Source organism: Xyrauchen texanus, chromosome 31, assembly GCF_025860055.1.
Source record: "Xyrauchen texanus isolate HMW12.3.18 chromosome 31, RBS_HiC_50CHRs, whole genome shotgun sequence".
NCBI classification, from domain to species: Eukaryota; Metazoa; Chordata; class Actinopteri; order Cypriniformes; family Catostomidae; genus Xyrauchen; species Xyrauchen texanus.
This window is the reverse complement of record NC_068306.1, coordinates 8,968,591-9,040,679: the sequence shown is the minus strand read 5'-3', so window position 1 is coordinate 9,040,679 and position 72,089 is coordinate 8,968,591. Positions and strand designations below refer to the sequence as shown.

The following is a 72,089-nucleotide window of genomic DNA, read 5'->3' as shown; positions in this document are numbered from 1 at the left end:
AGTAGCACTGAAATATGTCACTTGTGACCCGCTTCACCCCCTAGAATCTCAGGCAGCTGCAACTCTGATGCATCTTTGTTTGCATGTAAATGAAATGCTGCATCAAAGTCACTGTAAACCTTGCCGATGACATGACACCAACTGCATGCTTTGTTTTCTGTCTGCTCTGCAGTTGAATTAACAAAGGTGGCAGTGTTGCATCAAAAATGTTACATATGTAAGGAATAATTGACGACGGGCCATTGAATTATTAGAAAAATAATGCACACCCGGGGTGGTAATGCGGTCACGACGCGAAGCGGAGTGGCTGTTACACCTTGGGTGTGCATTATTTTTCTAATAATTCAACGGCCCGGAGTCAATTATTCCGCTTATACTACAGTTACCACACCTCGAAACATTGTTCAGATGATGTGATTCTAGACGTTTGTCAAGTTTTTGTCATTAAATGCTCTTGTATGTAGGACTAATTTCTTACGCATCTAATCCCATGCCTCCATTGCTAATTCCAAAACGTCATTTTAGAGTTAGTAACGGAGGTTTGAGCCACTGACAGCAGACTAATGCAGTTATTAGTGTAGTTATTAGAGAGACAGAGGTTGCAATAATGAGACAGAAAATCATGTGCGTCATATTATTTAATTTATTTATTAATTCATACGTTATAATTCATTCGTTAATTCGAATGAATTTATTTATTAAAATTAAACTGCACGTTTCCATTGATGGTGAAGTCAGACATCGAAAATGGCAGATCAAGCGCATTGGGCTGACAGAATTCAAATCATCCAACGACGTATTGGGCTGCTGTGTCTGGTGACAAATCCTCTTGAAGTTGAAGTGGATTTGTCGCTGTCACTTCTTGTTATGAATTGTATCCTATTTTCCGTTATTACAGTTGACTACGCGAAGTGATATGGAACTGTAATGCGGTCGAGACCTGCCTGGAACTACTTTAGCCGTGCGTTTCCCTGAAAATAATTGCACACCTTAGAACGTTCTCAACCAATCAGAATCAAGCATTCAACAGCCCTGTAGTATAAGAGTGTGTGATGCATTGTTTCCTGTAATTGTGCTTCCTTTGTTTATCAGATATGTTTGTTGCAAGTGGATGCTATTAGTGTGTTATTTGTTTTTCCAATAAAACATGAAGGTATTTAAGTTAGTTTCTAAGGTATAGCCACAAGACGTAAACAATATGCATGTTAACATGATTTTGTTGTGATAATATCGCTTACCTTTTCTGTATATTTTTATCTTAATACAATCTAATCCTGAAAAACAAACTTTGAAACAACTTTACAGCTAAAAAAATATAATTTTTAACAGGAAAAATAATGCAAGTGCTTTTATGAAATTGTAAGCTTCAATTGTATGCCTTTAAACCCTCAAAACATTTATAAATTCTGTAAATAATGGCCACATTCCCCTGCCTAGCTGTAACATGGATTTGGCAACAATTTAGAATAAGGTTCCATTCATTAATGCATAAACAATGTTTCATACAGCATTTATTAATCTTTGTTAATGTTAGTTAATAAAAATACTATTGTTAGTTTGTTAGTTAATTTCAGTTCACAGTGTATTGACTAATGTTAACAAATACAGCTTTTGATTTAAAAATGTATTAGTATACTGTATGTTGAAATGAATATGAACTTAGATTAACAAATGCTTAATAATTATTGTTCATAGTTAGTTCATGTTAACTAATGTTAACAAATAGAAACTTATTGTAAATTGTTCCCAGACATTTTTTTGTTTTGTTTAGTTTTTTAAAGATAAAAAGTGAAATGTATTTTTGTGGTCATGAACATTGTGTCGCAAATGCTGTTGATTGAGCTTTACTTGTATTAAACTCTGAATATTCCTTTAAATGAACCTTTTCATTGATTTCATTGTAAACATTTTAGATTAAAACTTTCCACATACAGCTAAACTACTTTCTATTCAAATTTACTCAAAGCTATCTGTCTTTTTGAAAATGTTTATGTATTGCTTTTAAATATTTAAATGTTTTGGGTTTTATATGACGTGTAGCATATGAAGCCATGCATACACAGTATTCCTGTGGCAGCTTTGAAGTCAGTCTACAAAACACAACACAGAATTTACAGTATATTCATCCACTGAGACTGGGCATCCACCCATCAGGTGACAAAATCCTCTTTTTATTAATTTATTAGATTTTTCTGCCTAAACTATGCTACAGTGTAATTAGTACATAAGGGTTATGGGCATGTTAGATGGATAAGCTGTTAAACAAAAGTGGGATGAGCTCTATATGTTTCATATTGCACATTACAGTATGTGACAGGTATTTAAGGATATATGATCGAAAATTATTAGATTTTCCATAAACAGGATATGAAAATAGAACACAACTTATGAACAAATAGAATCATTTCATGTAGTTAAAGTGATTTGAAAAGCAATTATCTTTGTTAACGTTGTTTTGTATTCAAAATACCTGTATTTATATGAGCCAATTGAACGTTACATGTAGTCACTTAAAGGATTATTCCTGGTTCAATACAAGTGAATGGGGCCAATCCGTAAACATTTAAATGGTTACTGTTTCAAAGTATAGCCACAAGACGTAAACGATATGCGTTAGTGTGATAAAGTCACTTATTAACCTTTTCTGTGTAAATTTATATCCAATTTTACAATTATGATGCCATGACGACGTAACAGTGTAAAGCCTAAAACATTAAGTAATTATGATTTAAACAACATTACAGCTCAAATAATACACAAGTTTTAACAGATGAATTAATGTAATTGCTTTTGAAATAACAAGTTCTCATTTCTGCCTTTAAACGCTCCATAAATGGGCCCCATACACTTCCCTTTAATGTGCCTCACTGAAACCTTGATTTTTTTTCAATTTTTAAAGAAAAGGAGGGATGAGCTGATTTTTTATTATTTTAATTTATTTTATTTTTTGTGGTAATCAACATTACACCACATATGCTGTCAATTTAGCTTAACTTGTATGGAACCTGAATACTCCTTTAACATTGTGTTCTGGATATTTACTTGAAATGATTCACTGAATTACTGTTTGAATAGTCTGAATGACTTCCCGGGAATCACAGATAAAATGTTATTTGCATATTTCTGAGTAGATAAGCAAGGAGGAAATGAATACCACTACACTGAACTTCACTACACCTCAAGTATCGACAAACTCCACACCGGATTTCACAGTGCTAACCTATCTGGGAATAGGTTTTTATTGCATCCATTTCCTGTTTGGTCTTCCTACACATTCCTATATTTTTTGGCTCATTGTCACAGGAAGAGGAAGTGGAGTTGCATCGGAGTTCTTCATCCTCAATCTCTCTGTTTGTGAATTTGTTGACTGCCTGAATAGTTTGTTCTTAGTACTGTCAGTTTGGTTTTCAAGTCTCATGTCAGCAGCAGCATTTTTTGAAGGCTTTTCCCTCACTGGTCGTCCTCTGTTTCAGTGTCTGATGTGTGTTGAGCGCTACCTAGCTGTGGTTTATCCTGTAACCTTTCTTAAATACAAACCTCTCAGATATAGAGTGATCTGTTCCACAGCAGCCTGGACAATTTGTCTTTGCTCTTGTTTGGTCTGTGGATTTACTATGGTCTTCAGTAGCATTGTACATATGTGGTTCATATTGATTCAGTTCTTACTGGTCCCCTCCCTTCAGTTGTTTTGCCTTTCAGCCGTTCTCAGAGCTCTGAAACAGTCAGGACCAGGAGAGAGAGGGAGAGAGAAAACAAAGGACAGTCATGTGAAGAGAAGAGCATTTCATCTCATTCTTATAACTACTGTGAGCATGATTATTATGTATATTCCATATACTATCTCAGGATTCTTGACCATTGTGACCCAACAGTACATCAATGCATTTTGGTTAATTGGTTTGATTTGTTATGTGCTGGCTGGTTTTGTTCAGCCTGTTCTGTACCTGCATAGCACTGGAAGACTCTCCTTCATCTGTTCACCATAAAACCTGCAGTTGTGACCTTTTATTAAATTTTATTGACAAGCAGGGGTTTCCTCCCTATTTCACGGTAGCTGGTGTGCAAAAGTCTTTCACTATAGAAACCGCAATCTCCTCTGGCATTTTGAACAGTACCTACTCTCCAATGTGGGAACTCCAGTAAGAGGAAAGCACCACGAGTTTACGTAATTATTCAGTCTGTTGTGTCTCTCAGTTGTGATGAGTTTTAATGCTATAGTTGTCATAGTTTAAAGCCGTTTAGAAATATTTCCTTGCTTTAGTAGTGTAAATTTAATCAGAACGATCACAAATTTCACGTCACCAAACTGGCTCATATTACACACAAAAATTGTATTTTGCCACCACTTGCAGACTAAAATTCGTAATGTCAAAAAATAAATGTAAAGAGACACATATACAGTAGCTCTTAACACATATTCAATGCTCTTACACTTTAGTTTAGAACGGCATGAACAGAAGCGGCGTGACACACGCAGTGAAGTCCAAGTGCTGTTGTACTGAGACATCAGTAATCATGGAACATCTCTCATCCAATCAGATTCGAGGACCAGAACTAACTGTTGTCTGTCTGTCTGTCTATCTATCTGTCTGTCTACCTACCTACCTACACACTGATCAGCCACAACATTAAAACCACCTGCCTAATATTGTGTAGGTCCCCCCTGTGTCGCAAAAACAGCGCCAGTTCTGGCCATTCCAGTCTGGCCATTCTCTGTTCAACAAGGCATTTCTGTCCACAGAACTGACGCTCACTGGATGTTTTTTTGTTTTTGATGCCATTCTGAGTAAATTCTAGAGACTTTTGTGCATGAAAATCCCAGAAATACTCAAACCAGCCCATCTGGCACCAACCATCCTGCCACGGTCCAAATCACTGAGATCAAATAATTTCCCATTCTGCTGGTTAATGTGAACATTAACTGACGCACCTGACCCATATCGGTGTGATTTTATGAACTACACTGCTGTCACACAATTTGCTGATTAGATAATCGCATGGATGTTTGTTGGTGCCAGACGGGCTGGTTTGAGTATTTCTGTAACTGCGGATCTCCTGGATTTTCACACGTAACAGCCTCGAGAATTTATTCCAAATGGTGCCAAAAACCCAAGACATCCAGTGAGCGGCAGTTCTGCATATGGAAATGCCCTGTTGATGAGAGCAGTCAACAGAGAATGGCCAGGCTGGTTCGAACTGATAAAGTCTGCGATAACTCAGATAACCGCTCTGTACAATTGTGGTGAGAAGAATATAATCTCAGAATGCTGTTCTGAGATGCGTGTTGGCGCTGTTTTAAAGGCAGGAGGGGGACCTACACAATATTAGGCAGGTGGTTATGCTGTAGCTGACTGTTGTGTGTGAAAGTCCCAGGAGATCAGCAGTTACAGAAATACTCAAACCAGCCCGTCTGGCACCAACAATCATGCCATGGTCTAAGTCACTGAAATCATATTTTTTCCCCATTCTGATGGTTGATGTGAACATTAAACTGAAGCTGATATCGGCATGATTTTATACATTACACTGCTGCTACATGATTGGCTGATTTGATAATCGCAAGAATAAGTAGATGTACAGGTATATATACTGTATATATATATATATATATAGTGTCTTTTTCATTGGGTGATACCAGTTGTGTTTATAACAGAAGCAACATTGTATCTTTACCCTGGCAAGTTCAAGCAGCTCTGTGTGCCACCTCCGAATTGTGTGTGAACATACTTTATGATAATGCATAAAAGTAGCACTGAAATATGTCACTTGTGACCCGCTTCACCCCCTAGAATCTCAGGCGGCTGCAACTCTGATGCATCTTTGTTTGCATGTAAATGAAATGCTGCATCAAAGACACTGTAAACCTTGCCGATGACATGACACCAACTGCATGCTTTGTTTTCTGTCTGCTCTGCAGTTGAATTAACAAAGGTGGCAGTGTTGCATCAAAAATGTTACATATGAGTGTGTGATGCATTGTTTCCTGTAATTGTGCTTCCTTTGTTTATCAGATATGTTTGTTGCAAGTGGATGCTATTAGTGTGTTATTTGTTTTTCCAATAAAACATGAAGTTTATTTAAGTTAGTTTCTAAGGTATAGCCACAAGACGTAAACAATATGCATGTTAACATGATTTTGTTGTGATAATATCGCTTACCTTTTCTGTATATTTTTATCTTAATACAATCTAATCCTGAAAAACAAACTTTGAAACAACTTTACAGCTAAAAAAATATGATTTTTAACAGGAAAAATAATGCAAGTGCTTTTATGAAATTGTAAGCTTCAATTGTATGCCTTTAAACCCTCAAAACATTTATAAATTCTGTAAATAATGGCCACATTCCCCTGCCTAGCTGTAACATGGATTTGGCAACAATTTAGAATAAGGTTCCATTCATTAATGCATAAACAATGTTTCATACAGCATTTATTAATCTTTGTTAATGTTAGTTAATAAAAATACTATTGTTAGTTTGTTAGTTAATTTCAGTTCACAGTGTATTGACTAATGTTAACAAATACAGCTTTTGATTTAAAAATGTATTAGTATATGTTGAAATGAATATGAACTTAGATTAACAAATGCTTAATAATTATTGTTCATAGTTAGTTCATGTTAACTAATGTTAACAAATAGAAACTTATTGTAAATTGTTCCCAGACATTTTTTTGTTTTGTTTAGTTTTTTAAAGATAAAAAGTGAAATGTATTTTTGTGGTCATGAACATTGTGTCGCAAATGCTGTTGATTGAGCTTTACTTGTATTAAACTCTGAATATTCCTTTAAATGAACCTTTTCATTGATTTCATTGTAAACATTTTAGATTAAAACTTTCCACATACAGCTAAACTACTTTCTATTCAAATTTACTCAAAGCTATCTGTCTTTTTGAAAATGTTTATGTATTGCTTTTAAATATTTAAATGTTTTGGGTTTTATATGACGTGTAGCATATGAAGCCATGCATACACAGTATTCCTGTGGCAGCTTTGAAGTCAGTCTACAAAACACAACACAGAATTTACAGTATATTCATCCACTGAGACTGGGCATCCACCCATCAGGTGACAAAATCCTCTTTTTTATTAATTTATTAGATTTTTCTGCCTAAACTATGCTACAGTGTAATTAGTACATAAGGGTTATGGGCATGTTAGATGGATAAGCTGTTAAACAAAAGTGGGATGAGCTCTATATGTTTCATATTGCACATTACAGTATGTGACAGGTATTTAAGGATATATGATCGAAAATTATTAGACTTTCCATAAACAGGATATGAAAATAGAACACAACTTATGAACAAATAGAATCATTTCATGTAGTTAAAGTGATTTGAAAAGCAATTATCTTCTCTTTGATGCACACACGTTGTTCCCTTTACAAAAAGCTTCACTATGATTCTGCGCTGCTAAGCGCTATGGGGAACAATCCTAGTTGTGACCGAGCTGTGAATAATGTGTGTAACACGTCAATGAACATTGATCGGAATTTATAGCCTCGGCTGATGTAATCATTAGATGCACCTGATGCCAGGCTATAAATGGATGCATCACCAGGTGTCGTCAGAAACACTTTTTTCAGAGCGATTCTGTGTCTTTGTGTTTTACAAACCATGTCAAAACTTTCTTTCCTCTGTTAGGAGTTAGAATTTGTTAGGCAGTGTGCAGTGAACCTTTTTCTCTTTTCTCTTCTGTTTAGAAAATATTATATATATAACATTCAAGCAAATGATGCATATTCCCCTGTTCTCGCTCTATAGCTGAAGAGGACACGCATCAGTTTTTGCTCTGTTTGTTTGGGGGAAGAGCACGCTGCTCTCGCGTTGCAGCAGGGCGGGAGTGAGCACTGCGATTTGCTCTCAGGCAAAGTGCTTCGCGCTTGCCTCGCTTGCTTCCGAGAGTCAGCACACCCCAAAATAAAAATAGATTGATCCCTTTCTCTCGCTCTCTCCCCAAACCCAGCTGGTCCTTCACATGATCTCGAAGCGCGTTCCGACGCTCCTTCGGATCATGAGGAGGATCGCGATCCCAGATTGGACTGGCCACGCGAAAAGAGACCCCCAAACCCTCCAAATTAGGGGATAGATTTTATCTTCCAGTCTAAGAAAGGGTAACGCCTCATGAGTCCCTTCCCTTCTTTGATAACCTCCATGAAAAAAATAAAAATATAAATTAATAAAAATTATTTTTTTTCCCATGTTCACATACCTTCGACGTCATTATATTCGACTATCGTGGGTGCTGAGGCACGGGGGTATTCAGTGTTGCCGCTGGTCGGAGAGATGCTTGCGGGCTCGGCATCGTCACTTAAGAAGCCCTCTCTCCCCTCAAAGCCTTGTAGGACAACCTCCACTTTAGTGGGAAGGGCTTATCAAGCAGCAGGTCAGGCTGGTGCTGCTCTGCACACTATGCTGTTTTACAGGCGTACCAGGCTGACCTCCTGGACGACCTGAGTGTGGGTTCTGCGCTTGACGAGCAAGCCTCAGACCCGCCTCGGTCCTGTCTGAAGGAAGGCTCAAAAGCAAAGCGTGGCGAGTCCTGCTCCTCCTCCCAGGGATCGGGGACAGTCTCGCCGCCCTCGCCAGCCCCCGAAGCAAGACCTCAGGACTATAATTTCTAGTAAGAGAAAACCCTGATGGTCTTGCGCCTAGATTAGGGGGTAGCTCCCCTCGGGACAGGGCGCGTGCTTCATTTCACCCCTCCATTCCCGCCACCTCTTGGTGTTTCGGGTTGCAGAGGCTTCCGTCAAAATTGGGTGTTTTCGCTGTTCCTGCATTTTATTCAGGAAGCAAAACACTCGACAACCCCTCAACAGGAAGTGTTAAAATCTAATACCCATCTCAGAGATCCTGGCAGCGTGGAAACTTCTGCCAGATATATTCTTTTCCGTTGGTCTTATAAGGGCATCAGGATTTAATTCACTCGCCACTTTTCCGTGTTTCAAACGGCGTGTTCTCACTACCGTAAACCGGATTTTTTTGTAAAAAAAAAAAAAAAAACGAAAATCTCCTGGTTAAAGGGGCCATGGTATGTGTTCCCCTTCCAGAGAGAGAGTTAGGTTATTACACTAAATACTTCCCGTTTCCCATGGAGGGTGAGGGGTGGCGTCTGGCTTAGATCTTAAAGCTTGAACTGCCCGTGGGTGTTCAAGTCCAAGATGATGCCTATCAAGACGGTCGTGTCTCAAGACCTACAACTCATTTGGCTGGTCACCATCGATCTTATGACGCACTTCTATACTTCATTTAGAAGTATGGGGCAGTGGTGGCTCAGTGGTTGAGGCTCAGGGTTACTGACCAGAAGGTTGGGGGTTCAATCACCAGCACCACCAAGATGCCACTGTTGGGCCCTTGAGCAAGGCCCTTAACTCCAGGTTGATCCAGTGGGATTGTCCCTGTAATAAGTGCACTGTAATTCGCTTTGGATAAAAGCGTCTGCCAAATGCATAAATGTAAATGTAAGTTCTGCCACAACATGGAAAGTTCCTGAGGTCTGGTTCTGGGGGCGAAGTCTTCCAGTGTCAGGTTCTTTCACTCGGCCTAGCCCTTTTTACCCGCACATTCACAATGTATGATGTAGCGCTGGCTCCTTGCGACTCCGGGGCATCTGCATTCTGAATTATGTAGACGACTGGCTGATCCTAGTGCAGTTCCAGGAATTGAAATTCAGCACAGGGACATCGTCTTAGCTCATCTGTTTCTCTGGGGTTGAGGCTCAACGCCAAGAAAAGCGTCCTCTCTCCCACTCAGAACACTGTATATCGGGGCATCGTATGGAGTTCAATCACAATACGGGCACAACTGTCTCCCGCTAGGATTGAGTCCATTCAGATCACCCTGAGCAAAGTCAGGCTAGGTCAAGGTTGCACTGTTATCAGTATCAACGATTTCCAGGTCTCAGGGCGACCGCGTCCTCGGTGATCCCTCTGGACCTTCTGCTCAAGAGACCGTTTTTGTTGTGGCCCAAAGCCAGGGGATTTCTTCCAAGGGCCAAAACCCCGAGGCTAATAAGGGTTACGCGCCTCAGGCTTCGTTCCCTTTCTATGTGGTTCAGACCCACTCTAGGTGCGTCTTGTTGTCGCAGGCTGCTAACGACAGACGCCTCCCTGACGGGCGGGGTAGCGGCCTTAAGTGGTCGTCCAGCTAAAGGGGTTAGGAGGGTCGTCAGCTCGGTTGTCACAGTCACTGTCTCGGGTTGATGGCTGTATTTCTGGCCCTGAAATACCTCCTGCTGAGGCTGCCATGTCTTGGTGCGGGTAGACAATACAGCGGTAGCCTCTTAAATAAATCATCAAGGAGACCCACGTTCTTGTCAGCTGTATTTATGACGCATTGGATTCTCCTTAGGGCCCAGGGCAAGCTCCTGTCACTCAGGTCAGTTATATCCCTGGATGCCCGTATGTGGGAGCAGATTTACTGTCCAGACAGAAAATACCAATGGGGGAGTTAAGAACTCCACCCATTAGGTAGTAGTTGCCCAGAGTTCGCCAGCAAGGGTTTTTGCCTCTTACTGATAGCATCGCGCTGGCCGAACAGGGCTTGGTTCTTGGAGCTAATCTCTTCCCTCGACGGCTCGCCTTGGGCGATTCTGAACAGGAAGGATCATCTATCTCAGGCACAGGGCAATATTTCATCCCTGCACCGAATTGTGGAATCTTTCATGTTTGGCCCCTAAGGGTACCAACTGAGGGACACAGGGCTTTCTCCTGAGGTTATCGTGACCTTTTTAAATGCCGGGCTTTTTAAACTTGGAACAAGTTTGGGTGAGATCTTAGGGCAGAAGAGGACCTCTTCGCCTATAGTCGACATCTCAAGCTCATGTCTGGACAAGTTTGTGATGCGTTAGGCTGGTCCTCTCCGCTCACATTCTTCAGTTTTTATGACAAGTTTGTGTTGCGATAGGGTTCTATTCGCACAAATTCATAGAATTTTATTGGTTAGATGCTTTGTTACTCCGTACTCTTATGTCCTTGAGTCGACATCTCAGCCCATGTCTAAACAAGTTTGTGATGCGGCAGGTTGTCCTCTCCGCACACATTCATTGGACTTTTATAGTTTGGATGTTCTGCACTCTGGGCTCTTATGCCATTGAGTCGACATCTCAGCTCATGCCTGAACAAGTTTGTGATGCGGCGGCAGTCTGGTCCTCTCCGCTCACATTCATCAGTTTTTATGACAAGTTTGTGTTGCGATAGGGTTCTCTTCGCACACATTCATCAAACTTAATGGGTTAGATGCTTTGCTACTCCGGACTCTTATGTCCTTGAGTCGACATCTCAGCCCATGCCTAAACAAGTTTGTGATGCGGCAGGTTGTCCTCTCTGCACACATTCATTGGACTTTTATAGTTTGGATGTTCTGCACTCCGGGCTCTTATGCCCTTGAGTCGACATCTCCGCTCATGCCAGAACAAGTTTATGATGCGGCAGGCTGGTCCTCTCCGCTCACATTCATCAGTTTTTATGAGAAGTTTGTGTTGCGATAGGGTTCTCTTCACACACATTCATCGAACTTTATGGGTTAGATGCTTTGCTACTCCGGGCTCTTATGCCCTTGAGTCGACATCTCCGCTCATGCCTGAAAAAGTTTGTGATGCGGCAGGCTGGTCCTCTCTGCACACATTCATCAAATTTAATGGTTTAGATGTTTATGCTACTCCGGGCTCTTATGCCCTTGAGTCGACATCTCAAGCTCATGTCTGAGACCTCTCGTGTTTTTGTGAGTACACTGCACAACCGTAGGGGTCCGGACAGCCCCAGTGCAGCGGCGTGGGTATTGCGTTCCCCATAGCGCTTAGCAGCGCAGCATCATAGTGAAGCTTTTTGTAAAGGGAACGTCTCGGGTTACATGTGTAAACCTTGTTCCCTGAAAAAAGCGGAACGAGATGCTGCGCTTCTTTGCCGAACTGGGACGTCCCAGGACTGCTCTTCAAAAAGAAGTATCTGACGACACCTTGTGACGCATCCATTTATAGCATGGCATCAGGTGCATCTAATGATTACATCAGCCGAGGCTATAAATTCCGGTCAATGTTCAGCATCTCGTTCCGCTTTTTTCAGGGAACAAGGGTTACACATTTTAGTTTTGTATTCAAAATACCTGTATTTATATGAGCCACTTGTACTTTACATGTAGTCACTTAAAGGATTATTCCTGGTTCAATACAAGTTAAGCTCAATCAACCGCATTTGTGGCATAATGTCGATTACCACAAAAATGTACTTGGACTTGTCCCTCGTTTTCTTTAAAAAAGCAAAAATCTAAGGCACTTACAATGGAAGTGAATGGGGACAATCCGTTAACATTTAAATGGTTACTGTTTCAAAGTATAGCCACAGGACGTAAACGATATGCGTTAGTGTGATAAAGTCACTTATTAACCTTTTTTGTGTAAATTTATATACAATTTTGCAATTTTGTTGCCATGACGACGTAACAGTGTAAACCCTAAAACATTAAGTAATTATGATTTAAACAACATTACAGCTCAAATAATACACAAGTTTTAACAGATGAATTAATAGAATTGCTTTTGAAATAACAAGTTCTCATTTTTGCCTTTAAACGCTCCATAAATGGGCCCCATTCAATTCCCTTTAAAGTGCCTCACTGAAACCTTGATTTTTTTTTTCAATTAAAAAAAAATGGATGAGCTGATTTTCAATTATTTTTGTATTTTTGTGGTAATCAACATTACACCACATATGCTGTCGATTTAGCTTAACTTGTATGGAACCAGAATACTCCTTTAACATTGTGTTCTGGATATTTACTTGAAATGATTCACTGAATTACTGTTTGAATAGTCTGAATGACTTCCCGGGAATCACAGATAAAATGTTATTTGGATATTTCTGAGCAGATAAGCAAGGAGGAAATGAATACCACTACACTGAACTTCACTACACCTCAAGTATCGACAAACTCCACACCGGATTTCACAGTGCTCACCAATCTGGAAATAGGTTTTTATTGCATCAATTTCCTGTTTGGTCTTCCTACACATTCCTATATTTTTTGGCTCATTGTCACAGGAAGAGGAAGTGGAGTTGCATCAGAGTTCTTCATCCTCAATCTCTCTGTTTGCGAATTTGTTGACTGCCTGAATAGTTGTTCTTAGTACTGTCAGTTTGGTTTTCAAGTCTCATGTCAGCAGCAGCATTTTCTGAAGGCTTTTCCCTCACTGGTCGTCCTCTGTTTCAGTGTCTGATGTGTGTTGAGCGCTACCTAGCTGTGGTTTATCCTGTAACCTTTCTTAAATACAAACCTCTCAGATATAGAGTGATCTGTTCCACAGCAGCCTGGACAATTTGTCTTTGCTCTTGTTTGGTCTGTGGATTTACTATGGTCTTCAGTAGCATTGTACATATGTGGTTCTTATCGATTCAGTTCTTACTGGTCCCCTCCCTTCAGTTGTTTTGCCTTTCAGCCGTTCTCAGAGCTCTGAAACAGTCAGGACCAGGAGAGAGAGGGAGAGAGAAAACAAAGGACAGTCATGTGAAGAGAAGAGCATTTAATCTCATTCTTATAACTACTGTGAGCATGATTATTATGTATATTCCATATACTATCTCAGGATTCTTGACCATTGTGACCCAACAGTACATCTATACATTTTGGTTAATTGGTTTGATTTGTTATGTGCTGGCTGGTTTTGTTCAGCCTGTTCTGTACCTGCATAGCACTGGAAGACTCTCCTTCATCTGTTCACCATAAAACCTGCAGTTGTGACCTTTTATTAAATTACAACCCGTTCTCACTTCCAAAGAGTCAAATACTGCCACTTGTGAAAGAGCCCAGCACGTCAACAGGTTTACGCCAAAAGCACCCTTTGGCGTCGGTTTCCAACACATCCGGCTAAATGCTAAATACTAAATACACCAGCAGTCAGACAGCGCTCACTCTTTCAGTCATAGCGCTCGTTCAAAGGGAACAGTGTTTTCCTGAGGTAATGACAGAAAAACAGCATCTGGAGTTCTTCACACTAAGTAATGACAAACCTAGACATGATATGTATTATAATGGGCTTTTTTGACAATTTTACAGGTTTATTTAAATTCAGAGTTGTTAAAACACTGATAATGATCTTTAATCCTCGTTAATAAATTATACCCTTATGAAAAATACCCATGAATTTACTGTAGTAAAATTGTATGTAACCTAGTATCCATGTTTTTTTTTCTTTCTTTTTGGCAGTAACCAAGGTTTTAATACAATTAACCATAGTTTTACTACAGCTATGCCCAGCTAGTATCCATATGGTAACTTGGTTTTAGTAATAGTAACCATATAATTATATCTATGGTTAATTTTGAGGTTTTACAGTATATGTGGTTTTTACTTATAAATTTTCAAGCAGCCTAATCATTTTCTGTTTAGGCCCATAAATATATATATAAAAATTAAGTAATATTAAAGTTACTCATTTTATCCAAACAATTCTATTTAATGGGGTATCGGTTTTGGTATCGATATCGGCGAGATTGACCTAAAAGTACTTAGTATCGGATCGAAAAGAAAATAAGTGGTATCACCCATCCCTGTGCCTTAAACATTCAGCTCTCGACTCGTTAGAAACAAATAAAAAAATCGCCACCACCACCATTGGCCCTCACGTGTCTTGTGACGGATTACGATGAGCTCAGGTTCGGATGTATCTTTTGAATGAGATATGCGACCGGTCTTGGAATCACGGAGGGGGACGATTTTCAGCAATTAAACTCTTCGGTTTCACTCTGTTCCACGCACAATGCTAACGTATGTTTTGGAATTATTATAGTGCTTTTGTAGCATTTTTATTTAAAATGAATGATTGTGATAGTACTTTTATCTGCTTATGTCTTTAATATTGTTGACAATTGGTTAGGTTTAGGCGTAATGGTGGGATCAGGTGCTTAAATATATATATATAAAAAAATGGTGTAATGTAAATAAAAATTATTGTAGCTAAATTTACCCAACCCCATACCTAAACACAACCAATTATCAATTATGTTAAACACAAAACCTAATTCATGATTTATATAGTTGATAATTGGTTAGGTTCAGGAAAGAGGTTGAGTTAGGGGATCTAAAATAAGCAGCATGTTCATGTAATATGACCACACTAATATATTTATAAGTACAATAAAACATATTGCGGTTAAACACACGTAATATCTGAATATTGGCAGTGACGCCTCCTTTTTAGACTGCATTCACACCAGAAGGTGCTTTTGGCGTCTGTAGATTGACGCACTGGACTCTTGCACAAGCGGCAGTATTTCATGCCTCGGGAGTGAGAGCGGGTTGTAAATGAAGTTGTGAACCTTCTTTTACTTATTTATAACTTTTTTATTTGATTGTATTGGAAAATATCAACTGTTTTCTGTCTCTTTCCTCTAAATTATTGTTAGGATCCTGTGTAAATATCAGCCTGATCTCATGAAAATGATGTAATGGTGGTGACAGCATTGCAAAATGATATTACACGGTTGATTACATGCATCACGGCAGTTTTGAGGTAAAATGCCCACTGTTTTCACTTAAAGCAAAGGAAATCTCCCCCCAAACTGAGGTTTTTAAGGTTAATGCTCCACATGAGTTTTAAATCAACAAATGCTACCTCCCTACCCTTAAACCTTAAACCTAACCATTAGTGTCACAAAAAGCAATTGTGATGTGAAAATTGCAATTGTTAAAGAAACCATGTCATTTTGAGGTGTGTTTGTGGACTGATAATCTGTTGTTTTACTTGTGATTTGCATGAAAGTGAATTAAAGTCATTGTTGTTTTAACACCTGTAGCTTTTATTTCACCAGGAAACACCTGCAATATGTTCAACAAGCCACATAAATATCTTATACAAAAATGTCGGTATAGAAACGTGAATTTATGAGACCAGGTTGGTAAAATATTAATGGCACCTGTTTGCTCCATTCTAATGTCTGTGCAAACATACACGGCACGCTTCAGTCGCAGCATTAATTGTGATTTCTGTGCTGCATTTGCAGTGTGAAGAGGATTCAGAACATGTTAGTGGACACCTTTGTGAACTGTTTATTTATAGAGGTCCACCAACACATACTGACTTTTATTTGTGATTGTCTTGTTACAAACAAGTTTATTCTAAATGCGTTTATCAGATGTGGTTATTATACAGGTGCATCTAAAAACAATTTGAATATCGTGGAAAAGTTTCATTACACATAAAGTGAAATAATTAGAGCCTATTTTTTGTTGTTGTTGTAATCTTGATGATTACGGCTTACAGCTCATGGAAATTAATCATCCAGTATCTCAAAATATTAGAATAAAGTATTTATAATACAGAAATGTCGACCTTCTGAAAAGTATGTTCATTTATGAACTCAATACTTGGTCGGGGCTCCTTTTGCATAATTACTGCAAAAAATGATTGCTCCAATGTGAAGTTTTCACCATCAGTGATGATTTGAGGTGCCTTGTCATCTGCTGGTGTTGGTCCACTGTGTTTTCTCAAGTCGAGAGTCAATGCAGCTGTCTACGTGGAGATTTTAGAGCACTTCATTCTTCCATCTGCTGACAAGCTTTATGGAGATGCTGATTTCCTTTTCCAGGTTTGCTGAACATGGGCGGCTGTGGCTCAGTTAGTAGAGCGGGTCGGCTACTAATCGCAGGATTGGTGGTTTGAATACTGGCCCACACAACTCCACATGCCGAAGTGTCCTTGGGCAAGACACTGAACCCCAAGTTGCTCCCAATGGAATGCTAGCGCCTTACATAGCAGCTCTGCCGCCATTGGTGTATGTATGAGTGTATGAGTGTATGTGTATGTGAATGTGTCACAGTGTAAGGTCCTTTAAATACTGTTAAGGTTAAAAAGGTGCTATAAAAGTGCAGACCATTTACCATGGCACTGATTGGCTTGATTGACCAACCAACTTGCCTGAACAGAAACCCATAGAGAATATATGGGGTATTGTCAAGAGGAAAATGAGAGACACTGGACCAAACAATACTGGTGAGCTGAAGCTGCTATCAAAGCAACCTGGGCTTCCATAACACCTCAGCAGTGCCACAGGCTGATTGCCTCTATGCCATGCCACATTGATGCAGTAATTTGTGCAAAAGGAGCCTTAACCATGTATTTAGTGCATAAATTAACATACTTTTCAGAAGGTCGAGATTTCTGTATTATAAATTCTTTATCTATCTATTCTATTCAATCTATTTCCATGATATTAAAATTTTTGGTGATGCAACTGTAAGTGGTTGCTGTTGGTTTGTGATTTATTTTTCAAATCAAATACTTCACCCATCAATAACCCAGAATCCCCTTTTTGCATATCGAGGGTTGCTGCGAGAGATTATTGCATTAAACTTGACATCATATCGTAACACAATATATTTCTCTATCATAATTTAAAATGCTCGATTGACAAATTTGCTAATCAGATGTTCAATGTGTGGCACCTTTACTGACAATTGTGGTGAAGTAAATATAGCATAAAATATGAAGTACTTTCTACACCAGGGGTGTCAAACATATGGGCCACCAAGGATTCATCTCCAGCCCGCGGAAAAAAGTAATGTTTGAAAACATCCACGTTGATTTAGCGTGTAACTTGTGTAAGATGTATTCATACTATTATTTTATTAGCAACAGCAGAACAGATAAACATTTACATTTGTGGTGTTGCATGTAGCTATGTTATAGCTTGCATGATCCGTGGAATTTCTTTTAATTACGTGGGACATTCAGCACTTGCAGAGACACACGTATCAGCAAAAGGAACCATGTCTGAGGGTGACACAAGTTCCATGGCCACAGTGAAGTTTCCAACCTGATCTCATGAGAAGTCGTACATCATTTACAAGTTGGCTATTCCGTATGGTCTGCGCACAATGTTGTTTGCATAAACTCATAAGACTTCATCACATGCAAATTCCTGGATGAGTAACCGCAAGTTCTGCGCACGAGGCGTAAGGACATACTTATTAATAATGTGCCGTTAGCCAAACTCCTCATATAAACTTAACAAATCAGTAGTGTGTAAACATGATAGGAAACTGTTGTGAGTGTATTTGTCGTGTATTAGATGGAAACGATATTCAACGACGTCATTGGTTGTAGTGAAAGTCGTGGAAATTCAGACGAGTGCAGTCACATGATATCATATGAATTAGCCAAATTTAGAAATGTTGTACGAATCCTGATGATTTCACCATGAGAGTGTGTAGATAATATCACTTGATTCACTTCAACTAATTGTGTGTATATTTGTGATGTAACCTCTGGTTAATGAAATTAGTAAATTCTGTGTTTTCCTTTTGTTCAGAGTTTAAAATTAGCAACCACCAAACCCGCCAAATGTGGATATATTATGCGCAGTTTTGGGTTATTTCTGTGGCGGGCAACTTATAAAAGGTCTTAGAGTTACATTGACAAAAATGTTTTCAGACACAAAGACGTTTGAAGAAACACAGTTGACTATATTTTGAAGAACAAACAAAATAAAAGCCTTTGATGTGTGTAACTGATTCGCCGTGTATTCAGAAGCGCTCTGTCACCCATAATATATATATATATATATATATATATATATATATATATATATATATATATATATATATACACAGTATATATCATTTATAAATATAAACTTCAGCCCCCAGGCAATGTCGCTTGGTCCAATCATGCCCACGACCCAAAATTAGTCTGACACCCCTGTTCTACACTTAATATGTTTAAAGGGATAGTTTAACCAAAAAGCTGAATTCTCTCATGATTTACTCAACCCAGATGTGAAGGACTTTTTGCTCTGCAGAACACAAATTATGATTTTTAAAAGAAGATTTCAACAATTTTGGAGCTTCACAAATTTAGCTTCCATTTACTTGCATTTTATGGAACTACAGAGCTGAAATATTCTTAAAAAATATGAATTTGTGTTCAGCAGATTAAACATCTGGGATGGCATGAGGGTGAGTGAATTATGAGAGAAAGAACATTTGTGGGTGAAGTATCCCTTTAAGTGTGAACTTGAAAATAAAGATTTTAAGTAAATATTATTTATTCGTTTGTTATCTTTACAATGCATCATCATATATCAATCCTAAAGTAGAAAACAGTGTCATGTTATTTCATGAATTTTAGGAAATTTCACTGGTAAATAAATTAAGTACATTTTATTTAACTTTTCTAAACTGGCGTTCCAAATGTGCAATGGGCTTGAATAATTAATGAGTTTGCATGTTTCACTGTTTGCAAGTTGAATTACATCGTTTTATTGTTGATGGGGTTATGTTTGGTATCTTCTTGTGTGAAGTCTGAAATTCATTTTTCTTCTCAAAATTACCCGTTCATGCTAAATAAATAAATAAAGAATTCTGTTGATTGTTACCATCACCAAAACACATATGCACACACACACACACACACACACACACACACACACACACACACACACACACACACGGCTATCGAAATACACAAGTCTTTTGCATTTATGTAAATTAAGTAAAGTGTCTATCATGGTTTTATGTGTTTTTGTTCATGTCTTTTATTTTGGTAAATTAGTTCCATGCCATGTTTCTTCCTGTTTCATTGTCATGTGATCTTGTCATGTGTTTCCCATGTTCTTGTGTCTTGTTCCCATTGGTTCATTGTTTCATTAGCTTGTTAGCAGTCTCGTTATCTTGATTAGAGTTGTGTGTGTTCATTGGCTATCTTTGTCAGGTGTTTTTCCAAGTCCAAGTATTTAACCCTCATGTTTGCCATTGACAAGTATCATGAATGTATCATTGCTGGTGTGCAGCATGTTGTGTTTATGTTTGTTCTCACATTTGGATTAATTTTTGGGAAATTCATCATGCAAATAAAATGTACTTGAGTTTTTCGCTCGTCGTCTACCTGTGCATCATACTGTGTCCTAGAGCTTTAAACAAATAATAATAAAAGAAACAATTCTTTATTAAGGGAAATGGCTTTTTTTCTGTTCAGTGGTTTACTCTGACTATTTGTCTTCCTGAACCTGATCTTTTAATCAAATATATGCATATCTGGTGTTTTTTATATAATGTAAAGCATATGAATGCACATATATTCTTGTGAATGCTTTGAAGTCTGTCTACAAAATGTGATACAGAAATGTATATATATATATCCAGAGAGACTGGGCATTTACTATTCAAGGTGACAAAGTCTTTTGTTTTTATTCACAGAGTTTTAACCTCAACAATATGCAAAACTATGTCACTATGTTTATTTGTATCGTCCAAGGGGTTTGGGGCAAGTCAAATGCATTGGATAGTGAGTCAAATAGGGCTAAGCTGCATTTACAGAACTATATTTTGAAGACATTATGTAATGGTGTGTTAATTGGATTTAAATTTGGTATGGTGTTACAGACAGGGTTATATACATACGGGATTACTAACTTAGTCTGAATTACATGGTTCTTTGACACCTCTCTCTTTTTATAAATCACAGTTGCAAAATTATTCATATTTTGTGAGATGCTGAGTTGAGAAGACAAACAAGGAGGAAATGAATAACTCTGAACTCCATCATACTTGAAGAATCAATGAACACTTTTTCCTTTGAGCTACTGGTCAGCCTGGAATTATGTGTGTACAGCATCAAAAGTTTTCTTCCTACTCACTCATGTGTTATATGATTATTGTCAAAGGAACAGGAAGTGGAGTCACATTAGAATTCTTCAACTTTTCGGTCTGTGAGATTGTTATCTCTCTGAGCAGTTTGTTCTTGGTACTGTCAACTTGGATTCCTAGTCTCAATGCTAGCACTGTTTTTATTAGGACTAGTAATCACCAGTCTGTTTCAGTGAGGTTCTGTTTTTGTTGAGCATTACCTGGCAGTGGTCTTTTTTTTTTAAACTTAGCAGGGCTTCAGCGCTTTACACTGTGTCTAATTCACACATTCACACCCCAGTGATGGCAGAGCTGCCATGCAAGGTGTTAGCCTGCCATTGGGAGCAACTTGGGGTTCGTGTCTTGCCGAAGGACACTTCGGCATGTGGAGTCATGTGGGCTGGAAATCGAACCGCCAACCCTTCGATTAGTGGCCGACCCGCTCTACCACCTGAGCCACAGCTGCCCCTTTATGTCCCTGATTTACTTCATAAATCTTGCATTTGACTCTAAAAAATACATATCAGGCTCTCAATGTGTGCCACCTGTCTGAGGAATCAAAGTTATCTTCAAAATATTTAAAACATAATGCTAACATTTAAGGGTCAGTTGATAATTGTTTTGTTCAAATGTGCCTTGATGAACATTCAAAAAATAGTATAGCACAGTTTTAAAAAGTACAGTAAAAAAAACGTCATGTTATAAACAAGACAAGACTTTGTCAAAGAACAGGCTCGGCTCCAGCTTTAAGATGAAAGGTAGGCCATAGGATCCTCCAGGTGGGCCGAACCAGCCTGATCTCACATGGTTCTACTTTATGCAGTTCTTGTCCATCCTCTTCGTGCAATTGTTTTGCCTTTTGGCTGTTCTTATTTATAATCTTATTTTATCGGTTTCCTTTTTTTTGTTCTTGCTGATTTTGTGCAGCCTGTTCCCTTTTTGTCGCTCTCTCCACGTTGTGTCAGAGAAGCGACACTAGGGGTCTCTCTTGAGCACCGAATATACCTCTGATCTATGAAAAAAGGCCAATGAGAAGTTGGCAGTCAGTATTTGCATACTCCACCCCGGACATACGGGTATAAAGGCGAGGCAAATACTAGAGTTCATTCAGAAATTTTCTTCGGAGCTGATGGTTGTTCGCATGAAAACACACCCATTCCTGTATTCCTCTGACGCTACGGCATGCTGTTGGATTGAGGGCGCATTACAGCGGCGATTTTCTTCTTGCACGGCAGTGCATATTGCCCCTGGGCGCTTCGACAGCGCAGTATAAAACTCAAACGAGTAATTAAAAGTGTGATTTCCTCTAAAAGAGTGATTTTCTCTAAAAGAGCAAAATACACAGCGGCGTTGAACGTCCTTTTCAGGACGCGTCTTTATAAACTACCCCTGTGTAGTTCCTGGATGCGGTATAGTGCTCTCCGCTTCAGACGGCCACAGGCGTTGTATCGTGTGTCTGGGCAGCGATCACACCGAGGCTGCGTTTGTGGATGGTTCATGTTCTCACTGCGAGAACATGACCATGACAACGTTGCGGTTGCGGCTCGCTTTCAACCGAAAGCAAGCCACTCCAGCCGCCCCCCTCATTGCTCCTTCTTCCCACGGGATTGAGGACGGTGCGAGTGGCACTGAAGTGATTTGGGGATGTCAGCGGGTGCGGCTCCGTCGGGTACCCCCCCTCGGACCACCCATCCCCCGGCATGCTCGTTGACTCCTGTCCGTGCTCGAGGCAACAGCGGCTCGCCTCACAGCCAGCTCACCTATCCTCTAGAGCTAGAAGTGGATGAGCTCGCCGCTGCATCGGAGAGCGCGGCGTCTAACGCGGATAACTCCCTTGGGCTGCTGCCTTCGGGCCAGCATGCCCAAGCTGAGGATGACGCTCAGATGTCTGACATGCTTTCAAGGGCCGCCGCCAGCGTGGGCTTGGACTGGAACCCCCTGTCCTCCCCACAGCCATCGCAGTTGGATGACTGGTTCCTGTGGTCCAGGTGCCATTCACAGCCGCACCAACCCACCCCCGGGCCCGTTTTTCCCAGAAGTGCACGATGAGCTGACATCGCTGTGGAGGGCACCATTCACCACACGACATCACAAAGCCACACGCTCATCCGCTCTCGCTACCCTCGACGGCGGAGCAGCCCACGGGTACACGGCGATCCCCCCAGTGGATAGGGCTGTTGCACTCCATCTATGTCCCGGAAACCCTACCACCTAGCGCGGTCACCCTGTACTCCCTTCCAAGGCCTGTAGGACAACATCCTCGCTGACAGCAAAGGCCTACAGCACTGCAGGAAATGCTACTTCTGCCCTGCACGCCATGGCCCTCCTACAAGTCCACCAGGCCAAGGCGCTTAAAGAATTGCACGTGGGTAGCCCTGATCCCAACGTGCTGTAGGAACTGCGCTCAGCAACCGACCTCGCCCTCAGAGCCACGAAGGTCGCGGCGCAGTCACTTGGGCAGGCGATTGCCACCCTCGTGGTCCAGGAACGACACCTATCACTGAACCTGGTCGAGATGTGTGAGACCGACAAGCTTTGCTTTCTCGACGCCCCAGTCTCCCAGTTCGGTCTCTTCGGCGACACCGTCGAGGACTTCACCCAGCAGTTCTCCGCTGTGAAGAAACAGACGGAGGCGATATCACATATTCTGCCCTGCCGCAGACTGAGGATGACCCCCGGGAGGTAACAACAAGCTGCTCCACCTCAACCTCGGCCCAGCTCTCAGCAAACACGTCGAGCGCTCCGCAGGAAGCAAGGCTCCCAGGTGCTCCGGAGACAGATGACCCAGAGCCCAAGACGTTAGCTCCGGAGATGGTAAGACCACTCCGTCCCCCGGTGGAGGGCCGGGAGGAGAATTTTTCTTTAAAAACTTTTCATTTGCCGCTCCCCTTAACCGGGGCAGCAGTACCCAAATTCTCAATAAAAGAGCTATTTCCTTTGTCTCTGGGTCATCTGGCCCGCAAATGCCATTCTCACGGCACTCTGCCCCCAGATCTCAACAGTCCCAGCATGCTGGACGCGGCCCCAGGTCCGCCTTCAGCCCCACGACTGTTCCCCGGCCAGCCGGTTCTGACGAGTCCAGAGGATGCCATTACAGGACCTCCTCCTCAGTCACTAACCTGCCCCCTGCTGGATGTGCGGAGCAAGGTAAGTGCTTCGAGTCTTTTCTCAGCACCTCAGGTCGCTGCGTGCCTCTCACATTCCCAGCAAGCTCAATGTGACAACGGACGCACTGTCACGACAAAGCTTACCCAGTGTAGAGTGGAGGCTCCACTGATTTGGGAACGGTTCGGCAGAGCCCAGGTAGACCTGCTTTCCTCCCGAGAGACCTCCCACTGCCTGCTCTGTTACAGCCGAACAGAGGCTCCCCTTGGGGCAGACGCGCTGGCACACAGCTGGCCTGCGGGGCTACGCAAGTATGCATTTCCCCCAGTGAGCCTTCTTGCACAGGTGCTGTGCAAGGTCAGGGAGGACAAGGAACAAGTCACACTAGTGGCTCCCTATTGGCCCAACCAGGCCTGGTTCTCGAACCTTGTGCTCCTCGCGACAGCCCCTCCCTGGCAAATTCCCCTGAGGAAGGACCTACTTTCTCAGGGGCAGGGAACGCTCTGGCATCCGCATCCAGACCTCTGGAAACTTCACGTCTGGTCCCTGGACGGGATGCGGACGATCTAGCTGGTCTACCACCTACCGTCGTAGACATGATCAACCAAGCCAGAGCCCCTTCTACCAGGCAGCTTTACGCCCAGAAGTGGCGCATGTTCGCAGATTGGTGTTCTTCCAGGGCTGAAGACCCACAGAGGTGCTCAGTTAGGTCAGTGTTCTTATTCCTGCAAGAGAGGCTGGAGGGGAGGCTGTCCCCTTCCACCCTAAAGGTGTATGTCGCTGCTATCGCGGCTCACCACAACGCAGTAGACGGCAAGTCCACTTGACAAAGGTGGTGTTGTTGGAGCTGTGTTTTTAGATTTAGCAAAGGCATTTGATACAGTGAATCATAACTATTTAATGTCAAAACTTCAGAATTTTAATTTATCAGATGCTGCCTTGATGTGGATGAAATCATACCTCAGTAATAGAAGTCAATGCACAAGAGTGTCTGATAAATGCTCTTCATTTGCTAGCTGTCCTACGGGGGTTCCTCAGGGGTCAATTTTAGGACCGATTTTATTTAGTACTTATATTAATGATCTGCCTCAAGTATGTCCAGGTATAGATGTTATAATGTATGCGGATGATACTGTGCTTTTTACTCATGCAAGAACTAAAGAACTAGTTGCAAACAAACTGTCATCTGCAATGTTGAAAGTGTCAAATTGGTTGAATGAGTCTTGTTTGTCTCTAAATGTAAGTAAAACTGTATGCACGTATTTTACTGCACGAAAACAAAACTCTGTGAATCCAGATATCATATTTAATGGTGAAGCAATCAAATTTGTGACGCATGTTAAATATTTAGGAATAATAATAGACCAACACCTGTCTTTTAAAAAGCAAGTGAAAAGGGTTATAAATAAGGTTAAATTCAATTTGAATAATTTTAAAAGCATCAGGCACCAGCTCTCTGAATCAGCTGCACTTCTTTTAGTACATACTCTGATTCTACCTCACTTGTCGTATTGCATAACAACTTGGTCGCAAGCAGATGCAACTACACTTAAGCCTGTGTACTCCCTTCATAAACAAATCATGAAAGTGTTAGATAAAAAACCAAGGGACTACCACCATTGTACTATTTTGAAAAGGTTAAATTTTTTAAATATGAATAATTTTGTATTTTATACTGATGTGTGCCTGATGTACAAAATTATTCATAATCTTGCTCCACCCCCTCTTCAGGGATGCGTGACCCATAATGGAAGTGCAGGTAGGACTAGAGCATCTGCCAGGGGAGATTTGGTAGCGCAGTATAGAAAAACAGCCTTTGGGCAAAAAGCTTTTTCAGTTAGAGTAGTGGGGTTGTGGAATTCCCTACCTACAAACATTCGAAGCCTCAATAGCTTCTTAATTTTTAAAAATAAGCTTAAGTACTGGCTACTATCACAACAGATCTGCAACCACTAATGACTGTGTTGTACATTATCTGCTTTATATTCTGGTTTTAAATTTTATATTCTGTACATGTATGTATTGTGATGTTTTATGTGGGGTATATGTAATGTATGTTATTTTGTTTGTTTACCTGCCCAGGGACAGCAGATGTAAACTAGCTATTAGCTAATTCTGGCGCAATTACTTTTAATTGTGCATTGTCCCTGTAAAATTAAACAATAAAATGAAATGAAATGAAATGGTAAGCACGACTTAATCATCAGGTTCCTAAGAGGCGCCCAGAGGCTAAAGCCAAGCCTGCATATACGTCCTTTCCCTCGCTTGAGGTAAAAACTGTGCGTCTTTTTTCCCCGGAGATTTCACTCAACTCGAATCCCTGGTCAATTCCTCCCTAGCCCTCATGGGTCCGCAGTTCGGCGGAGGAACTTGCCGACCCAATCCACTGCGGGTACTCAGATCTACCCTGTACTGGAATAGGTGCTCCACAGAGTGAGGACTCCTACGCGGACTTCCCCTGTGTGTATTTTCCGTGATACGGTCCCCTTACGAGCAGACCCGTGTTTTCCTTGGGTAAGTTTCGGCTGCCCCCCGGTCGCCGTGTGTAGCAACTCCCCCCTCGCTGAGACTGGATCTACCACCGCACCTCTTCCACCTGTCGCCTAAAAACACATGTGATGTATTCACCACCTTACCTCCCCAGCTGGGTAGGGGTGGTCTCCGCAGGGTCTTTTCCCCCTGAAAGAATAGGAAATTGGGTAAGACCCCCTTCCCTCAGTGCGTGTAAGGGCCCGGCTGTCTATTGCTCTATGCGAGAAACATAGAGAGAAAAGAGGCCCAGCCAGGCTTGGCCCGTTCCCAGGTTGGCAAGCGTCGCCTTGTTCCCCTGTCTAGGTCAACCAGAAGGATTCCGACGACTTTTTTCTGCACCGCAATGGCAAACTCTCCTTCCTTTGTCAATCAAAAATGTGTAATTGTGTAATTATACAAAGTTAAAGTACTAAAACATCATTTACTCTATATAAAGACATTTAGAATTCTTCTTTTCAAAGAGCTCCCATTAATTAAAGCACAAATTACAAACATTTCTTTACATTCCCTATTGTTGTTACATTTCCCACTGAATAGTTATCAATCTCTTTTTTTCTTTTCATTTCTTTCTTTTATTGATCTTTTTTCACTTTAATATAAATACAATTCTGTGAGGTTTCAAACGTAACATTTTCCACAGGAATAAAACGCATTATTTCTGTATGTTCCTATATGTTCCAATGTTTACTCGGATGAGACCATCTGTCTTTTCAAACCTCATACTTTTGACTTTAAATATTTGCATATGTGGTATATTATGTGACATGCAGCATATAAAGCAATGCACGCATATCTTCATGATTGCTTCCAAGTAAGTCTACAAAACCAGGCACAGAGATTTATCCCCATCCAGAGAGACTGGGCATTTCCTTTTCAGGTGACAATCTCATCTTTTTGACAAATATTTGTTATTATGTTTTAATGTTAAAAAAAATAATCAGTAATGAAGCTGTGCTTAATCTGTATTGTCCAAGGTTATTGTGGCAAATTAATTGCACTGGTTACTTTATATAATTGATTAAAGTAGCTTAATGTTCTTTTCAGAATGTTGAGGTCATTTAATAATGGTGTGCTCTGACTATTTGGATTCCAATTGGGAACTGTAAATAACAGGCTGGATTATATATACTGGGTAATACTGATTACATAGTTCATTGACACTTCCTTCTTCTCATGAAGCTCAGTTGAAAAGATATACATGCTTGCGAGATTCTGAGCTAAGAAGATAAACAAGATGGAAATGAATACATCTTCAGTGAAATACAACATGCCTGAATCATCCACCAACTCCACAACTCATTCCATTGGGCTAATGAACAGTCTGGACATTGGGAACATGTGTATCAACAGCATCAACTTCCTATTTGGTCTTCCTACACACTCCTATGTGTTATGGCTCATTGTGAGAGGAGCAGGAAGTGGAATTGCATCAGGAATCTTCATCCTCAATCTCTCTGTTTGTGAGATTGGTAACTGCTTGAATAGTGTGTTCTCTGTTTTGTCATTTTGGTTCAAAAGTCTTTCAGCATTTGCCATGTTTTTATCAGGACTAGTCTTTACCGGCCGTCCTCTGTTTCAGTGTCTGATGTGTGTTGAGCGTTATCTGGCAGTGGTTTATCCTGTAACCTTTCTGAAGTTCAAACCTCTCAGATATAGAGTGATGTGCTCCACTGCTGTGTGGATCATTATCCTTGGGGCCTGTTTGTTCCGCATGTTTTGTTCAATCTCAATTAACTTGGAAATACAAACATGGTTCTACTTTATGCAGTTCTTGTCCATCCTCTTTGTGCAATTGTTTTGCCTTTTGGCTGTTCTCAGAGCTCTGAAGCAGTCAGGACCAGGAGAGAGAGGGAGAGAGAGAGGGAGAGAAAGAGGGGAGGAAAACCACATGAAGAAAAGAGCATTTCATATCATTCTAATAACTACTGTGAATATGGTTATCCAGTATCTCCCATTCGTTATCTCAGGACTATATGTTATTCTGACAAAACAGTACATTGTGGCACTTTGGCTCACTGGTTCGATTTCTTATGCGCTGGCTGGTTTTGTGCAACCTGTTCTTTATCTGCACTGCGCTGGAAAACTCTCCTGCCTCTGTTCACCATAAAACCTGCAGTTGTGTCAGTTATCTAAATTAAATTATTTCATTAATTGATAACATTTATTTTCGTATGGTACTCCCTCATCTCTTTCCTATAAGTTAGGGATTATGACACCAGAATTATCTTTGTACTGGGAGACAGACAGCTACATTTTGTCAAAATAATAAATAAATAATTATATTCAAATGTGTGTGATACATTGAAAGTGAAACTGATGTGGAGATTGACTGAGCAGGGAGGAAAATTTTAAGTAAAATAAAATAGGACATAAATATTGATCTGTTTTTCACCCACACCTATAACAGAAGACATTGATTTAACCAGTACTTTTATGTTGCCCTTATGTGGATTTTGGAGCTTCACAAATTTAGCACCTATTTACTTTATTACTATTTACTATTTTATGGAACTACAGAGCTGAAATATTCTTAAAAAATATGAATTTGTGTTCAGCAGATTAAACATCTGGGATGGCATGAGGGTGAGTGAATTATGAGAGAAAGAACATTTGTGGGTGAAGTATCCCTTTAAGTGTGAACTTGAAAATAAAGATTTTAAGTAAATATTATTTATTCGTTTGTTATCTTTACAATGCATCATCATATATCAATCCTAAAGTAGAAAACAGTGTCATGTTATTTCATGAATTTTAGGAAATTTCACTGGTAAATAAATTGAGTACATTTTATTTAACTTTTCTAAACTGGCGTTCCAAATGTGCAATGGGCTTGAATAATTAATGAGTTTGCATGTTTCACTGTTTGCAAGTTGAATTACATCGTTTTATTGTTGATGGGGTTATGTTTGGTATCTTCTTGTGTGAAGTCTGAAGTTAATTTTTCTTCTCAAAATTACCCGTTCATGCTAAATAAATAAATAAATAAAGAAAGAATTCTGTTGATTGTTACCATCACCAAAACACATATGCACACACACACACACACACTAACACGGCTATCGAAATACACAAGTCTATTTTTGGGATATTCATCATGCAAATATCTGGTGTTTTTATATAATGTAAAGCATATGAATGCACATATATTCTTGTGAATGCTTTGAAGTCTGTCTACAAAATGTGATACAGAAATGTATATATATATATATCCTGAGAGACTGGGCATTTACTATTCAAGGTGACAAAGTCTTTTGTTTTTATTCACAGAGTTTTAACCTCAACAATATGCAAAACTATGTCACTATGTTTATTTGTATCGTCCAAGGGGTTTGGGGCAAGTCAAATGCATTGGATAGTGAGTCAAATATGGCTAAGCTGCATTTACAGAACTATTGTTACGCTTGCAGATGAAGGCAGACGTAGAGACAGGATCTAAACGCAGTGTAACTTTATTAACACAGAGAAAACTTAAACAGACTAAACCAAAACAAAGGAAATACCCGCAATGGGGAAATAAACCAAAAACACGGAAAACATACGAGGAGTTTAACAAGAAGGATAAACATGCAAAGACCACAGAAACAGGCGTCCACAAACATCAACGATAGACAAGGGAATGGAGAACAAACAGGGTTTATATACACTGGAGACATGATGATGACAAACTACAATCAGGTGAGCACAATGACACAGGGCTGGCAGTGATGAGGGCCGGGGATCATGGGAAGTGTAGTTTTGGACAGAGACAAGTGAAACCCAGGACAGACAACAAGGGAATTGTGACAACTATATTTTGAAGACATTATGTAATGGTGTGTTAATTGGATTTAAATGTGGTATGGTGTTACAGACAGGGTTATATACATACGGGATTACTAACTTTGACACCTCTCTCTTTTTATAAATCACAGTTGCAAAATTATTCATATTTTGTGAGATGCTGAGTTGAGAAGACAAACAAGGAGGAAATGAATAACTCTGAACTCCATCATACTTGAAGAATCAATGAACACTTTTTCCTTTGAGCTACTGGTCAGCCTGGAATTATGTGTGTACAGCATCAAAAGTTTTCTTCCTACACACTCATGTGTTATATGATTATTGTCAAAGGAACAGGAAGTGGAGTCACATTAGAATTCTTCAACTTTTCGGTCTGTGAGATTGTTATCTCTCTGAGCAGTTTGTTCTTGGTACTGTCAATTTGGATTCCTAGTCTCAATGCTAGCACTGTTTTTATTAGGACTAGAAATCACCAGTCTGTTTCAGTGAGGTTCTGTTTTTGTTGAGCATTATCTGGCATTGGTTCATCCTGTAAACTTACTGAAGTTCAAACCTCTCAGATATAAAGTGATCTGTTCCACTGCAGCCTGGATTATTACTTTTGGCTCCTGTTTGTGCTAGCTTTATTTGGCTATTTTGTAATTATTAGAGTGTTTTATTTGGTAAATGGTCTTTTTTTTAACCTTAGCGGTATTCAGCGCTTTACACTGCATCTAATTCACACATTCACACACCAATGATGGCTGAGCTGACATGCAAGGTGTTAGCCTGCCATTGGGAGCAACTTGGGGTTCAGTGTCTTGCCCAAGGACACTTCGGCATGTGGAGTCATGTGGGCTGGAAATCGAACCGCCAACCCTTCGATTAGTGGCCGACCCGCTCTACCACCTGAGCCACAGCCGCCCCTTTATGTCCCATATACTATTTCAGGATTCATTATAATTCTGTGTTCAGTTGGCTGTCCAGTGGTTGCTATTAGTTTGTGGTTTGTATATCACATAAATACATTAATTACACAGCTGTATTTTTCCCCCATATTGATGGTTGCCACAGACATTATTGCATTCAACTTAACCTTCTATAACACATATACTTAGCCTACTGTAGTTTCTCTCTCATAACATTTTTAATGCTGGGTCTTCATGAATCTTGCATTCGTCTCTAAAAAATACATATCAGGCTCTCAATGTGTGCCACCTGTCTGAGGAAGCAAAGTTTTCTCTTTTTTTCAAAGAAAAAACACATACAATTATTAAAAAAGTTTATTTATTTATTATTACATTTTCAGCTTCTCTGAATTAATGGAAAAAGAACATATTGATTTTTATAGCCTAAGTAAAATACATTTTCTATTCAAATGCTTAGACCATCCATCTTTTTTAAACTTCAGTAGTTTTCCTTGAAATATTTGCATAGCTGGTGTTTTAAATTAGGGTCGCAAATGAAACCATGCACATATTTTGCTCTGAATCTACAACAAGCAGCACAGAAATGTATATACATCCAGAGAGACTGGGCATTTCATCTTCAGGTGACAAACTCTTCTTTTTCTCCTTATTGTATCCCTCAGTAAAATGCAACAATGTTACTGTCATTGTCAGGTATAAGGGTAAAATGCTTATGAAATAGATTTTCAGGATTAGCTATTGAGTAACATTTGACTGCCTTTTGTTTCTTTTAAGGTGAACAGATCCAAAGTTTACTTGAAACTCATTTGAGGAAAATCTGATATAAAATCATGAAACTTTCAATATGAACATAGGCTATGAAAGGCTAAAGGCTATACACATTGGTATGCTACTTTGCCAATTTTACATTGCAGTATGTGAACAACTGCCTTGCCAATTTTACCTGAAACTTATCTGATCTTTTTTTTCTTCTTTTTCTTCTTCAGATCACAGTTGCACATTTTCTATGCTGTATGTTTTGTGATCTTCTGAGCTGAGAAGACAAAAATAAGGAGATCATGAATAACTCTATTGTGAAATACAACATGGGTGAAGCATCCAAAAACTCCTCAACTCAATCCTTTGGGCTTTTGGACAGTCTGCAAGTTTGTTTGTACATCTTGAATTTCCTGGTTGGTCTTCCTACACACTCCTATGTTATTTGGCTCATCGTCACAGGAACAGGAAGTGGAATCACATCAGGATTCTTCAACCTCAATCTCTCTGTTTCTGAGATGGGTAATTGTCTGAATTGTTTGTTCTGTGTGCTTGATTATCTTACGCCACTCAAAAGTCTCAAAGCATTTTTATTTGGGCTAGGCATCACCGGCCGTCCTCTGTTTCAGTGTCTGATGTGTGTTGAGCGTTATCTGGCAGTGGTTCATCCTGTAACCTTTCTGAAGTTCAAACCTCTCAGATACAGAGTGATCTGTTCCACTGTAGCCTGGATTATTACTTTTGGCTCCTGTTTGTGCTAGGTGTTTATTTTAGGCTTTCTTTTATTTGACAGTTACATTTATGTATGGTTCTTCTTGCTGCAGTTCATAATCTTCCTCTCCATTCAGTTGTTTTGCCTTTCGGCTGTTCTCAGAGCTCTGAAGCAATCAGGACCTGGAGAGAGAGGGAGAGAGAGAGAGGAGGAAAACAGCATAAAGAGAAGGGCGTTTTACCTCATTCTGATAACTACTGTGAATATGGGACTCATATATGTTCCTTTAACTATCTCCGGATTCTATATTATAATGTCAGAACAGAACATTGATGAATCTTATTTTAGCGGTTTCATGTTTTTTGTTCTTGCTGGTTTTGTGCAGCCTGTTCTTTATCTGCACCGCAATGGCAAACTCTCCTTCCTTTGTCGATCAAAAATGTGTAATTGTGTAATTATGCAAAGTTAAAGTACTAAAACATCATTTACTCTATATAAAGACATTTAGAATTCTTCTTTTCAAAGAGCTCCCATTAATTAAAGCACAAATTACAAACTTTTCTTTACATTCCCTATTGTTGTTACATTTTTCATTTTAATATAAATACAATTCTGTGAGGTTTCAAACGTAACATTTTCCACAGGAATAAAACGCATTATTTCTGTATGTTCCAGTATGTTCCAATGTTTACTCGGATGAGACCATCTGTCTTTTCAAACCTCATACTTTTGACTTTAAATATTTGCATATGTGGTATATTATGTGACATGCAGCATATAAAACAATGCACGCATATCTTCATGATTGCTTCCAAGTAAGTCTACAAAACCAGGCACAGAGATTTATCCCCATCCAGAGAGACTGGGCATTTCCTTTTCAGGTGACAATCTCATCTTTTTGACAAATATTTGTTATTTTGTTTTAATGTTAAAAAAATAATCAGTAATGAAGCTGTGCTTAATCTGTATTGTCCAAGGTTATTGTGGCAAATCAATTGCACTGGTTACTTTATATAATTGATTAAAGTAGCTTAATGTTCTTTTCAGAATGTTGAGGTCATTTAATAATGGTGTGCTCTGACTATTTGGATTCCAATTGGGAACTGTAAATAACAGGCTGGATTATATATACTGGGTAATACTGATTACATAGTTCATTGACACTTCCTTCTTCTCATGAAGCTCAGTTGAAAAGATATACATGCTTGCGAGATTCTGAGCTAAGAAGATAAACAAGGTGGAAATGAATACATCTTCAGTGAAATACAACATGCCTGAATCATCCACCAACTCCACAACTCATTCCATTGGGCTAATGAACAGTCTGGACATTGGGATCATGTGTTACTACAGCATCAATTTCCTATTTGGTCTTCCTACACACTCCTATGTGTTATGGCTCATTGTGAGAGGAGCAGGAAGTGGAATTGCATCAGGAATCTTCATCCTCAATCTCTCTGTTTGTGAGATTGGTAACTGCTTGAATAGTGTGTTCTCTGTTTTGTCATTTTGGTTCAAAAGTCTTTCAGCATTTGCCATTTTTTTATCAGGACTAGTCTTTACCGGCCGTCCTCTGTTTCAGTGTCTGATGTGTGTTGAGCGTTACTTGGCAGTGGTTTATCCTGTAACCTTGCTGAAGTTCAAACCTCTCAGATATAGAGTGATGTGCTCCACTGCTGTGTGGATCATTATCCTTGGGGCCTGTTTGTTCTGCATGTTTTGTTTAGTCTTGCTTAACTTGGAAATACAAACATGGTTCTACTTTATTCAGTTCTTGTCCATCCTCTTCGTGCAATTGTTTTGCCTTTTGGCTGTTCTCAGAGCTCTGAAGCAGTCAGGACCAGCAGAGAGAGGGAGAGAGAGAGGGAGAGAGAGGAAACCACAAGAAGAGAAGAGTGTTTTATATCATTCTAATAACTACTGTGAACATGGTTATCCAGTATCTCCCATTCATTATCTTAGGACTATATGTTATTCTGACAAAACAGTACATTGTGGTACTTTCGCTCACTGGTTCGATTTCTTATGCGCTGGCTGGTTTTGTGCAACCTGTTCTTTATCTGCACTGCGCTGGAAAACTCTCCTGCCTCTGTTCACCATAAAACCTGCAGTTGTGTCAGTTATCTAAATTAAATTATTTCATTAATTGATAACATTTATTTTCGTATGGTACTCCCTCATCTCTTTCCTATAAGTTAGGGATTATGACACCAGAATTATCTTTGTACTGGGAGACAGACAGCTACATTTTGTCAAAATAAAAAAAATTATATTCAAATGTGTGTGATACATTGTTTCCTGCATTTTGATACTTTTTGCTCATCTGCTGCATTAAAAAAGTCTGCATAAATGTACTTTTCCTTTTTATAGTTCATGTGACACTTTAGATGTAATGGAAAGAGGGCTAAGAACATGTTTGCATTACGGGTGCACTAATATGCATTAATACATGCTTAATTTGGCTGTATCAGCATTTGTTTTAATGAATCATTAACTAATGATTTACAAAGATATCGTTATGTTATGACTTTACTTGTTGAGGCACATGACTATTAACTCATTATTAAGTCATTGTTGTAATTAACACATGCATTTGCAGTAATTAAGCATGTATTAATGCATATTAGTGCACCGATATTTGGTGGAAGATCAAATAAATGGCTTTGTCTCATTGTGGTAATTAACACATTAATTAACACTATTAGTTCTTATAATAATTTGTTAGGGAATTAATTCGTGATGACATATTTAATTAATAGCAATTCATATATGACTTATTACATTAATCAGACAGACTCTTTCTTAGTTGCTGATTTGGCAATCATTAATGAATGGCTTAGTTAATCATGAGTCATACATTAACTCAATATTATCTGTGCATTAGTTAAGCATGAATTAATGCTTATTAATGCACCCGTACTGTAAAATGGAGTGGTGGCGTAGTGGCTAAAGCACATGTTAATCAGAAGGTTGCTGGTTCGATCCCCACAGCCACCACCATTGAGTCCTTGAGCAAGGCACTTAACTCCAGGTTGCTCCGGGGGGATTGTCCCTGTAATAAGTGCACTGTAAGTTGCTTTGGATAAAAGCATCTGTTAAATGCATAATTTTTTTAATGTAAATGTAAATGTAAAGCGTTACTGTTTCATGGCAACCAACATGAATAATGAAGAATAACCACTGTCTTACCTAAAGCAGTAAATCCAACACTTGAACCTGCATCACATATGTCATCATGTGCTGTGCCCATCGACAATGCCAGAATCAACTTGAGATGTTTGTCAGAGGTCATGATAAAATTCAGTGTGTGTGTGTGTGTGTGTGTGTGTGTGTGTGTGTGTGTGTTTTATTTAAAGTAATGTATTTTGTAATGTAAAGTGATTTGACATGATGGGAGAAACTTGTTCTGTTGCCACAGAGATTAATGCAGTAAATTTGACAGCCTGTCATAACACAGATATATAGTATGATCATATTTTAATCTGACAGCCTGTCATAACACAGATATATAGTATGATCATATTTTAATCTGACAGCCTGTCATAACACAGATATATAGTATGATCATATTTTAATCTGACAGCCTGTCATAACACAGATATATAGTATGATCATATTTTAATCTGACAGCCTGTCATAACACAGATATATAGTATGATCATATTTTAATCTGACATCCTGTCATAACACAGATATATAGTATGATCATATTTTAATCTGACAGCCTGTCATAACACAGATATATAGTATGATCATATTTTAATCTGACATCCTGTCATAACACAGATATATAGTATGATCATATTTTAATCTGACAGCCTGTCATAACACAGATATATAGTATGATCATATTTTAATCTGACAGCCTGTCATAACACAGATATATAGTATGATCATATTTTAATCTGACATCCTGTCATAACACAGATATATAGTATGATCATATTTTAATCTGACAGCCTGTCATAACACAGATATATAGTATGATCATATTTTAATCTGACAGCCTGTCATAACACAGATATATATAGTATGATCATATTTTTAATCTGACATCCTGTCATAACACAGATATATAGTATGATCATATTTTAATCTGACAGCCTGTCATAACACAGATATATAGTATGATCATATTTTAATCTGACAGCCTGTCATAACACAGATATATAGTATGATCATATTTTAATCTGACATCCTGTCATAACACAGATATATAGTATGATCATATTTTAATCTGACAGCCTGTCATAACACAGATATATAGTATGATCATATTTTAATCTGACAGCCTGTCATAACACAGATATATAGTATGATCATATTTTAATCTGACAGCCTGTCATAACACAGATATATAGTATGATCATATTTTAATCTGACATCCTGTCATAACACAGATATATAGTATGATCATATTTTAATCTGACAGCCTGTCATAACACAGATATATAGTATGATCATATTTTAATCTGACAGCCTGTCATAACACAGATATATAGTATGATCATATTTTAATCTGACAGCCTGTCATAACACAGATATATAGTATGATCATATTTTAATCTGACAGCCTGTCATAACACAGATATATAGTATGATCATATTTTAATCTGACAGCCTGTCATAACACAGATATATAGTATGATCATATTTTAATCTGACAGCCTGTCATAACACAGATATATAGTATGATCATATTTTAATCTGACAGCCTGTCATAACACAGATATATAGTATGATCATATTTTAATCTGACAGCCTGTCATAACACAGATATATAGTATGATCATATTTTAATCTGACAGCCTGTCATAACACAGATATATAGTATGATCATATTTTAATCTGACATCCTGTCATAACACAGATATATAGTATGATCATATTTTAATCTGACAGCCTGTCATAACACAGATATATAGTATGATCATATTTTAATCTGACATCCTGTCATAACACAGATATATAGTATGATCATATTTTAATCTGACAGCCTGTCATAACACAGATATATAGTATGATCATATTTTAATCTGACAGCCTGTCATAACACAGATATATAGTATGATCATATTTTAATCTGACAGCCTGTCATAACACAGATATATAGTATGATCATATTTTAATCTGACAGCCTGTCATAACACAGATATATAGTATGATCATATTTTAATCTGACAGCCTGTCATAACACAGATATATAGTATGATCATATTTTAATCTGACATCCTGTCATAACACAGATATATAGTATGATCATATTTTAATCTGACAGCCTGTCATAACACAGATATATATTATGATCATATTTTTTGAATGTTCGTTCTTACTTAAGCTAACATTTGTCTCAGAAAATTTGCATATCAGGTGTTTAGTGTGTGCCACCTGTGGAAGCCCAGTTTCACATTTCAAAAGTTTTTTTGGGAAGACTGAACACTAATTTATTTTTTCAAAATTGACCCTGATAATTTATGCTAATAAAATATACTTTTGTTCTTATAACTTTTGATAGCTAAATCTTCGGTTTTTACCCTTCAAGAAATTTTGCATAATGACATTGCTCTCAAAATTAAAACACAAAATAATTACTACAATTCAAGACTGCAGCTAAAAACAAGATGGGACGTGGAACAATATATAAATAAAATAAAAAAATCAAAACATTTTCTTAATGTTCACAGTTTAGTTAATTCATCATAATCCAAAAGATAATAATAATAATAAAAAATATTATAACAACAACAACAATAATAATAATATTAATAATAATTATTATTATTTTTTCAATTATGGAAAAAAAGTGTCTATTTTTTCACAGAAGTAAAATACATTTGTCTATTCAAATGTTTGCTCTGATAGGCTCGTCTATATTTTGAACCTTGCATTTATGTGCTTAAATATTTGCATTTGTTTGTTTTTTTATTCAATGTGAAACATATGAGACAATGCACACATATATCCTCCACAGCTTTAAAGTCAGTCAACAAAACACAGCACAGAGGTTTATACACAGACAAAGAGACTGGACATTCACTCTACAGGTACAAAATATGAATTATAATCACAAGATTTTCAACATGAACATAAGCTATGAATTAAACATAACTTTGTAAGAATTCATAGAATATTATCAAATTTTCACATTTATTATTGGTGTTTTCTGGTTAGTTTTACACTAGAATTATAGACTGGAATTGAAAATGTCCCTTCAAAAGTTTAATTGGATGAGTTGTCATCCACAGCATGTTTATTTTGTCAGTGTGGCATGTTTTAAATGATAAAACAACTAATTTACTGAACTGTTTAGGAATAAAGCATTTCCACTATTAAACCTATTAAGCAAAGTGACTAAGTTTAGTGAATTATTTCAGTTCAGTAAGAAGACATTAATGAACATAAATGATGTCCTTTATTCAGAAAGGTGTTTAATTTACAACACTGTAAGAGCAAACCCCATTTCATCTTTTGTGTTTGTGATTTTTTATAATTTTTTTATTTTTATTCCTTTTCCCATACAGGTCACATTTAATAGATTATTTATTTGTTTTGAAAGCCTCCAGACTGAGAAGATAAACAAAGAAGGAATGAATAACACCACAGTGAACCTCACCACGCCTGAAGCATTCACAAACTCCACAAGTCTTTCTATTGAGATAATGGCCACGCTGGAAATCTGTGTGGGGATCATCAACTTCCTGTTTGGTCTTCCTGCACACTCGTATGTTATTTGGTTCATCGTCACAGGAACACAAAGTGGAATTGCATCAGGATTCTTCAACCTCAATCTCTCTGTTTGTGAGATTGGTAACTGTCTACATAGTTTCTTCTTTGTAATGGATTCTTTTCACTCGTTTTCTAGTCTCGAGGGTTTAACAAACTTCATTTTGGGTCTAGCCATCACTGGTCGTCCTCTGTTTCAGTGTCTGGTGTGTGTTGAGCGTTATCTGGCAGTGGTTCATCCTGTAACCTTTCTGAAGTTCAAACCTCTCAGATATAGAGTGATGTGCTCCACTGCTGCCTGGATTATTAGTTTGGGCTCCTGTTTTAGTATATTTAGTGTAATATCACAAAACCAATATATTAGTGTATGGTTCTTCTTGGTGCAGTTCGTAATATTTATCTCTGTTCAGTTGTTCTGCTGTTTGGCTGTTCTCAGAGCTCTGAAGCAGTCAGGACCAGGAGAGAGAGGGAGAGACAGAGGGAGAGAGAGAGGGGAGGAAAACCACATGAAGAGAAGAGCGTTTTATCTCATTCTGATAATCACTGTGAGCACGGTTGTCATATATGCACCATTTATTATCTCAGGGTTGATTTACATTCTGACACAACAGTTTAATTCTGAAAATTTCACTGTTGGATATATTTGTTTTATTCTGGCTGGTTTTGTACAACCTGTTGTTTATCTGCAGCGGATTGGAAAACTTTCATGCAATTGTTCACCTTAAAACCTCGTGAATACAATGTTTTTATTTTCTTATTGTGTGCATCGTGTAAAAAAAAAAAAAAAAAAAGTTCTGTAAGATGCATTTGTCTGTTCTAATGTTTACTTAGTTGAAAGGAAAGTTCACCCAAAAATGAACATCCTCTCATCATGTACTCACCCTCATGACATCCCAGATGTGTATGACTTTCTTTCCACTGCAGGACACAAATGAAGATTTGTAGTTCTGTATGCTCTGCATGTCCATATAATGCAAATGATTGGTGGCTAGAACTTTGAATCTACACAAATCACATAAAGTAATCCATAAAACTCCAGTGGTTAAATTCATATATTCTGAAGTGAGATGACAGGTGTAAGTGAGAAACAGATTAATACTTAAGACCTATTTTTCTTTAAATCTCCACCTTTGACCAGCAAGAATCAACCAGTTTGACCACCAGTAGGTGGCAATATGCATGAAGAATGTGAATCACCAAAAAGTGGAGATTCATGGTAAAAAAGGACTTAAATATTGATCTGTTTCTCACTGCAGTTCCCACTCCTCTTCTCCTTTCATTTTTATGCCTTTTGGCTGTTCTCAGAGGTCTAAGCAGTCAGGACCAGTGTTGGGTAATGTTAGTTTTAAAAGTAACTTGTTAGAATATTGTGTTACTCCTTAAAAAGTAACAAAATAAATTAAAGATTAAGTTACTTTTGCATTACTTTTGAGTTACTTTTTCCTCGCCGCCAATTTTCTGCTGTGCATTCAATACAAATACAACAGTTATGTAGAGAAATGACAGGTCATGCTAGCTACTGTCCAATGCTCATGTCAAAACAATATGTAACCAAACAGATATTTAGAAAGTCTATAATCAGTGGGTCTTCATGTCATATTTATAATAAAGACTCAATAACTTGAATATGCATGATTTGTTTTTCCATCGACATGGCAGACAACATGAATTATGAAGAATAACCACTGTCTTACATAAAGCAGTAAATCCAACACTTGAACCTGCATCACATATGTCATCATGTGCTGTGCCCATCGACAATGCCAGAATCAACTTGAGATGTTTGTCAGAAGTCATGATAAAATTCAGTGGGGAATGCCAGCCGAACATGTGCAAGGAATAAGTCTGATGAATATAAATGAACATCTCAGAAGTCATCTCAGTGAAGCTTGTTTTGAGTTGATCCACGGTGCGTACAGATGCCACTGGTTGATCATATACTGGGCGGCTGTGGCTCAGGCCGTAGAGTGGGTTGTCCACTAATCACAGGGTTGGTGGTTCGAATCCTGGCCCACATGACTCCACATGCTGAAGTGTCCTTGGGCAAGACACTGAACCCCAAGTTGCTCCCAATGCTAGGCTAGGGCCTTGCATGGCAGCTCTGCTTTCATTGGTGTGTGAATGGGAGTGTGAATGGGTGAATGAGATGCAGTGTAAAGTGCTTTGAATACCGCTCAGTTTATTGAAAAGGTGCTATATAAGTGCAGACTGTTTATACATCTGCAGACATGTGTGTTGATACAACTTGAATGGAATCGTTTTAATGCCACCAATATGTCATCAAAACTTTGTTTCACGAATCAAATTGCTTGTATATTATAGAACAAAAATGTCAAATATTTTTAATTAAATAAGAAATTTTGTCTGTGTACACAAACCATTTAGTACGTTGTTCGCAGTTGATGATTCAGACTCAGATTTTCTCATCCCTGTTTCCCAGTTCAGGGGAGATGTATTCTGCCCTGCAAAAGCAAAAGACCTTAACTCACTAGAGTGCGAAACTGAGAAAAATGACTTTAAAGTTTCTGTTTTGTCCAGACAAAAGTATTATAGGTAGGACTCCCAAAATTTCACAACTAGTTGCTATACAGAAGAAATGTTTGTATGCAAAAAATCTTGAGCTCAAAATTGACCTTTGACCCTTGTTTGGCAGTTAATGTACTCTGCCTTTGTATCATGTGGCAAAAATCAGGAGTCATGCAAAGGCAAAAGGCCGTAACTGACATATAATCAATATTTACTTGCTGTTCACCATACTTACATCCATTATAAGAACACTTAACCAAGGTCTAGTCATCATGGTATTTGTTTTAAATTATATAGAAGACCTTTGGTTGTTCCTATTTAGTGCTATAATGATCAGGATAGTGCGGCAACACTAACACAGTTAAACAGTATAACAGATACTTTGCAGTACAGTATGAATAAATACAATACATATTTTCACAATAAAGATAATTTAATTATAATTGAATACAAAGGTATATGTATTTAAATGCAAGATATAAAGTAATAATTAATTAAACATTAGACCAATACATTAGAGATTAGAGACTGCTCATTCCAAGTTTTTTACTGCTCAAATAAAATCTTACTGAAAGCTAATTTTTGAGATATCAACCTAAAATTTGGAACACAACTTGTCCATAGGTATATATGACAAAGCATTCTTGAAATACAACCATTTAAGTTTGGATAGTGAGTTTCATGTCTATGCTGAAAAAAGGGGAGGGGTGACAGTTAAAGGGTTAAACTTTGCAGTCCAAACTGCTCAAGATGCTCAGTCAACGAACTTGACTTGGATTACTACTTTTTAATTCTGAGATAATATAGACAGAGTATACCGAAAAAAAGTTGGAATTACTTTTACTATTTAGGTTAGCCTACTTTGTACGGACGTTAGCGTATAACCAGCTGTAAAATCTGACGTGAACACCTGCAAGAAGGAAATATGGCTCAAACACGTATGGATTGTTGTGGATACAGCAGATGACGTGCATTGCTATGGATTATATCTTCTATGGATTATATCGGATTGCATGGAAAGGTAGAATGCCTCTGTATTTAATATTTGGTTTTCAGCATCTGATGTGAGGCGAGTGTCAGCGTCAACGTTAGCGCTAATTTACGTGACACCGATTAAATTTAGCAAGCTCCAGGCTGTCACTGACATTGACAGATCTGAACCATCGCCCTATCACATCGCTATCACAGAGTAATAATACAAACAAGCAGTCGGCAGTCTACACTTTATTTCAAAGATGTGTCGTGTGTATGTTACGCGGTTTGGTGACAATAAAAGAGCGGTAATCTTTGACAGTATGACAAAGCCAGAGTACAGTAACGTCACAGCGGCACCGTAACATCTCTCTTGATGCCAGGCGAAACAAAGTCAGAACACCTTAAACTCAAATTTAGCGTGCCGGAACAAAGGCTAAGAGCCGTAACAACTGTTACGGCGTTCTGCTGTGGTTTCTCGTATGGTTTTGGATGTTACGGTTGTCATAGCCCTTTAATTTCTCGTTAAAACAATCAAATTGACTCACGATATTTATTCACATGATAAAGGAGGTGCCACTTACTCCGGTAACCCCCTGTGATGTATTTTCTGCGGTATGGTCTCCCTGTCGTCAGACCCGCGTCTCCCTTGGGCAGAGCTCTCTCTGCCCCTGGTCGCTGTGTTTGTAGAGCTCCTCCCCTTCGAGACAGGACCTACCACCACGCCTCTTCCATGTGCGGCTGGTGAGCCGATGTGTCGTATTACCACATGTTGACTTCCCCTTTTGGGCAGGATGTGGTCTCCGCAGGGTCTTTTCCCCCTGAAGGAATAGGAAAGGAATAGAACACCTTCCCCTATGCATACAATAATTTCTCTCTGTGCAGAGAAAACATAGAGAGTGGCCTGCTCCCATGCATGTTACGTCGCTTCCCCCTTCATTGATGTGGGGAACTACGTAACGTCTTTTGGGGCGTTGGGGGAGGTTACATGCAGTCTGATGCACCTGATATTACGCACGCAGCAGCTTGCTTGCACCTGGATCGACAGTTCATGTAACGGTTCAGCTATTGTACCTTTTTTCTATAGGGAACTCTAGTGTCACTACATTGACACAACGTTGAGTGAGTGACAGAAGGGGAACGTCTCAATTACTGTGGTAACCTCCATTGTACTAGCCACTGTAATGGCCGCAACCTTTTCTTGGCTCCTCAGCACAATACCTTAATGAGAGTGGGTATTCCTTGCAGTCTTGAATTGTACTAATTATTTTGTGTTTTAATTTTGAGAACAATGTCATAATGCAATATTTTTTTAAGGATAAAAACCAAAGATTTAGCTATCAAAAGTTACAAGAACAAAAGTATATTTTATTAGCATTCATTATCAGAGTACATTTTGAAAAAATAAATTAGTGTTCAGTCTTCCCAAAAAAACTTTAGAAATGTGAAACTGGGCTTCCACAGGTGGCACACACTAAACACCTGATATGCAAATTTTCTGAGACAAATGTTAGCTTAAGTAAGAACCAACATTCAAAAAATATGATCATATTATATATCTGTGTTATGACAGGCTGTCAGATTTACTGCATTAATCTCTGTGGCAACAGAACTACAAATTAAACCAAGTCACACACAACAATAATTTACAAAAAGATTTAAGCAAACATGGTGCAATAAAATAGTTTCATTATAAGCTTAGCCTATTACTGGTTTCTGTCTTTTTATTTAAAGGCACTGTATGTTGTCCTCGGTAAAATAATTATGATTTGGTCAATGCAACTAAAGCTATGATTTATTTATGTATATATATATATATATATATATATATATATATATATATATATATATATATATATATATATATATACTTACCACATACAAATAAACTGCATTTTATTTTTCTATTCAAATATTTGAAACAATTTTAATGGAAGACCATCTGTGCTTTTATAACTTGAAATATTTGCATGAGTGACATGTCACATTTGATTTGCACATATAAATTAAGTTAGATGTCAGACTACAAAACAGACAAGAGATGAATGTACTTCTAGACAAAATGGTCATTCAATCTGCAGGGGAAAAAATCAGGGGAGAATTCATTTTTTTAGATAATTAGCTTTTTTAAGCAGCTCTGGAAAAAAAATAAGAGACCACTCCAAATGTTTCTTAAATCAGAATCTCTACATGTATGATAGCCATTACATTCCAGTGTTTGTTGAATTTCTGCTTGATGTTTTGAGCCAGGAGTGGCATAAAATCACCTAACAGCAATGTGAATGCCTGGTGGAAAGCGTGCAATGACGTATGAAAGTTGTTATTGAAAATCAGTGTTATTCCACCAAATATTCTATTTAAAACATTAGTATTGTGTTACACAACATCTTTTTTAATTATTTTGACCAGAATTTTTCCTCGGACACAATGTTTTGTGAGCATCTGTGCTGAAAAGTCACATAATAAATGAATTACGCTACAGTGAACTCCACCACACTTGCAGCATCCACCATCTCCACAGCTCATTTCTTTTGGCTACCAAGCAGATTGCAGATTTCTGTGTATATCACATATTTCCTGTATGGACTTCCTACCCACTCCCAGGGCCCTGTCAAGGAATTCTGCGACCCTTGACTATGAAAATATACAGTCCACAAAGGGATTGGGTGTTGCCCAGCCCACTGCTCTGCAGATGTCTGCTAGAGAGGTGCCAATAGCCAGTGCCCACGAGTATGCCACAGTCCTTGTAGAGTGTTCTCGTATTCCCAAAGAGGCTGGCACGACCTGGGTCTGGTATGCCAAAGCGATGGCATCCACGATCCAATGGGCAAGCCTCTGTTTGGAGACAGCATTCCCTCTAATATTCAGATTTCTAGTATTCAAGTAGATACCCAAAGCACGCATCGGACACAGCAATGACAAGGAAGCAATTGACAGCAACTGACTAAACAATGGTGTTAAGCCTAAGTGAGGGGAAGCAGAAGATTGATTAGTCCTAAAATTCAGGTGATGACTTCCTCTGGTGAGCAGGAGGGGGAAATCCAGGCACAGATGTTATATAATCCCCACTTCTAGGAATGCCTCCTGATGGGACTCTAGGTATACCCCTAGGTCTGGAAGTGGGACAATGGGGATGGTTTCTATAAAGTCCTGGATTAGAGTTGGGTCTCATATGTCATCAGCCAGAACCCATGATCTCTCCTCCAGTCCATATCCTTCCCATTCATCCAGGTAGAGCATAAGTCGTCCACGCCTTCAGGAGTTCAGGATCTCCTTGACAAAATAAGCAGGGCTCCTGTCAATTTCAAGAGGAGGAATAAGACGAGTTTGCTTGGGAGATGTGAAGGGGTGAGCTGGTTTTAACAGTGAGACATGGAATGAAGGAGAGGTTCTATAATTAGTGGGAAAATCAAGGTGATACAAAACAACATTCATTCTTTGGAAAACGAAAAACGTCTTTTTCAAGATGCCTTTTTCGTTTGCGTATGTTTCATGGTTGCGATAGTTACCTCTCCGCTTCCCACGGCCACTATCACTTCCTCTCGTGTTGGGCACTGCCCATGCAGGGACAGCGCTTGTGGATGGATCATGCTCTCACTGAGAGGGCATGATTTTGGCAACGTTGCGGTCGCGGCTTTCTCTCGTAAGAGGGAAGCTACTCCAGCAGCTCCCCTACTCGGTCCTTCTACCCACGGGTATGAGGCGGGGTCGGTTAGCACTGGAGGCGATTTGGGGATTTCAGTGTGAGCTTCTTCGCTAGGAAACCCCCCAAGGATCTCCCATTCCCCAGCACGCTCGACTTCGTCGAACCAGTTTGGCCTATTCGGCGGCATTGTAGAGGATTTCCCCCAGCAATCCTCAGTGGTTAAAAGGCAGACGGGGAACCCCACTGCCTTTTTGTGGAGATCGCCTCCCTTCTACGAAAGGACGCAATAGAGCCTGTCCCTCCAGCTGAGGTGAAGAAGGGGTTTTACAGCCTCTACTTCATCGTACCTAAAAAAGGCAGCGGGTTGCGGCCAATCCTAGACCTGCGAGTTCTGAACCGGGCTATGCACAAACTCCCACCGAGATGCTCATGCAGAAATGCATTTTATTTGCAGATTGGTTTGCGGCAGTAGACCTGAAAGTCGCTTACTTCCATTTCATATTCTTCCTCAACAAAGACCCTTTTTCCAGATTGCCTTAGAGGGTCAGGCATATCAGTACAAAGTCCCCCCCTTCGACCTGTCCTTGTCCCCTCGCACCTTTACGAAATTCACAGAGGCATCCGCATCCTCAACTATCTCGACGACTGGCTAATCCTAGCTCACTCGCTCCCGGTTCAGAGCATCTCTTTTCTCGGTATGGAGTAGACTCGGTCTCAATAACGGCTCGCCTCACCAACGAGCGAGCGCAGTCAGTGCTGTACTGTCTGCATGTGTTCAGACAGAACACGTTGGTCCCACTGAAATCCTTTCAGAGGCTCCTGGGGCATATGGCATCCTTAGCGACGGTAACGCCGCTTGGGTTGATGCATATGAGACCACTTCAGCACTGGCTGTAGACCCGAGTCGAGTGACAAGCATGGTGCCACGGCACACACCACGTCCTTGTCACGCAGGCTTGTTGCCGTTTTCTCAGCCCCTGGGCAGACCTAGCCTTCCTACGGGCAGGAGTTCCCCTAGTCCAGGTCCCCAGGCACGTTGTGGTTACGACAGATGCCTCCCAATGGGGCTGGGGCACCGTATGCATCAACAGCAATAGCCTCCACAGGGCAAGTTGTACAGCCAGCAACTCTAGGCAATTGATGTGCCAACCCAGTCATGGTCCTGACCAGGAACTGGTGGCTGTGTGACCCTTGCACATGGTGCCTCAGCCCAGTTTGGAGGCATCTGTGTTGACCACGATACGTCTGGACACTTGCTGTAGGGGAACATAGAAATGCAAGGTCGATCCAAGGGCTGAATAAGTGGCGGCAGAGCGACGTGATGGCCATTTGATGTGTGCTGAGGCGCCATGCCCATCTCGGGACTCAAGTATGAAGCTAGTGCTGAAGCGGTCTCATATGCATTAACTTGAGCGGCGTGACTGCCTCTGAGGAAGCCATATGCCCCAGGAGCCTCTGAAAGTGTTTCCGTGTAACCACTGTCCTCCGCCTGAATGACTTCTGGCAGTTGCGCACGCTCGCTTGTAGTAGTTGAGTCGAAGTAGTTGAGTATACGGATGTCCACTTCCCTTAACGGTGCAAGAGCTGCCTCTGAGAGTTTTGTGAAGACGCGAGGAGATAGGTACAGGCCGAAGGGGAGGACCTTGTACTGATACGCATGGCCGTCGAAAGCAAACCGTAGGAAGGGTCTGTGTCGAGGTAGAACTGGGACGTGAAAGTACGCGTCCTTCAGGTCTACCGCCATGAACCAATCTTGATGCAGGACATATGTCAAAATGTGTTTCCGTGTCAGCATATTGAATGGGAGTCTGTGTAAGGCACGGTTCATAACTCGCAGGTCCAAGATTGGCCGCAACCCACCACCTTTCGAAGAAGGCACCCTTGTGAAGAAGGGTCGCAATCTCCGCTCGCTCGCCCTGCACCAAAGTGAAACAGATGGCACTGAACTGGGACCGGCGCCTGGCGAAATGACAGGACCGTGACAGGTTGGAAAATGTTAGCCACGCGTCCAAGCTCTGGAGAGGGGCACTAAGGGGACGATCGAGTCAAGTCATCAGTATAAAACATCGCAGTGCACTCTCCGTCATATTCTCGCAATGAGGCAGTGCCCGTGGCTGTCGGAAGTGGACAGATAACGACCACATCCAGGAATCATACAAAGACGGAAAAGGCATCTTTATAAATACAAGTCTTTAAAAAGACGTTCAAAGTCAATATGTGTGCTCTAACAGAGAAGGAATATACACTCTTTTAGCACTGTCGAAGCACCCAGGGGCGAAATCTGCACTCGTCAAGCAGAAGGAGAGAAAGCCGCTGGAAATGCGCCATATCTCCAACAGCATACGCTTCTTAAGAGGTGAATGGAACAGCAGTAGTATTCAGCTCACTGATTGTACAACCGCTCGTCTCCGAAGAGAAATCTGAATTGAGTGGGCCTTCCAGCTCTTTTTATACCCATATGTCCGGGGGAGTAGCATGCAAATTCCACTCACCAATTTTCTTTTTTTCTCAAAGAATGGGAGGTCTTGGGGCTCACTAGAGCGACCCCTAGTGTTACTACATCGACACAACGTCGAGCGAGTGACAGAAGGGGAACATTACCTTTTTTTTTCTTCTTTTTTTTGCCTTTTTTTTAGTCTTGCCTGATTTAATCTCTTTTCAGCATAATTTACAAGTATCATAAGGTTTCAAATTTCTACAGAAGTGACATTTTTTTTTCTTTTTATTCAAATGATTAAAGCAATTTGAATCGACGGCCATCTATCATTTTGAACCTCATGTTCTTTTTACTTTATTTGCATATGTATTGTTTACTTAAGTAATGTTTTATGTAACAGGCCACATATAAAGTCATGCACATATATCCTGACCGCTTTGAAAAACAGCACATAGAATTATTTACATCTGGAGAGACTGGGCATTCACGCTTCAGGTGACAAATTCTTCTTTTTAATTTACTTTGTTTGTTTTCCATTCCATTCCATTTCCATTCGATAATATGCAAACATGTAAGTGTGATTTGTCACAGTGTAAGGTTTATTGTAAGGGTTTGGGGCAAGTGAAATGAATGATGATTTCTGTGTTGTAAATAAGGTGTAGTGTAGGAAAATAGGACTGAGGAGAACTGTTTTACCAAGTAAAATTAACCATTTCCTTATCTATTGAAGGGAAATGAGATGATAATTAATTAATGTCTTTTTTTTTTTTTATGAAATTCTTGTAATAAGTATAGGTAATGTGAGTATTGTGCTGAATAATGGAATGTGGTGTATTTGATCTATTATTAAAGGGATGGTTCCATCATTAATTCACTATTGGTGTCAAACACAGATCATTAAATTTAAAAATATGAGAAACAACTTTTGCAACTTTACCTGGATTATAATTTATATTTGCTAACTCATTGAACTTAAGCAGAACTGTCTGCGATTTTAAATGTGAGAGGCAGAAACAAAGATCAAATATGATTAATTGTCCAGCCCTACCTGTGCCTATCCCTAATTGCTTTTTAGAAATAGAGGCCTGAATGTATTAAATGCATACATTGATTCAGTCAATTAGACTATATTTCATACAGACTTGTTTATGTGCAAAATAATAGCAAGTACATTTACACTTGTGTCTTTTTTTTTTATCACAGGTGCAACTAATTATTTTTGTAAGATTTTGAGATAAGAAAATGGATAATTCTACAGTGAACTCCACTACACCTGAAGCATCCACAAACTCCACAACTCATACCCTTGAGATGGAGAAAGGTCTGCAATTTTGTCTGAACATCATAAATTTCCTGTTTGGTCTTCCTACACACTCCTATGTTATATGGCTCATCGTCACAAGAAGTGGAATTGCACAAGCGTTCTTCATCCTCAGTCTCTCTATTTGTGAGAGTTGTGTTTGTCTGAATTGTTTGTTCATAGCACTGTCAATTTGGATTTCAAGTCTTGATATATTGTATATAGTAAATTTTTTAACAGGTCTATCCATCACTGGTCGTCCTCTGTTTCAGTGTCTGATCTGTGTTGAGCGTTATCTGGCAGTGGTTCATCCTGTAATCTTTCTGAAGTGCAAACCCCTCAGATACAGAGTGATGTGCTCCACTGTGGCCTCGATCATTTGTCTTGGATCCTGTTTGCTCTGCATGCATTTGTTTGTCTTTCACACCAGTAATGCACTTACATGGTTCTACTCAATGCAGTTCATATTTTTCTTCTCCATTCAATTGTTCTGCTGTTTGGCTGTTCTCAGAGCTCTGAAGCAGTCAGGACCAGGAGAGAGAGGGAGAGAGAGAGAGGAGAAAATCCACATGAAGAGAAAAGCATTTTATTTCATTCTTATAACTACTGTGAATGTGGTTATCATATATGTCCCGCTTATTATCTATGGATTCTTTACCATATTGACACAACAGGAGAGTAAGGGTCTTTTGTTCACTTGTTCTCTTTGTTATATGCTGGCTGGTTTTGTACAGCCTCTACTGTATATGCACCACGCTGGAAAACTCTTCTGCCTCTTTCTCTAAATCCTGTAATGTAATTCAATGTACTAAATTACCATGTTTCTACTGTTTTTATTTATATTGTGCTTTGTTACTTTTGTAACTGGCTCAAAACTCTGTTGGCATTTTAATTAAAATCAAAGTGTAAGATTCTGGAACTTGTTTAAACCTATGTCATTCAATGTTGTGTTTATTTGCATAAATACGAAGCCTTTTCTGTGTCTTTGTCTGATGGTCAATTTGTAAAAAAAAAAAAAAACTTTAAAGGGGGATGGTGGTGTCAAACTTTTTTGGTGTTTTTTTCATTGTTTTTCGAAATCTTCGAATCTTAGTTTAAAACACTTGTGTCAAGTTATTAGAAATGTAATCTTGGAGTTTGTAAGGGGGTTATGATGGGCAAGGAGGAGGCGAGGACCGGCTTGTCAGTATAAATAATATTTGAATGAAAACTTAAACCAAAACACACAAACATGAACACACACATGACAGACATGCCCGTAATTCTCTCTCTCTCGAACCGTCTTTATCCCTCGCGCGCCCCATCAGGCTGATTGGGGACCGGGCGTGTGACATTCTAGCCCGGCCCGGCCCCGCCCCCCTCCGCTCCACACTCCTCCCGGCGTTACCTCAGGCCTTGGTGTCACCGGCATGACATACACCCCCCCCCCCCCCCTTTCCCTGGGGAGGGGCATGCTTTGCGCCCCGTCAGGTCATCCCTGCCTTCCTCGACCTGGGAGGAGACAGGAGGGGAAAAACAACAACAAAACATAGGCGAGGGAAAAGGCCAACACAGTGCGTCAACTCAACTCATCTCAATTTTATTTATAAAGTACTTTCAAAAACCACACTGGGTACCAAAGTGCTGTACATGGAGTAATAAAAAATAAATAAAATCACATTAATACAGCTTAAGAATGCAAAAAACATTTAAAACCTATAAAACAAGAATAAGATCAAATCTACCTAGTACAAATTATAATGCAATTAATTAAAAGCTAGGGAAAATAGATACGTTTTTAAGGCCCCCTGGAAAGAGAATAGAGATGGAGATGATTTTATGACCAATGGAAGCTCATTCTAAAGTCTAGGGGCTGCCACCGCAAAAGCTCTATCACCTTTAGTTTTTAGGCGAAATCGAGGAACTGACAGACACAGCTGATCACCAGAGCGGAGAGACCTGGAAGGTTGATTCAAACTTATTAAGGCAGAGATGTACTCAGGTGCAAGACCATGAAGAGCCTTAAACACATACATCAACACTTTGTCCTTGATTCTGTATTGGATCGGTAACCAATGTAGTGAAATCAAAACTGGGGTGATATGGTCTCTTTTCCTGGTTCCAGTTAAAAGCCTAGCAGCTGAATTTTGGACCAGCTGCAGGCGAGAGAGAGAGGCCTGACTCACACCCAGATACAAAGCATTACAATAGTCCAATCGAGAAGACACAAAAGCATGCACAACCTTCTCCAAATCATCAAAAGAAAGGATGGGCTTCAACTTTGCCATAGTTCTAAGATGGAAAGAACTATTTTTAACAACAGCATTTATTTGTCGATCAAACTTGAGCTCAGAGTCAAATATAACACCCAGGTTTTTTACATAGGGAAGTTTTTTCCCTGGAAGCAGTGACAAATTTCTTTCTAAATTTACCTCACATCCCCTTTGACCAAAAACAAGACTTATCCTCATTTAATTGAAGAAAGTTGTTTGCCAGCCAACACTTCACATAGGCCATGCATTTATGCAGAGACTCAAAAGAATGGTGATTCCCATGTTTAATAGGAAAGTAAATTTGAGAGTCATCAGCATACAGATGATAGTGTATGCCATGCTTATCAAAGATCTTTCCTAACGGAAGCATGCAGAGGGAGAATAAAACGGGTCCCAAAATGGAGCCCTGAGGAACCCCACATGTTAAAGGAACAACTGACGAAGAACAGTTCTCTAAACAGACTGAAATCGTTCTACCCTTGACATATGAAGAGACCCAATCCAAGGCTAACCCCTGAATACCAACCTGGTCTCTTAGGCGATTGATAAGTATGTCATGATCAACCGTATCGAAAGTGGCACTAAGATCCAGCAGCAGAAGACCAACAGGACTACCAGAATCCACACCTAATAAAATATCATTTAAAACTCTCAACAGAGCTGACTCTGTGCTATGACCAGCTCTGAAGCCTGACTGAAATTTATCGAGCAAATTATTGATGGCTAAAAAATCATTTAATTGTGCAAGCACCGACTTCTCTAATATTTTTGACATAAAGGATAATTTTGATATAGGTCTGAAGCTGTTCATATCAGATGAATCAAGGTTTGCTTTCTTAAGAAGAGGCTGAATAACAGCATGCTTGAAGCAGTTGGGAACAATACCAGTGGTCAGGCTACTGTTAACAATCGATAACACGCTTGGACCAATTGATTCCACCACCTCCTTAAACAAAGTGGATGGAATAACATCACACGTAGAACCCATAGGCTTCATATGTGCAATTATATGTTTGAGTTGAGACAGGGACACAGGTACAAAACAGGTCAACAGATTTTGAGGAACTGTATAGGTAACAGGATCATTACTAGCAGGTAAGATCCGTGAGCGTATACCAGAAATTTTAACAGTAAAAAATGTTAAAAACTGCTTACATGTGTCCACCGAAGGGGAGATGGGAGTAAGGGCAACTGGATGAAGAAATTATGTAGAGAGAGAGAGAGAAGAAGCTCACTCACCGGTTCTCTGATGTACCGTTGCGTGGTCCTCGAACACTCCTCCACACTCTCCGGCGGACGACAGCCGCTCCTCTCCGGGTGAACCGGAGTCAAATCTCCGACCCCCAGCGGACAGAACGCCCCTCCGCTTTTCTGGCGGCACGTGGGGACACTCCTCCGCCCCTGGCAGCGGCCCTACCGCTCCAGGCGGTCGGGGAGTTGCTTCCTTCCTCCTCTCGTCCGGGCGGTCGGGCTACTCCGTCACCCGGCAGATGGCAGCGGCGCTCCCCTGGGTGGACGGCAGTGTCGAGGACTCTGCGACGGGCATCTCTCCTCCTTCCCGGGTTTTGGCACCAATGTAAGGGGGTTATGATGGGCAAGGAGGAGGCGAGAACCGGCTTGTCAATATAAATAATAATTTAATGAAACTTAAACCAAAACACACAAACATAAACACACACATGACGGACATGCCCGTAATTCTCTCTCTCACGAACCGTCATCACCGGCCGCCTTTATCCATCGCACGCCACATCAGGCCGATTGGGCCGAGTTAATTTTAGTTTCATACATTTTTTAAAAACCTTTGCAGTGTTTGTTAAAAAAATTGTAGTGTAACCATAAAGTAAAAAGTATTATAATACTTTATTTATTATTCATATTTTATGCTGAAAACATATAAGAGTATTAACAACTTAATCGTTAATAAATAAAAAAGATTTCAAACAGTTTTTCTAGGTAAAAGTAAAAAATATCAAGAAGTTTACCACCCCTGGTGTCACAAGATCAAATCCAGAGTGTGCTGGGGGACTCCAGCCAGGTCTCCCAAGCAACCAAATTGGCTCTGTTACTAGGGAGGGTAAAATCACATGGGGTAAACTCCTTGTGGTCGCAATTAGTGGTTCTCGCTCTCAGTACAGCATGTGGTAAGTTTTGGTGGATCGTGGAGAGTAGGCAACTGAGTCTTGTCCTTAGCCACTTGGACCGATGTGAGTAACTACGCCACCATGAGGGCCTCCTAAGTAGCCTAGTGGGAATTGTGCATTCTAAATTGGGAGAAAAGGGGGGAAATAAATTTAAAAAAAAAGGTTTCACACACACGACCTGAACAAAACGTGCCTTTTCGTAAACATTTGAAGAAAAAAAATACCAGATTTTATTTATTTTTTATACCACGCTCAGTCTTGAGGGTCTACAGGTGGTTTTACGATGACTTCCCCGTGCATTCCCCCTCAGCTTGAGCCCTAGTTATACATGGTTAATAGTTTCTGGTTTGTTTTTCTAATAAAACACTTCATAAACCCAGTGTCACCTTTTTAGCATTTGTTGTGGTTTCATTCGATTCTTGTAGCACATATACTTTTGACACTCTAAAGATATGTAGGTGTTCAGTTTCATGTACGTATACTATCAGTAAAGTGCCTGCTAGACATACTGTATGGATGATGATAAAATGACCATATGGCAGAAAGACTACATGTGTCTTCGGTTGTAAATTGGTATGAACCCATTATGTCAGTAGCTGAAAGATAAATCTGTGGTCAGAAAATGGCTACAGGAACAAAAAACAGACATAAGAGCTTTCATGAGTGAATGAACTGTCACTACATCTACTCGCGTACAGGCAAGGGGAGTTATGCTTGCATTTGACCGCATGGCAAAAAAGGGCCTTTAAATAAATTAGCAAGGGGAGTTAAGCTTGCATTTGACCGCATGGCAAAAAGGTCCTTTGAATAAAGTGGCCTGATTAATAGTAAGGGAAATATTTCCAAAAGTTTGAGTTTTTCCAACTCTGTCTTGGTAACCATGCCTTGAACTTCCCTGAAAGGCCAAACTTGAAGATTTGTCTCACTCAATCTTCTGTTCTCTTCGAAGTAGCCTATTACTGCTGCTAACATGGTAAATATCCATGAGACATGTATTAAATTGAGGGCCAGTTGAATATGTTTGTACTACCCTCTAGTGAATATGTAACAGTATAACAACCTTATTAGGGTTTTTGATTAGGCTGTCAGTTGCTTATGTATAACTAGGATCCATCATATGCTAAGGACCCAGTAGTGATGATGCAATTCTGTTTTTAAATAAATTTAAATTTAAAAACAATGCAACGCCTCAATGTATCAACAACAATCTTACGCATTCTCCGTATCTGTATAGCACATCGCATGGCATTGTATCCACACTGATAATGTTCAGAAAATTCCATAGTGTACCCTGATGAAAATGACACACAAGCTACAAGAACCTGCAATATATGCAAATTGGCCTTCAAATATAATTGAAATACTAGTGTTATGCTGACATGGATGCTGTTCAGCTCCTTCAAGAACACAGCTTAGTAAACATTTAGAAAAGCGTTTGAAGTTGAAGTCCAATGACATGATGATATTCATCCCGATTGTCGCCTGCATGCTAGATCCAGTTGCCACCCAAAACTATCATAATAAATGGCTGCAAGAGAACGGGGAACCTCCTGTAGCTAAAGGTAGTCCAGGCTAAGTTAAATAGCCTACATTTAGACACATGAGTTAAACTTTTATTACTTCATTTATTATTTGTTTTGTTTATTCCCATCTAACTTCATAAATGTTGTCTAGGTTTTCCAGAAGTACTTACCATTGTGTCACGATTCCCTGTTGCCTGCCCCGTGTTTTCCGTGTCACTGTCACCATGTTTCTCTGTCACGATTCCCTGGTAGTCTGCCCCGTGTTTTCCATGTCACCGTCACCATGGTTCCCGGTCTCCAACATTGTGTTATTGTTCGCACCTGTTTATCGTTTGTAATCATCCTGTCCTTGTGTATTTAAACCCTGTTTGTTCCTCCATTCCCTTCTTGGTCGTTGTTTCATTGCATGTGAATGTTATGGATGTTTCAACTGTTTTGATGTTTCCCTGTTCCGATGTTTTCTCCGTTGCCTGTCTTCCCGTGTTCATTTAAGCCGTGTTTTCCCACCTCTCTCGCGTTGGTGGACGGCGCCACTGAGAGAGGCTACTCCTCCATCCCTCCGGTTGAGGACTCGGTAGCAGCACACCTTTGCCCGCCCTCCGCGAGATGGCGGTCTAAGCCTGTGCTCCCGTCTAAGGCCTGCAGAGCGACTTCCGCCTATGTTGGCCGTGCCTATTCCGCCGCCGGCCAAGCCGCATCTGCTCTGCACTCCATGGCCGCTTTACAGATCCTACAAGCGGACCTTCTTCGAGTGGGATGAGAAAGGCAGGCACCCAGAGGCTGTTACTGATCTACTGACGCGACAGACCTCGCCCTTCGGCTACCAAAGCTGCAGCTCAAGCCCTAGGGAAGTGCATGGCCTCGCTGACTGTGACCGAGAGACACCTGTGGCTAACGCTAGCCGACATGGGAGAAGCAGAGCGCTCCACGTTCCTCAACGCACCGCTCTCTCCGACCGGTCTCTTCGGCTACACGGTGAGTGGCATTGTTGACCGCTTCTCAGAAGTCCAGAAAGCCACTCAAGCCATGAACCTCTTCCTGCCGCGTCGCGCTAGCTCCTCTGCAGGCCGCTCACGTGATCAGCCTCCTGCACAAGCCTCTTCACAGCGCCCAGCTCAACAATCTCAGACTTCTCAGCGTCGACAGGGCGGCCGCCCTCGATCACGCTCAGACAGCTGCCGCAGACCGCCGCCCCCCCGTGGGCCTCGATTTAAGGTAACGCTGAAACCAGAGCAACCGAAGTCTTCCTAACTTTGTTGAACAAATGACGGCTCAGTCCCGCTCAAACACCGTTTTCACGGCGACCCAAATAAATCTTGAAAAGAGCAAACATGACTTATGTGTAGAAAATGTGCCCACAACCCAGTGTTCGCCCCTACACACAAGCATAACACATCCCGTACCCCTATCAGAGCACGCTCTCATAAAACGGTTACGAACCGCTCGAGCGTCAGAGTCAATGAAGGCGCCCACAAATGCGTGCGCGAGCCCATTCTCTGGCCGCTCTGTCACACGATCAGCCCTATGTGTAGAAAATGTGCCCACAACCCAGTGTTCGCCCCTACACACAAGCATATCACATCCCGTGCCCCTATCAGAGCATGCTCTCATAAAGCGGTTACGAACCGCTCGCGCGCTAGAGTCAATAAATGCGCCCACGAATACGTGCGCGCGCCCATTCTCTGCCCGCTCTGTTACACGGCCAGCAAACATTCCTCTGTGTGGAAGTCACGTGCCCATGACTATGCTTGCGCATCACGTAACAGATGTGACTCTTTCCCCATTCATTCCAATCGGGAAGTCACTCACAAAACAGCCTGTTCATGCTGTCTGCGAGCAATCATGCATGAACACACTAAACGCAGCTCACACATTTTGTTCAGCTCTGTGTGCGGCAATCAGAGCTGAACTGGCCATTCACCCTCTAGCGTTACGCTTCAAAGCGTGGGAAGCTATTCCAGGGATATCCAAGTGGGTGTTAAGCACAATACAACAGGGCTATTTGCTACAGTTCGATCGCCGCCCTCCTCGCTTCAGAGCGAGGCTCGAAACCACTGTGAACACGGAAGCAGCGTGCATGCTTCGTTCAGAAATAGCAAGCCTTCTGTGCAAAAGGCCATAGAGAAAGTGCCACTTCCTCTGAGCCGAGTCGGGGCTTTACAGCCGTTATTTTCTTGTTCCCAAGAAAGACGGCGGCCTCAGACCCATATTAGATCTCAGGGTTTTGAACAAGGTGCTTGCAAAAAGACCGTTCAAAATGCTTACAATCAGGAAACTCCTCATGCATGTGCGCCAGGGGGACTGGTTTATTTCTCTCGATCTGAAAGATGCATACATTCAGATTCAGATAAATCCCCGTCACAGGCCATTCTTGAGATTCGCCTTCAACGGCCAGGTTTATCAATACACCGTCCTCCCGTTCGGCCTGTCCTTAGCACCCGTACTTTCACGAAGTGCATGGATGCTGGCTTCGCACCCCTGTGGAGTCAGGGTTTGCGAATTTTGAACTATTTGGACGACTGGCTGATTATGGCACAGTCACATATGGAGCTTCTGTCTCACAGAGCAGTTCTCCTCAGCCATCTGAACAGTTTGGGTCTTGCAGTCAATTGGACCAAGAGCTCACTACAGCCCAGTCAGACAATTTCCTTCCTTGGAATAGAACTAGACTCCGTGGCAATGACGGCTCGCTTATCTACACAGCGGCGCCGTGTTCAGCGACTAGCTGCATCTTTTCAGATGAACAGCCTCACGCCTCTGAAGAAATTCCAGAGAGTGCTAGGTTACATGGCCTCAACCGCAGCAGTACTTCAGCTGAGTTTACTGCACATCGCCCGCTTCAGCATTGGCTAAACACCCGCGTCTCGCCGGGCTTGGGCCACAGGCCGCCAGCCCATCAAGGTGACTCAGACCTGTATATCAGCTCTGCAGCCCTGGACAGTGGCCGAATGGTATCAGCGGGAGTGACAATGGGAGCTGTATCTCGCCGAAAAGTCATCTCGACAGACGCGTCCAACACGGGTTGGGCGCGGTCTCGCGAGGGCTCTCCGGTTTTCGGCCTATGGTCAGTTCAGGAAAAGCTCCTTCACATAAATTGTCTGGAAATGATAGCGGTCGAGTACGCGCTCATGCGCTTTCTCCCGGTCATTCAGGGTCACCATGTCCTGGTCCGTTCGGACAACAGATCTGTGGTATCCTACCTAAACCGTCAGGGCGGTGTCAGATCCAGGAACCTCTTCCATCTGACGAAACGCATACTGAGTTGGTCCCAGTGCCACCTGCGCTCACTGAGGGCGACGCACGTGCCAGGCCACCTGAACGATGGCACGGACAGACTGTCCAGACTGTCCAAAATTCTCTCATCACTGAATATTGTCCAGAGACAATATTCCTCCAGGGCAATGGTCCTTGCATACTCAAACAGTCCAGACGTTATGGCACCTATTCGGCAGAGAAGAGATAGACCTCTTTGCGTCCAAAGAGAACTCTCACTGCCCAATATTTTTCTCGAAAAGCGAGGACGCGCTGGCCCAGGACTGGCCCAGGACTGGCCCAGACGCCCGCTATTGCCACAGGTAATGCAGAGGATCAGGGAAACGCGTCACTCGGTGCTCCTCATAGCCCTGCGTTGGGAGAATCAGACATGGTTCCCGGAGCTTACGCAGCTGTCACTGACAGCGCCGTGGCCCATCCCAGTGAGAGCAGATCTCCTCTCTCAAGCTCGCGGCACAATCTGGCATCCCCACCCAGAGCACTGGGCCCTGCATGCGTGGGTGATCAACGACTACCCGTCGCTCTGCCAGAAGGAGTAATAAACACCATCATACACGCTAGAGCCCCTTCCACGAGAAGACTCTATGCGTCAAAATGGTCTGTGTTCTCAAAATGGTGCACCGACAGAGACCTGGACCCGCGGACATGTGGGGTGTAGAAGGATGAACCCCCCGCGCCCCCCATCGGTTCCTATCTGGGATCTTTCTATAGTTCTCGAAACTATGAAAGCCCCACCTTTCGAACCACTTCAATCCGTGGATTTGAAATACCTTTCACTCAAAACCGTTTTTCTGACTACCCTGTCATCAGTCAAACGTGTGGGAGACCTTCACGCTGTGTCTGTCAGCGCTGCGTGTCTTGAGTTTGGACCAAGTGACTCCAAGGTCATTTTAAAGCCTAGACACGGCTATGTTCCCAAGGTGATCGGTACTCCTTTCAGAGCACAGGTCATTTCCCTATCGGCGCTGCCAGCACCCGATAGCAAACGCGACGCCAATCTCCTTTGCCCGGTCAGAGCACTGAGATTGTATACTGCGCGCTCCGCCGCTTTCAGACGCTCTGAGCAGATTTTTGTTTCATTCGGAGGGCGCACCAAAGGTCTCGCCGCCTCGAAACAGACACTATCTAGATGGATAGTGGACGCTATTGCTGCTGCATACGTGTCAAAAGACCTGCCATGCCCGTTGGGCATTAGGGCTCACTCCACTAGAGGCATGGCATCCTCGTGGGCATGGTCCAGCGGGATTTCCATTCACGACATATGTGTGGCAGCGGGATGGACTTCCCCCTCCACATTTGTCAGATTTTAAAATATGGAAGTGCCCGCACTGCAGGCAAAACTACTAGCGGTTTAATACGCTACAGCTCCCCTGGTGAGCTGCACTGATGGGACACATTCCACACAGACCGGCACCGCCGCTCTGTCGTTCCCTTCCCACTATGTGCTTATGTATTACACAATCAATGACCCGCATTCTTGCCGGCCAAATATTATTTCCCCACACATAAGGGCTCCCCGGGTCCCCCTTAATTCCCTGGGGCTCATACAGTGGATGCTTGAGCCGACGGCGTTGACAATGGGTTCCCGTAGCATAAGCTAGCTTACGCTAATACGAGAGAACCTCTCGTAAGAGAACGTATCGGTTACCTAACGTAACCTCGGTTCTCTCTAGATGAGGAACGAGTATTGCGTAGCCGGCCGTGCTTTCAGCGCCACGGCGACTTTTCGCTTCAGTCAATGAAAACCAGGGTTCCAGCCTATGAACTACGCTTATATGCACTCTAGTCACGCCCATTTTGGCGGGCTTTGATGCAGTGAGCTGCGGACGCCTCTCATTGGATGCTGAGTTCAGCCCAAGCTCGTCTATAGGCTGCAGCAGTTGCCGCAGAGCAACCTATGAGCTCGCTAGCTAGCCCGCTCAAGGTCTGCAGCTGCCGCACTGCGTTGACAATGGATACAAAAATTAAGGATAATTTTTTGGCTTCAATATCTCAGAAAAGATGAATCTTTCCCGTAGCGTCAGCTAGCTTACGCAATACTCGTTCCCTCATCTAGAGAGAACCGAGGTTACGTTAGGTAACCGATACGTTTTATTCCATGTGGGGTAGGGGTGCCCTCATGGTGGCTGCCATTTTACAATCACATGACCAGTTGAATGCTACTTGATTAATCTCAGTAACTCTCTTTTTTTGGATAATTTCACTCTTGGATTAAATGAATCATGGCTGATTATGAATGGTGAATTCCTACAATGGCATCTGTAACTGAAAACTATTGATTTTGAATGATGCTGCATCCACACCACTGGGAGTCACTAAGTCCAAGATGACACAAACCAAATGTTCCTGAGTGCACCTTTAAAACTTCCTTTTAAAACTCCTTTTATTGCTGTCCCCTATATATAACGCTTTCTATTTACAAATCTAATGCCTTATAAGTCTTTTTGATGAGCGTGGATTATTGAGCGTGAATGAGTGTGAATGTCATTTGAGCCATCACTGGGCAGTGGTTCAGTGGTTGAGACTAAGGGTTACTGAACAGAAGGTTGGGGGTTCAAGCCCCAGCACCACCAAGATGCCACTGTTGGGTCCTTGAGCAAGGCACTTAACTCCAGGTTGCTCCGGGGGGATTGTCCCTGTAATAAGTGCACTGTAAGTCGCTTTGGATAAAAGCATCTGCCAAATGCAGTAATGTAATGTGCACCCTATTTACGAACGTTTTAAAGTCACTAGCATACACACCATTAACTATAAAATCTGGAACGTGCGCATCATTTTTGAAGTTCAATTTTATGTTAAATTACTCCCAATTTACACATATTATGAAGGTTTCATGATTGAGGCCCATTGCATAGTCAACAAGAGCTCATCTTTCTGATTTTATCTATGTTCAGAATAACCTGATACATTTAGTTTGTTTTTCTATTTAAAAATATAAATTTGATGATGAAAATATAAACGTATTGTCTGGAAAATGTTCTAATTGAATAACGAATAACAATTATTTGTTATAAAACCGATAGTTCCGACTCTAAATTCTGTTTGTAGCCACAAAATTATGATAAATGCACAAAGTGACTATATATTCTTTATTAATCCACCAAGTTTCTACATTGCTTGAAGAGTGTCATTATACTAATTAACTCTATTACTGTGTGGAACAATTGTTTATTCCGATTATTATAATTAAAGCATTGAACTGTAATTGTTAAAGGAATATTCAAGGTTGAATACAGGTTAATCTCAATCAAGAGCATATGTGGCATGATGTTGATTGTCACAAAAAAATTATTTCGACCCATTCCTCGTTTTCTTTAAAAAAAAAAAAAAAAAAGCAAAAACTGAGATTACAGTTGCAAGCAAAGCAAATTGGGCCAATATTTGGAGGGTTCAAAGGCAGAAATGTGTAGCTTATAATTGTCATGATCATGCCATTTTGGTCTTGTTTTATTCTTGTTTTGGCAGGATTGTTTCCTTCACCATCTCTCAGGCTGTTCCATGTGCTGTTGTTTTCCTCTCTCTGTTTTATATATTCTCTTCTTTGTCTTATCTTCCCCATCAGATTGTTGTTTCATTCTGTACTTCTTCATCTTCTTCATTTATTCATCTCCAGCTTGGTTCCTTCCTCCGAAATATGTGACAGAACAATCTGACCATTTATGGACCCAGTGGAGATGAATTTTTGTTTACCCCATTCCAAAAACTCTCACAGGGAGAAAATAACAGAAGAAAGCAAAAACTGGCAGGAATGGAAAATAAATAAATACAAGACAGCTTCATATTTGGTCTTCCATTACACTCATGTTATTTGGCTCATTGTCAAAGGAGCAGGAAATGAGTTATTCATCCTCAATCTCTCTGTTTGTGAGATCATTTCCTCTGTTCATTCCACTGACAAAATGGTTACCTGGTAAACAGGGGTGGAAAGAGTACTTAAAAATCATACTCAAGTAGAAGTACTGTTACTTCCCAAAAATGTAGTGTGAGTAGAGTAAAAGTAGCTGTCCTAAAAACTACTCAAGTAAGAGTAAAAGAGTAGCTCATTTAAAAGTACTCATGAGTAGTGAATATTGAGAATAGCATTGCAGAACCTATGCCCCATTATAATGAACACTGTAAATAAATAAATAACATACATCACTTATCTATGATAAACACTACATGAATCTGATTCCAAAAAATAAAAGGGAGGCATTATAAGATGAAAAAGTTATTTTCAATACACTGATCACCATTTTAAGTCATAATGTATGAAACAATTACATTAAAATCAGTTTATGTGTAGGGTCTAAATTTCCCTTAATGCCGACAGAGCATTATTGTTGTGCAGAAAACATGTTTAAACAATGCAAGGAATGCAAATGCTAAATAAGCAGGAACACTTGGCACATCATGTCCCGCACAAGAGAGGAGGTAGAGCAGGCATGGGAAAGTTGTTTGGAACAGGGGCTACATCACGCTTAAAAGGAATAATTCACCCAAAAATGAAAATTCTCTCATCATTTACCCTCATGCCATCCCAGATATGTATGACTTTCTTCTGCAGAACACAAATTAAGATTTTTAGAAGAATATTTCAGCACTTTTGGTCCATACAATGAAATGAAGCTCCACAAATCACATAAATCAGCATAAAAGTAGTCTAATCCATGTACCTCCAGTGGTTTAATCCATGTCTTCAGAAGTGATATGATAGATGTGATGAGAAACAGATCACTATTTAATTCCTTTTTTATTATTAATTCTCCTCCCTGCTCAGTCAATCTCCACTTTAACTTTCACTTTCTTCTTGTGGTGATTCACATTCTTCATGCATATCGCCACCTACTGGGCAGATCAAAAATGTACTTAAATATTGATTTGTTTCTCACCCACACTTGCATATCAATTCTGAAGTCATGGATTAAACCACTGGAGTTATATGTATTACTTTTATGTACATTTTGGAGCATCAAAACTTACATTGGACCAACAGAGCTGAAATATTCTTCTAAAAATCTTAATTTATGTTCTGAAGAAAGAAAGTCATATACGTCACGGATGGCATGAGGGTGAGTAAATGATGAGATCAATTTTATTTTTGTGTGAATTATTTCTTTAAGTAGCACATAGGGGGCCACATTGCCCTTCTTTTGAGACACAATGTTCCACAATCATCATCTTTACTTTCCTGGTAATTTATTATACCAATTAACACACTCTCTACATCAGGGGTTAGTATTATTAAAAAACTAACACAATTAAAAAATATATTATTATTAAAAATATCAGTTTTATTCTATTACATTCATACTTTTAAAGCTTTTCAAGTTATTCAGCCAATTGTAGTGCGTGGTACTCTCATTTCCTTGTTGTTGTTGTTTGATTAATAGCCTTTATATGACATAGCCTACTAAACAGTGCTCAATTCGGTTACATGTACACTTCAAGTCCAAAATTTCTACACTTTTTGTCCCACTGTTTAAATTAACTTCAGACTTAAACGACTGTGTTTACATTAATTCCTCATCAAGACAGGCATTGGCAGAATTATGATCATTTAGGTGTGAACCCGCCGCATTAGCGCTCAAACATTAGCCACCTGTCAATCAAACTGCACGGACGTCAGGAAATAAAAAGTTAATCTTTTATATTTCATTTAGATCAACCAACCAGTGTTGCTCTTGCTATCACGATTGATGTAATGAACACCCCTGTTCTAGATGTAAAACATAGGCTAAATATGGAAAACTACTCAATTGTATGATCGAGGACATCTCTATTTTTCAGGTAAACATCTAGATCATTTTATTGCCCAGCCCTATTGATAACATTGCATTGATCTCTCACAGCAGCCCAATAATCTCAGTGATAGATAGTTAAATTACAGGCTACGTTATAGACACACAGCATCTAGTAAGCAGAATTATGAAATTTACCTCAATATGTTTCTTCAAATTAGAGGCAGGATTAATGCTGATATCTGGCTTGAGCAAGTTAAACTCACATGACACGATCAAGCATTTGGGCTTTTTCAGGACGAAAAGCCCTTCCAGGTGCGGCCGGTTATGTTCAGCTGTAAACTGTGCTTGAGGCATTCTCCACAGCCATAACAGTTGGCGCCATTCAACAGTTGCAGCTGCCGTTCAAGTTTTTTACGTGTGATTTGATTGGATGGGAGTCATGAGACTCTCCCTAGCCAATCATGTTGATAGATAAAAATTAATTTAGGACAGGGAAGTAGTGAACACGTATGGTGGGAAAAAAGCTCAGTAAAAGTACTTAAAATGTACTCAAGAAAAAGTAGTTCATTACAGTAATGTGAGTATTTGTAATTTGTTACTTTACACACCTGCTGGTAAATGGTAAGTCTTTTAACATTAGCAGAGTTTTTGTTCGGCCAAGGCATCACTGGTGGTCCTCTGTTTTCAAACCCTCAGATACAGAGTGATCCGTTCGACTACTATTTGTATTGTTGTTTTTGCTCTTGTTTGTTCTGCATGTTTACATTTCTCTCATTTAACTTTTACATTTATGTATGGTTCTACTCTCTGCAGTTCATAGTCTTCCTCTCTATTCGGTTGTTTTGCATTTTGGCTGTTGTCAGAGCTCTGAAGCAGTCAGGACCTGAAGAGAGAGGGAGAGAGAGAGAGAGAGAGAGAGAAGGAAAACCACATGAGGAGAAGAACGATTTATATCATTCTAATAACTACTGTAAGCATGGTTATCATATATGTTACATATACTATCACTGGCGTCCTTGTTGTGACACAACAGTCTTTACAGGTCCTTTGGTCAATGAGTTTTATTTGTTTTATTCTGGCTGGTTTTGTTCAGCCTTTTCTATATCTGCACTGGACTGGGGAACTCTCCATGCCTCTGTTCTACATAAAATTTGCAAATAAAAATTGTTCTTGTAATTTATCCTTATTCCACTTTTCATTTACATTTGCTATTGTATGTATAATTTGTAAGTTTATTATTATTTTCTTCTTCTTATTATTATTATTCATTAAGTTATTTTTCAGTTAGTTTCCTCTGAATAACTTTATGACACCAAAACATGTTAGTGCCATTGACTGTTTTGTTTTTAATTTGAAAAGCACCACCTCAAAATCCTTGATTGTGTTGTTTATTTATTTATACATATTTATATTGTCTTTGTATGGTTATTTATGTGAAATGGGGTGTATTAAATGATTGCGATTTTGTTTTTCCAATAAAATGTATTTATTAAGTTTGTCAGTGTTATAGAGATTATTTTAGATCTGAAATTAATTATTAAATCTGTATGTGAAAATCATTAATGATTAAAGGTTCATAGAATCTTTCCATTTGTCAAAAATGTTGACTTTTTGTTGGCCACATATTAGTGCTGTATTCTCTACAGGTGCATCTCACCTCTCTCCTAGCTTTCTGTCGTGAGTCGTATACATGGATTTGGGCACTGGTAAGGGTGCTGACCCGCTAAACATTGGGACACTTATGACTCAGTTGCCTGCGATGCAGTTCCTGGGTCAGGGTTTAAAATGCAGCTTGTATTAATCAACACCATCATTGTATCAAAGACACTAGCCTGCATTTCATTGTAGATGTTGTTATGAAAGTGAAATTGCATACAGTAAATGAACAAATACAAATATAAAGATGTGTATTGTTAATCTTCCAAAAGCTTTAATATTTTTTTTTTTTTAGGATTGTTTCCTTTACATGCACATTATGTATAAAATATAATTACAAACAAATTTTCTTTTATTGACAGAAAATAATACCTATATAAGGGGAAACAACTAACTGGATTTTACAGGTCATTCTGGGAATTAATAGCTCCATCTCTTCTCAGTCCACACATCTCCATTTATTCTTCTACTTTTTCTTTATCTTTCTCTGGGGTCACCATTGCTTAGGGTTGTAATTCATTTTGAAGAGTGTTGTCTCTTCCAGTGACCAATACAGCCAGTCCTTGACACTCTGCCCAACATCTCCCTTTGTGTTCCATAGAAGAGAGAAAGTCATACAAGATGTTTGGCAAAATATTTGGTACTGACACCCGAGTCATCATTCAGTTTGGCTGTACAGAAAACAAGAGCTCATCTTTCCTGATTTAAATTGTGTCCAGAACAACATAAGTGTCAAAATTTCCACAAATGTGAAAACATGTGCTTTTTTTCTATTCAAATGATTGAAACCCCTTCAATACCATCTATCATTTTGAACCTCATGTAATTTAACTTTATTTGCATATGTATTGTTTGCATAAGTAATGTTTTTTTGACTTGTCATCTATAAAGACATGCACATATGGGATATCCTTGTGCTATTTTTGATCCATTTTGTTTGTTCTTCCATTTGATAAAATGCAAAAAACATCAGGCATAGTGTTATGGGTATAGGGTTATGGGCAATGTTGATGAAACAGGTGTTGCAGTAAAATGTGACTTGTTGTTTCAAGATGTATTGTTTCAAAAAATCGATGTACTGTAACATTTTCCTCTTTTAGAGCAAACACATTGATGTGAACTTCTTTTTAAAACGCGTCTTTTTAAAAAAGCCCTACTGTTTCTGCGTCATTACATCTCCACCTCTGACAGCCACAATCGCTGCCTCACGTGTCTGGGCCGTAATCACGTTGAGGAAGCTTTCATGGATGGTTCATGTTCTCATTGCGAGAACATGACCATGGCGACGTTGTGGTCGTGGCTTACTTTCATCTGGGTGAAGCCACTTCATCCTACGGGTATGAGGCCGGCCCAATTGGCGCTGGAGGCAATTTGGGGGCTCCAATGGGTTCGGTTCCGCTGGGTAATCCCCCACGGACCGCTCATTCAGCCCTTGGACCACTCATTTCCCAGCATGATCGTTTGGTCCCGTACAGTTCTGGGAAGAGACAGGCAGCTCGCCTCAGTGCCAGCCTAATGTCTCTTTCGGAGCTCGCGAGATGTTTGAGATTTTGATCGCTGCATCGTAGAGCGCATTGGTGATGTCAGACACCGAGAACTCGATTGGGCTAGTGCCTTCGGGCCCAACGCGGAGTTGACCGCCATGTTTGCCAGGGCCGCTGCAAGTGTCGGGCTGGAGTAGAACCCTCCAGCCGCCCCTGAGCAGTCGCAGCTTGACGATTGGTTGCTGGGGTCGGGGTGCCACTCACAGTTATGCTGAGGAGGAGGGTCTTTTGGGCTATCCTCGAGACTCGTCATAACCGGCTGGCCGGGGGTGTGGTTTATGTGGTGCAGCCTGATACACGAAGGATTGGTGCTGCATTCGCAAGGTCCTGGCTGCGAGTGCTCATTGTCCGGTCGGCGAGGTAATGGCGGCCATGGGCGCTGGCTGTGTGATGGTAGGTGAGAGGAAACTGCTCTTTTTTGGGTACCGCAGCCCGTCCGGCGTGTGGCGAACACAAAACAAAAGGGGAACAAAATATTCTCCTTCTGACCCTCCACCGGGGGACAGAGTGATCTGGTCACCAGCTCCTGAGTTCTAGCAGATATCGTCTTCCTTGGGTCATCCGTTTCAGGGGCACTTAGGAGCCTTCTTGGGGGTCTTAGCACCAGGCCGTCTGGCTGCAACATATAAACTACACCCCCGGCCAGACGTTTGTGATGAGTCTCGAGGATGGCCCAAAAGGCCCTCCTCCTCAATCGCTGACCCGACCTATGCTGGGTACGCAGAGGGAGGTAAGTGCTTCAAGGTTTCCCTCAGCGCAGCCACCATGGGTCGAAAAGCAAAGATTTTTTTTTATATAAAATTCATTATTATGATATTAGTACAAGGTCCTCCCCTTCTGTCTGTCCCTGTCTCCTCTCTGCATCTCTTTTCTTGGCATGGATTTATGCTCGGTCTCGATGATAGCACGCCTCACAAGTGAGCGCATGCAGTCAGTGCTGAACTGCCTGAAGTCATTCAGGCCGGAGGACAGCGGTTCAACAGAAACACTTTCAGAGGCTCCTGGGGCACCTTCCCCGGCACATATAATGAGCGTTAAATGGCTCCAGCCAAATATCTAAATACAGAGTGAAAAGGCCGTGGCTGGCATTTTCTATAGGGACCCCTAGTGACACTACATCGACACAACATCAAGTGAGTGACAGAAGGGGAACGTCTCGGTTACTGTCGTGAACTCCGTTCCCTGATGGAGGGATTTTGTGGAAATTGTGTCCCTCTTGCCACAATGCTGTACTACATGCTGAAATGTCTGGGACCTTGTCTCGGCACCTCAGCACAAAACCTGAATGAGTGGATGCTTTCCAGCTCCTTTTATACCCGTTTGTCCATGGGAGTGGCATGCATATTCCAATGGCCAATTCTCATTTTCCCCCCTCACTAGAGGTCGCTCTCCCAAGAATGACCCCTAGTGTCACTACATCGACACAACATCTCGTTCCCTCCATCACGGAGTGAAGGTTATGACAGTAACCGAGACATTTTCTTATTGGATTTGTAGGTTTCAAAACTTCTATAAAAATATGGTAAACGCACTCCTTTGTAACATAAATGTTAATGTGCTTGGCATAATTACAATCTTGATGGTTCGAGAAGAGTTGTGATTTGTTTTTCAATAAACAGCATATTTTTATTTTATTTTATTTTAGTTATTTTTTATTCACTTACTATAACTACTATTTCTTTGGCAGTCCATATGCAAACAAAGGGAGTACCAGCACATTTATTATTATTGTTTAAAAAAAAAAATCCATTCTAGCACTAGTAGCACTAGTAAATGTGTAAATTTGCATAGCTCACATGTTGTGTGATGTTTGGAATACGATCCCATGCATATACTTTGTATTCTTTGACAACTGTGAAGTCAGACTGCAAAACAGGCGAGAGATTAATGTCACGCAAGAGAGACTGATCAATCACTCTTCAGGTGAAACAAAACTCTTTCTAATCTTTCTAATTTGATTCATAGATTTTTCCTGCTAATTAATATATGACAAAGTCACTGAGGTTATCAGGCATAGTGGTTATGGGCATATTAGATGGGTTACTTTAAACCCATTCCAGGGGGTAGAAAATTATTACATTTTCTTTATTAGCATAGTCTTTGAAATTTAACAGCACATTATTTTAATGTGTACAGTTGTGTTATGGAGTCGTTTTTCAACATTTGAATCCATTTGTTTTTTGGTTCAAACACTGGGATTGTATTAAAATGACCTCTGACAATGTGTTTTATTTAACCTTCAGATCTTGTGTCGACTGCTTCTGAATGAATTGATTTCCAAGCAGTCTGGCCACTAACCCTAATTCTGGTATATTACACTTCTTTCTATCCATAGATCAACAGTGCAACATTATTTGTTTATCTGCTCTTTGAACGCCTGAACTGAGAAGATGGTGGAAATGAATAACTCCATAGTAAACTTCAGCACACCTCATTCATCCATCAACCTCACAGCATCATCTTTTTGGCAAATGGGCACACTAGAAATGTCTATGTTGAGCTTCAGCTTCATGCTTGGGCTTCCTACACACTCCTATATTATATATCTTATCATCACAGAAACAGGAAGTGGAATGGCATCGGAGTTCTTCAGCCTCAATCTCTCTGTCTGTGAAATACTTTTCTCTCTGAATTCTATGTTCACTCTTTTGACAAAATGGTTTCCGAGTCTTGCAACATTAATGCAGTTTTTATTAGGAGAACTCATCACTGGTCATCCTCTGTTTCAGTGTCTGATGTGTGTTGAGCGTTATCTGGCAGTGGTTCATCCTGTAACCTTTCTGAAGTTCAAACCTCTCAGATATAGAGTGATCTGTTCTACTGCGGCCTGGATTATTTGTCTTGGCTCCTGTTTGTGCTGCATGTTTCTTTTGGCCTCGTTTAATAATTTTATTTACACATGGTTCTTCGTCATTCAGTTCCTCCTGTACCTCTCCATTCAGTTGTTCTGCTGTTTGGCTGTTCTCAGAGCTCTGAAGCAGTCAGGACCAGGAGACAGAGGGAGGGAGAGAGGGGAGGAAAACAAAGTGAAGAAAAGAGTGTTTTATATCATATTAATAAGTACTCTGAGAATGGTTATCACATATGTTCCATTTACAGTCACAGGAGTCCTCGCTGTTTTGACACAACAGTCAATTCAAGTCCTCTGGTCAATTAGTTTTATTTGTTTTATGCTAGCTGGTTTTGTGCAGCCTGTTTTTTATTTGCACCGGACTGGCAAACTCTCATGCTTGTGTTATCCATAAAACTTGCAGCTGTGCCATTGTGTTATGTTATACTCGCAAATATTAGAAGTGATCAATTAAATGTAGATACATTTTTTGCAGTTAAAATGTATTTAATCTAAATTAGTTTAACACCAGAACATCTTGGTGGCATTTTCGAATGAAACGACTTTTAGTGCTTATCCATTATATGTTTATCATTGTTGAATTTTGTCATTCTGTACCAGGGCTGGGTAAAAATATATATTTTCTGATGCATTGCAATCTTCATTTGAACGATCTCAATATTGATTCTTAAATCCAAGATCGATCTTTTCCTCAACCATCTACAATGCGAGGAAATCACTCACATATGCGACTAAAATGTATGATTCGCCACTGGCTGGTAAAGTTCACTCACCAGTGATTGAGTTTTATAGCGATGACGTTCAGCACCTCATTTTGTGTAATGTGAGTTCAAAGATGAGATCCACACAATCCATTTGTCAATGATGTCTCTTTTAATACCCTTTCTGTTCTTTACAGTCAGTTGTTGATCAAAAACAACAACAAAAAAATCATTGTAATTACATGCCTATAGCATGGAGTTGGTAAAAAAGTCATGCGAGTCCACTCTTGTTTAAATGCGCTCAACCAAAACACTTCTGCTAAACTGCCGCTATTCTTAAAGTGACAAAACCGTTTTAGCACTTGCTCTTCAAATTAATGTAAAAACTTGTTAATGGTATAAATGA

General features: G+C 40.3%; 5 protein-coding genes and 3 pseudogenes across 5 annotated transcripts; all 8 read left to right on the top strand.

Moving 5' to 3' along the window:
• Positions 1–3,146: 3,146 nt before the first annotated feature.
• On the top strand, positions 3,147–3,986 carry LOC127624533 (chemokine XC receptor 1-like). The gene has a single exon (XM_052099312.1). The coding sequence runs from the start codon at positions 3,147–3,149 to the stop codon at positions 3,984–3,986; it is 840 nt and encodes a 279-aa protein (XP_051955272.1).
• An 8,897-nt stretch (positions 3,987–12,883) lies between these two features.
• Positions 12,884–13,722, top strand: LOC127624532 (chemokine XC receptor 1-like; annotated as a pseudogene).
• Positions 13,723–27,496: 13,774 nt separating this feature from the next.
• LOC127624531 (chemokine XC receptor 1-like) lies at positions 27,497–28,363 on the top strand. The gene has a single exon (XM_052099311.1). The coding sequence runs from the start codon at positions 27,497–27,499 to the stop codon at positions 28,361–28,363; it is 867 nt and encodes a 288-aa protein (XP_051955271.1).
• Positions 28,364–32,002: 3,639 nt separating this feature from the next.
• Positions 32,003–32,881, top strand: LOC127624530 (G-protein coupled receptor 4-like; annotated as a pseudogene).
• Positions 32,882–33,655: 774 nt separating this feature from the next.
• Positions 33,656–34,514, top strand: LOC127624529 (chemokine XC receptor 1-like; annotated as a pseudogene).
• Positions 34,515–38,999: 4,485 nt separating this feature from the next.
• Positions 39,000–48,261, top strand: LOC127624528 (G-protein coupled receptor 4-like). Its single transcript, XM_052099309.1, has 2 exons — positions 39,000–39,721; positions 48,072–48,261. Exons 1-2 carry the CDS (start codon positions 39,000–39,002, stop codon positions 48,259–48,261), a joined length of 912 nt encoding a protein of 303 aa, XP_051955269.1.
• A 1,697-nt stretch (positions 48,262–49,958) lies between these two features.
• On the top strand, positions 49,959–50,801 carry LOC127624526 (trissin receptor-like). The gene has a single exon (XM_052099308.1). It carries the CDS (start codon positions 49,959–49,961, stop codon positions 50,799–50,801), a length of 843 nt encoding a protein of 280 aa, XP_051955268.1.
• A 19,720-nt stretch (positions 50,802–70,521) lies between these two features.
• Positions 70,522–71,376, top strand: LOC127624525 (somatostatin receptor type 1-like). The gene has a single exon (XM_052099307.1). It carries the CDS (start codon positions 70,522–70,524, stop codon positions 71,374–71,376), a length of 855 nt encoding a protein of 284 aa, XP_051955267.1.
• Positions 71,377–72,089: the final 713 nt, after the last annotated feature.

Excerpts from the sequence above, each read along its gene's own strand:
- LOC127624533 (XM_052099312.1), top strand. The coding sequence starts at position 3,147 with ATGAATACCACTACACTGAACTTCACTACACCTCAAGTATCGACAAAC.
- LOC127624531 (XM_052099311.1), top strand. The coding sequence starts at position 27,497 with ATGAATACATCTTCAGTGAAATACAACATGCCTGAATCATCCACCAAC.
- LOC127624528 (XM_052099309.1), top strand. The coding sequence starts at position 39,000 with ATGAATAACACCACAGTGAACCTCACCACGCCTGAAGCATTCACAAAC. Across the intron at positions 39,722-48,071 it reads GCACCATTTATTATCTCAGG|CATATTGAATGGGAGTCTGT; the intron begins GTTGATTTACAT and ends TTTCCGTGTCAG.
- LOC127624526 (XM_052099308.1), top strand. The coding sequence starts at position 49,959 with ATGGATAATTCTACAGTGAACTCCACTACACCTGAAGCATCCACAAAC.
- LOC127624525 (XM_052099307.1), top strand. The coding sequence starts at position 70,522 with ATGGTGGAAATGAATAACTCCATAGTAAACTTCAGCACACCTCATTCA.